Genomic DNA, 72,089 nt, shown 5'->3' on the forward strand with positions numbered 1-72,089 from the left:
AGGCATTCCTACACATTCAATTTATGGTGCACAGTGCGCGTAACAGTGCTTAATACTACAGTACTATTACATGATTGCTAATCTATATTACAATATGATACCAGAGTACACACATTAAGTCCAGAAATTAGACCTTTATTGTCAGGCTATTACACTTTGAATGACATACAAACTATATGAGACTCTTCCTGCCATAATCTCTAGTGTATGCAGTACTTGACTTGAACTGTACAGGTTTTATACAGGGAATTAATTTACTACTACTTTTAGCTTTATTTCCTATGACAGTAATTGCATGAGTATTACTGACCTGCCTCACATTGCAACCTCGCCAGGCGACTGACATGGGCATCCTGGTTCATGGCCCACTCCATTGCATATGAGGAATATTTAGCCATACCTATCCATGGTATACCTGAGCTGGCAATTATTACACACATAGTGAGGTAATACTTACACACGACTGAAACATCCCCTGCCGCTCTAGCCTCTTGGAGCCACTCCTCCAAGAGGTCTCCCTTATGCAGCTTTAGGTCAGTATAGTGATGCCTGACCTGCTTACCAGTTCGGGGTATGCCAGTGGTACTGGTGTGGTCACGGGCGGCACGGTCCCAGGCCTCTGCCTTATATTGGAAGCCCTGGTACTGGCCCTGCAGCAGTCTCTGATCATGGTCTTTGACAAGGAGTCCTGCCATGACCTTGGACTCCTGGATGCACCAGCGCTGTGCTCAGAAGCACACACCTTCTCCCCTTACTGCCATTGTGCCTGCAAGGGGAAGCTACAACCAGTTATGAGATGTATTCCCGCCTCTTGGGTTTAAGTAGGGCCAATTTCCCACACTTTTCCATGATTGGCCAGTTTTGAAAAGGCTAAGCTATGAGCAAACCTGCTTACCTAGTGTCGGCATTATTTAAAGGGATATAACACTGGGCACATTGAGTTAGCTGGCCTACACATTGCTTACACCTCCTAAGCTGGCCTGTGCAGTACTTAGCATTGCTTACATTAGTCTTTGCATTATAATTCCTTTTTCAGATTGAGTTATTATTCATTACACCTTATATGTATGCCTGGTATCCATGATTCATATGTGCGTACACTGTATGGGATCCTTGTATTTTATTGGGGACTTCAACACTCTATTACAATTACACCTGACTTCTGGCTTTACTCCGGTTCACATATTTATGTTATGTAGTGGGGTAAGGCACATATGTCTGCATACTGATTCCTTTCACAGGTTCAGTTTGGTTTTACTATGGTGAAGACTTGTTTGCTGATACCTCATTCTTCTGTACTTCTGTGATGGCTTGGTGTTTAACTACTGTGACTATGTTGTATAAGGTCCTGGGTTTGAGACCTGCATGTTTATTTTGTTGATGGGCAGAACAAGAGCGGTTGAATACAGAGTGATTAAGGCACTTTTGAGCATTTGTAACCATGTCTGCATCGGTTTGCGTGACGGTAAACACTGCTAATCTGCTGTTACATCTGCTTACATTGAGTTAGCTTCAGAATTGCTTAACAAGTGTAGGCATTGCTTACTGCTGCACAAACAGGGTTAAACACACTTACTACTGCTTAAATATGCTTACTACTGCTTATTAGTACTTAAACCTGCTTACTAGTGCTTTATTCATTATGACACTGTCACCTCACATGTGCATTTAGTGCAATACTCCAGTTCATATAAATATGTTATTTAGTGGTTTTTGCAACAAAAATATTAATCATAACGTGCTTTGCCATGGAAAATGGAATCTGATGCAATAGGACTTGAACCGGGAATGCCAGCTCGTAAGACAAATGCTCTGCCCACTACACTATTGCTATGCTGTTTCATTTGCATATATCTTCCTTGTTATCCTCTTCAGCCATTTAAGCTGCATTAACCGTAGTTATGCGATGGGTACACCCACATACCTACGGTTAGCTTTAATCAGATTTTTATAAAAAAAAATAAATAAATAAAGGGTTTGTTCATTTAATTTATGTATACTGTTGCTGTTGTACACAAGGGGTACTGTTGGTGGGGATATGCGGACACCTATGAGTTGTTTCACTCATTTCTGACCCCTTTCTGCTTGAGGTTGATTGTAAACAGCTGTTGTAGTATGATTATGTGGGGAAAAAATAATTTAAGCAAGAAGTAGAGGTACAAGAAGTGTCAGATTATGGGGGGTAGGTATCTGAAGCATGAGCAGTGCCATTGGATTGATAGATGTAGTTGAAGTGCATGTTTGAAGGAGCTAGCATCATTAGTGGACCTAAGTAGTGATGGGAATGAGTTCCAAAGTTTGCCTATACAGAAAGAGTAAAGCATTTGGCCAGCAGAGAGTTTAGGTTTTTGCACAAGCAGTAAAGTTTGATTTTCAGATCTAAGGGGTCTATTTGGATGGTATAGTGTTAGAATGGAGCAGAGAGACTGGCAGTTGAAAGGTTTATAGATTATTTTGTGAGCCATAGTTAGTTGTAGGTAAGTAAGGTGGCATGGTAGTTTAAACCAGTTCAGTGTATGTAGTAAGGAACAGTGATGGGAGGAATATGTAGCATTATATACAAACTTAGCAACTTCCATTCTCTAGTAACTGATTTTTTGCCAGCCAACAGAATTAAACTTAATAGGCTGTACTATTTTGATGCAATTAATATCTAAGCTTAAACAAATCATTTGCTTAGTTACAGCCATCTGCTGTCCCAATATTTCTGGCAAAGTATTCTGTAGGGTTTTTTTTTTTTAATTTGCCAACTCATTACATTCCTTAAAACATTTTCCCTGGTGCCTATTTTTTCCTCATCACACCTCTAACATTTGCTATCAGTCTGAGTTAAAATTCTTTGAGGGCTGATTGGAGTAAAAAAAAACACCTATGCAAATATTTCCAAGCAAAGATCCTAAATCTTCTGGACTATGTTGCATTCTTGTGAGACATACATATGTCTTCTCATTGTTTCTTGTAAATTGCTATGCCAGTCTCTTTTCCCAACCTTTTATAACCTCCTCTGATTGTTTCCTATAGTCGTCATGCAATATTTCATATGCCCTACTAATTATTCAAGTTTAGCTGCAGCTTCTGTTCTAGATTCAAATAAATATTCTACCAGAGCAGGTCTCTCACTTAGGATTCCCCTATTCCTTTATCTGTACCTATATTCTGATATAAATCCCTGATAGGGAAAGCAGTTTTTAACCTGCAGTCCAAACTTAATTGGTCTCATCCCACTCTATGGCACTTTCTTCTCTACTTTATTGTTCACAATACTTTGTTTCCTTTGGCAATTTTCTCCAGTAAATTACAGCTCCATCTTGCTTATTTTCCATAACCCTACTTGCATTTATGTTTCAAAATCTCCTTTCTGCACCCCCTGTTGGCTTAGTTCATAGAATACTTTTTGCAACTTTATGAATATAATATTCTGTATGGTAGTTTTCATTCTCCTTAAAGATCTGCATACAAAATCACACTCTATTCTTATAAATTGAAATCCTCCACACCATGCTTTGACATCATCCCTTTCCACTCTGAATTATAACCTTGTGCTTGTATTATGTATACGAGCCTTAACTGGGTAGATCTAAATTATTCTTTCAAATCATGTCATCCTAAACCACCTCGTTATATTGGGAAGAAAAACCTAATCCATCTAACTCTTTCTCTCCTTTATTCACAGATAGATTCAACTTTTTTATAAATTATTGTTCACATCTTCTCCTCTGGTTGATAAAAGTATGCCTGACCTGTACATGAAACTAACAGGACTAAAAACATTTTCACTGCTTTTATCTTACTTTCCATATCCAGAAGCAAGAACTTCCATTTTATCATTTTTTGTATTATCTTTTGTTTAGTCTCTTCTCACACATTGTTAGCTGTCATACCAGAAGCCATTTTAATCCATACTCATAGTCCGGAATACTTCATTTTATCATGTCCTTATAAATATGGGTACTGCTGAACCAAGTCATGAGTTGGTTCATATTTTATGTATATAGAATTATTTTTATATTACAAAAAGACTTTTAACTTTTTCAAAATGTTCCAAACACCGATATTTAATTTTCTGGATTTATCAAGTACCAAATAATATCATTTGCAAATAAAGCCAATTTTTCTTGCTTACCTTACCATTTATATCCTTGAATTTCTGAGTCCCTGATTTTCTTTGCCACAGTCTTTAAAATATAAAATAAATAACAAAAGGGTAATGAGGATACTAATGCCTGTTTCCTGTGTTCAAACACAGGTTATCGGAGAGGAACCCTCCACCTTTAATTCTTGCCTCCAATCCTTTACATATCCTTCTAATTAACCTTATTATAATATCAGGAAATGCAAATGCTTCCATTGGCTTACTCATGAAATCTACTCTTTTGAATGTTTTCTCTGTATCAAAACCCACCAGAAACAATCACATTTGGTAAATATTTGAAATGTTGTGACATGCTACAGTGAGTCTTGAAACATGGAGACTGACTGGTTAAAAATGGACTAATATATAAAACATACAAATACAAGATGGCTATTTCTCAAAATATTCCCTTTTCTAGGAGGTGTGACAATCTTGGAGTTGGTATATATACATCTGGGGATGTAGGGAACTTACAAGTTTTCAGTGTTTTTTTTTTTTCCTGCCTTGTCAGTATTCAGCATTTCAATGGCCAACATTTCAATAGGGAGCTGTGATATTTTCTTACATTATACTTGCTTCTGGATCATCATTGTTCTATAAACATTGTCAAATGTTTGCCTCCCCAACAAAATCTCATTGAGCCATATGTATACATTTTGGCAACACCTTTGACATTCTTTTAGCAATAAGCAAATTTAGTTAGGCATAAACATTTTATAATCAAGAGTTAAAACTGAAATGTGTTTATATAAGCCTGGGTCTAACAAATCTTTACTCCTTTTGAGTAATATAGCCACCACAGCTTTCTTCCAAGAATCTGATGCTTCACCTCATTCTAAGATAGTGCTAAACAAATCTTCCAGATCTTTGCCACTACCCTCCATCCTAACTTCCAGACTTCCACAGGGATACCATCTGCTTCTTGAGACATCAAAGAAGATTGACGATATATCACTGTTTTATCTTATCTCCTATCGTAAATATTAGTAGTTGTGTCTCATCTTCCTCTAATCTTGGTGTAATTAAGGCTTCCATAAATATTAACATTCATGTTTTCTCTTGATTCTGCATTCTTCTGCTTTATACAAATGTTCATAAAACTTCTGCAACAATTCTAATACCTCTGTTGAATCACTGGATATTTTTCGTGTCATAAGCTCCTTAAGTGTGGAACAACCCTTTCTACTTTCAGTTGCCTAAGTCATTATGTTAGGCATTTTTGAGCTCTGACATTATTATCCAAAAAGGTTGCTTAGTAATAATATTTCTAAAGTCAGACATATTATCTGGAACTCCCTCCCTAACAACCTTAGACTTTCCACCTCCCCCTCTCAATTCAAAAAAAATCTAACTCAATTCTTTAAGGCACAATGGCAATGTTCATGCGTAAAATCTGATTAGTTTCTTCCTGAGCGACCACTTATCCTACCTCACTAGTACTAATCTGGGCCTCCTGTCGCCTTGTATCCAATCAATACTTAGCTGACCATTAATCCACCTGGTTCTGCTGAAGTATCCTTTGTTCCTTCATCCATCCTTGATACGTTACATTGGCTGCGATGTTGTACCAGAGTGTATTAAAATATATTGCTGCTTTACTGTATCTTAGTATAACTGTGTAGACCCTTATTTGCTAGTTGTTAATCATATCTTATCCAATGAAAACTAAATAATGTGAATTAACAGTTGTCTCTACATCTCTTCCATAGATCTGTAAACCTATTTGTATATTGTTTAGTCTGTGGAGCTTTTTTTGTCTCTGCATCTGTCTCTCCACTCTCAAATATGTATTTTGTAAAACTATGTGTATATTGTTATTGCTGTGGAGCTTTTCTCCCCGGGCCTCCGCTGAAAAAGGACATGTATCCAGTCGGACTATCCCGGTCAACAAATGTAAAATAAATAAATAAATAAATAAATAAATAAATAAATTATGTAAATTCTTCCTTATATTCTATATATCAGTATGCAGTTGTTCCTCTTCTTGTTCTTTGAGATTCCCCTTATTGTGTAATACTTTAACATTTACCACTCCCTCTAAATAATTCCTATTACTTTTTAATTATATGTCTTTTTCTTTTATTTCTACCCTATTTTAACTCCTCCATTTTCATTTTATCCCACACAATAGCTTGTCCTTAATGTTCCGGTGACTACCCATCCTAAAAGCCTTTCTTTGTCAAATTCATATGATCATTTCTTTCCAAATGTGTCTCCTACAGCATTATTATTTAAACTCAGTATTTCTAATAAAATTCCATACTTTCCCCTTTTTTCTATAACTATAGCCATTTACATTCCAATATACTATAGCTATTATGATAACAAGCTATTGTTCCTACTTATTATACATTACAGTTTTTTGAATGTGTATTTCCAGCTTTGGTCTTACATGTACACAATAATGTTTGGCAGGGCAGATCTTTTATGGACTTGTTTCTTCTCAGCTTCATTTCATCCACATCACATTTTTCCATACTTTAATGAAAACCCTCACACAAAAAGCTAAATGCATTTTCAGGACACTCATATCTCCTATTAACTTAGAGTAAACCTGCATGTTCAAAAAGTGAACATAGAAGCAGGTCCACACAATCCTAGGCAGCAGGTAGATGAAAGGCAAAGCAGAATGAAATGATTTAACCACAAACTCAAACAAACTTAAACCATGTCTTTCTTTCAGCTTTTCCCGGTTAGAGGTCATCACAGCAGATCACCAGTCAGCTATTGATTGGCAGTGGATTTTTACAGTGTCAAGTTGCCAGCCCAATACCCAGCCTTCACAAAAGGTACACACACACACACACACATTTCCACACCTATCTGCATGTCTTTTAAAGTTCACTCAGCTGCAGGGAGGACATGCAGACTCTGCACAGAAAGTGCTCCAGCCGGGAATCAGACAGGAGAACCTCTTGCTGTGAGGTGACAATGCCAACCGCTACACCACTGCAGCCAACAAATTTGAACCACATATTTATTCTAGTCCCTGCTGCTCGGGACTTCCTCAGAACATTTTTACAATCCTAATGCTTGATTTAAATGCACAATATATTTAAATCAATCAGTCTATTAAGTAAATAGACAATTAATTAAGAAAACTGGACAGTTGATTAAAATACCAAACAAAAAAAAGACAGATAAAAAAACAAGGAACAAAGTTCTATCATTATTATATAAAAACTTTAAGCAAATAACATGTCAAAAATAATTAAAATAAAAGGAGAGGGTAAACCAGTTAAATTAATACAATATTTCAACCAGAAAAAATGTAAAAAATAGTGAAAAACATCCCAGTGGATTCAATAATATCCATGTAGACACTGTGTAGAGTCTACACGGACATTATCTGTGTACATAGCCATAAGGTCCGCTGCCAAGGGAGATCAAAGATACATGGATAGTGAATCCATACAAGTAGCAGTGTAGACGTTGTCCCATACTTGTGGACAGTTCAGAAAACAGTCTGGACATGTAGTAAGCACAGGACAGCAATTTTTTTTTAATTTTTTTTTAAGTTTAACGTATGTTTGTGCTGTGCAGTGAGGTGCTTAGCGATGCTGAGCTGCACTTATGCATACACACCTGGCATCAGTTATATGTCTAAAAATAAAAAGTGGATGTATTTAATTGTTTTGGTTCTGCATCGCTTAGCAACATGCAACCCCACACAGTTTCACTGCACACCACTAACAAGGATCATAGTAGTATATGTGAAGATATATTGCTTACCTCCACTATTACTGTGGATAGACAGGTTGAGTGAGGAGGTATAGTGCAGTAGGTCTTGGTTTCGAGTACTGATATGTTTTACAATTTTTGTTTTGAGAATGAGTCAGCTGAGTGAAACATCACTGTAATGTAAAATAAAATATAGTTATATTTAGCAAAGCTGTGTGGTGCTCAGCTTCACTTAAATGGTTTCTGCAAGGTTGCATGGTGCTCAGCTCTGCTGTAACATGGTTAATGGTCCACCCTGCTCGCACATTGTTTAGCTTTGCTTATATTCACTTAAATGATTTGTGCGAGTTTGTGTGAAACTAAGCGACGCACAGCTTTTTTGAAAGTTGTAGTATAACGTGTAAAAGTGGGAATGCATCTCATATAAAGGTCAATTACAAAAAAACAGCAAAACTTGCAGATGTTCTCCTTTTCCAAAACTTTATTCCGTAAGTGCTTTCGTGAGGACTTGTATCCAAACTTCCTCAGACAAAGTTACACAAGCAGTCAATGACTTATATAATTATACAATTAATAAATAAAACAATTATATAAAAAAAAATGAATAATTAAATAAAGAACTCAATTCCTTTCCTCCTATGGAAAACTATTTACTTTGTATTTCCATATATAATTCATGACTTTATTACTAAATACCTAGACACTAAATGAGTGACTTGAATTAATATAAAATACAAATGTATTAAGTAGGGGGAAAAAAAAATATATATATATATATATATATATATATATATATATATATATATATATATATATATATATATATATATAGATAGCATAATTGAATAAATGAAACATCTGGGGCTATTTTTTTTGTGTTAAACCACCCCCACACACACACACATACTCTACCTATCTAGCTGTTTAAGTTTCAAAATGCATTTCATGGAAGCATATGCATTAAGGCCAGGGTGTGTGTGTGCAAAAGTTCTAATTTGCCACAACAATTAGCTACAAGCTACAGTTGGAAATTAGTTATCTGTAACAATGCATCAATAAAAGGGTAGTACCTAAGGGTCTCCATCAGTGGAGGTATCCTGTCGGACTTATCCCAAAATCTAGTTTCCATCTAGAGCTTATTCGACAGACAAGGCATGGAATTCCTAGGTATCCTCATAAAACATTATGACATACAAGTAGCTACTCTTCAAGGCGAACTAGAAATCCTGGAGAAAAACATTACATCAGATACAGAATTCCCCAGGTATAAATTCGATTATGGTCAAATTTGTTTCATCTATTGATGTGGTTATTAAGAGACACATTGAGGTGAAAACTAAAAAAATTGAATAGGGATATCTATGCCTACGAAAAAGGCAATGCTTATCCTTTACCTCCACAAGTATCTAATTTCATTGGGACTGATGAGGTTAACCATGATTCATGCCCCTTTGACAATGTTTGCGAGGACAAAGGCTCTGACAATAACATCCAACCTCCACAGGTTAGGTGGAGCGAGAAAATTAAAATGGCAATGGTCCACGACAAGCACCAGGGTTCACATCAAATAATATGAACGGACAAGGTTTTCAGGGTGCTCGCCAGAAAGCTACTCTGGCACAACAGAATTCCAGCCATCAGGGGCAGCAACAGAAGAAGCAGAATCGCTGGAGGAGGTAGCCCATGGCTCGCTTGCTAGCCCTTTGATTACACTGAGCTCCCAAGGTGACTTTAAAGTTTTTAACTATACCAATTTTCAGTTGGATATGTGTTTTGTTGATTTTTTATCTAGGGGGGCTTTCTTTTATGCCCAACAAAAGGGCTGATTTAGCAAAAGCCATTTTAGATTTGAACATTTTCACTCGGAAACTTAATTTAACAGTGTTAATGGGCAATACACCTTGTTTAACACATGATTTGAAAGTTTTAAGTTTGTTCAACCCACCACTACACTCTACTATAGCATTATTCGAACGCATTTATGAAATGGATTTGAAAGATGGTATACGCAGTAACATTTCTAAGAAAACTACTAGTAATATAACTCCAGATGAGCTACACTTTTTGGCGTCCCTGAAGTTACACAGAATTCGGGTAATGAAACCCAATAAGGGAGGGGGGCTTATATTTATGCATGAGCATGATTATATAAAAAAGATGCATGATGTTTTGGAAGATTACTGTTATGAGTTGATTAGTATTAATGAAATTAACATTGCATATAAGCAAATTTACAACCATATTAATGATCTGTTTTTGGAAGGTAGTATCAATTTGGATACACTTCACTACTTAACCATGGCAGCACCAAAGACACCGGTCATTTTTGGGTGTCCTAAAGTACACAAGAAAGTCTCTGATCTGCCTTTTAGACCTATAGATGATGGATGAGGCTCTGTTGTATATGCTTGTGCCAAATATGTTGACAGAAAACTAAAACCAATCATAAAAGGGGAAGAACATATTTGCCCAGATTCATGGGGATTTTTAGAAGGCATAAATAACTTAAAATTTAACGCCAACTACAATTTTTTAACAGTTAATATAAAAGATTTATACACTATTATTCCACAAGATCAAGGCATAGATTGGGTTAGGCATCTATTGTATTCCAAAGGCATGGATAATGTTGAAATACATGTCTTGGAAATACTCTTACAACTAGTTCTCCACAACAATTTCATGTTATTTGATGGTCAAGCATATAAACAAACTGCAGATGTTGCCATGGGTGGACCCTGTGGTGGTACCTTCGCCAATTGTGTTTTAACATATTGGGAACATGAATTTTTATTTAAAAACGATTTGTTCCAACAACATGCTGCCTGGTATACCAGATACCAGGACGACATGTTTTTCATTTGGAAAGGCGATGATACCACAGTTCAAATTTTTATAGAAGAGATTAAATGTTTCACTAACTTTTTGGATTTCACCTTTCAATTTGAAACAGAAGCTATCAACTATCTGGATGGGTACATATCAAAAGATACAGCCCATAACAGATTTAGAACTATATATAGGAAACCCACATATTCCAATACTTTCTTGCATTTTTCTAGCAGCCACCCCTTCCATCAAAAGAAGGCGGTTATGAAAGGCCAGTTGGTCAGGGCATCAAGGATGATTCCTTTCGAAGATGATTTTCCAAGTAGAATGTAGTTTACTTAGATCCATGTTCAGTAGTAGAGGTTATCCACCCAGACCATTTGATAAAATAAGGCAAGAAGTGGTTAACAAGAGAAACATGGGACATTTTAGACCTATTCTGTTTAATGGATACCATGATTTTATTCATGAGTCGAATGGTGATAAAAATTGTTATGCACAAATGAATTCCCATACTAAAGGCATATTAGACATGGGTGGTCCCACACTTATCACAGCTTTTTCAAAGGATGCAAAAATTGTTTCAAATATCATCTATAAGAATTGGGCACTGCTGGCAGAAGATACACACATCAACAAAAAGTTTGAAAAATTGTCACACATTATTTATCGGCGTGGCCAAAAGTTAAAGGACATCTTAGAACTTCTAAGCAGAATTACAAAAAAGAACACGGGTATGTACAAATGTGGTTATTGCCATCAGTATCAGCATATTCATGTGGGCACTAAAATAACCATTAGAGATGTTGAATACAACATATTAGGTAAATTTAATTGTGAGTCAAAGGGCATTGTTTATTCTGCTATATGCCAACAATGCCAATCCTTTTATATAGCAAAGACAGAAACGACAGTGTGCCAACGCATATATGAGCATATGTATCATATAAGTAAAGGTACCACCACAAATGATTTGGCTAGGCACACATTGCAACATCCCACTCACAAATTTTTGTTTGCCATTGTGCACCAGGAACTATATAACAAAAGAGGAGGGCCATGGGGATTAAGGTTAGAAGAAAAAGAATTGTTGTGGCAAATTAGAACTTTTGCACACACACACCCTGGCCTTAATGCATATGCTTCCATTAAATGCATGTTGAAACTTAAACAGCTGGATAGGTAGAGTGTATGTATGTGGGAGGGGGGGGGTTAACACAAAAAACATAGCCCCAGGTATTTCATTTATTCAATTATACCACAAATATATATATATATATATATATATATATATATATATATATATATATATATATATTTTTTTTTTTTTTTTCTACTTAATACATTTGTATTTTATATTAATTCAAGTCACTAATTTAGTGTCTAGGTATTTAGTAATAAAATCATGAATTATATATGGTAATACAAAGTAAATAGTTTTCCATAGGAGGAAGGGAATTGAGTTGTTTAATTATTCAATTGTTTTTTTATATAATTGTTTTTCTGTTTTATTTATTAATTGTATAAGTATATAAGTCATTGACTGCTTGTGTAACTTTGTCTGAGGAAGTTTGGATACTAGTCCTTACGAAAGCACTTACAGAATAAAGTTTTGGAAAAGGAGAACATCTGCTGTTTTTTTTGTGTTTATGAAGTACTAGTTGGTTGTGTTGTTTTCAAATAAAGGCCAATTGGTGGGAATTTCACACCATTCATTGGAGTTGCCATTTGGCTGCCTGGTGGTGTTGGTGAGGGAGTGTGCTTTCAGGCACAGAGATGAGTTGTGCAGGAGTCCAGAGTGTTTGTTGGACTCCTTGTCTGCAACTATGAACCCTGGCTGCTGTAGGGCAATTACCAAGGCTCAGAATGTAAGTCTGAGGCCTGGGATCATCTGGCTAGGGACATTACCAGTGCTACTGGTATCCACCACACTGGTGAGCATCATCATCATCACCACTACGGTGACCTGAAGTGAAGGAACAGGGAAACTTTGGACACCTGGGTCCAAGAAGCACATGCTGGGTGCATCCCACAGATATGTAAGTATGTTTCCCAGTGATTTATAAGTATACAAACCGAATATGTGCAAAACTGGTATGCATAGTGCTTTCTCTTACAACAGCTGCAGATGAGTGAACTCACAATGTGCAGTCTCATGCAGGGGGTCTGGCCAGGATGAGACATGGGTGTGGTGAGTAGGAAAAAAGCAAAGCAATATCCTAATGTAGAATGTACTGTCAGGAATAAAAAGTATTTACTCAGTTTGCAGTCCTAACAGTCAGGTATAACATACTTGGGAACTGTAATGTGTTTGGTAATGGGTTAGTGCCTACCTGAAATGATAAACCAAGTTAAGTCAAGTAACCATGCATTATTGTGCAGTATAGCTTACAAACATCAGTTGAGCTTGTGGTCTACCAAGATTAACAGTCACTGTTCTGCTGTGCTCATTGTGTGAAATATGCTGTAGGTTGCACTCAGATAATGACGAGGGTAAATGGGTTATTACTTACAGGTATGACACAGTTATCCATGCCAGACTTGAAGCAACAATATTAAATAAATTATAAAGGGTGATGGTGCTGTGATATGTACTGCTTCAAAATAAGAAGTGCTCACTATAATCTTGTAGTCACTGCATGTGTGTTGTAATCTAACACCACTCAACTGTACAAAGGAAATTAATAAAACTGCCAAAAACTGTGTGATAAATGTAGTGCAATACCTACAGTAAGTTGCAAGTCTGTATGCTGGCCAGTTAATGCTGTACATTCCGTCCACTTGAAGAACAAGCTGCATGGGTAAGATAGCCGAAGTTATGGCCAGATATGCATGTGTATAAATGCCATAAAACGTTAAAGCAGGATTGTGCATTGAGAAGTAATCTGTTCAAATAACTGTGCAGTATGGCTGTATTCACTGCATATGTGTTCCAATTTGATACCAGTCAACTGTAAAACAGAAATGAATAAAGACTGCTGAAAAAACTGTCTGATAAATGTAGTGCAATACTTACTGTAAATGTCAAGTCTGTGTTCTGCCCAGTTTGTGTCATATAATGCTGTAAATTCCACCCATTTGAAGACGAAGGTGTATGGGTAAGGAAGCTGATGTTATAGCCAGATATGCATGTGTATAAATGACAGATTCTAAGGTACATTACCAATAAAAGTGTAAATCAGGATTGTGCATTGAGAAGTAATCAGTTCAAATAACTGTGCAGTATGGCTGCATTCACTGCATGTTTGTTACAATCTGACACCAGTCAACTGTAAAATGGAAATGAATAAAAAGACTGCAGAAAATATCATCTGAAAAATATAATGCAATACCCAAAGTAAGCTTCAAGCCTCTGGTATGGCCATTTCTAGTTAAATAATGCTGTTTATTTCTCCCACTCCAGGAACAAAGTATATGGGAAAGGTACCTGAAGCTCTGGGCAGATATCCATGTGTATAAATGCTCAATTTTCAGGAGCAGTATAAATAAAGTGTAAAGCAGTATAGTGCCATGATAAATACTCTTTTCCAATAAGTGTGAAGTATTCCTGTATGAACTGCCATGTCTTTCATAATCAGACAGCCATCAACTGTTAAATTTAGTGCACATGTTTCCTGGAGTCACAGCTTGTGGGTTCTAATCCCATAGCAACCAACTAACAAATCACTGACTGTCTACTTCAATTAGTGTACATGAGCATACCTCTCAACTGTCACGATTTTTTGGAATGTAATGACTAATGCCCAATATGTCTGGTCATTGATTAGCAGATCAATGACATTACTTGAAATGCAATTTATTGGCAAATCTGTTTACAGAACACATTGGTAGTAATGTATGAGCACACTATGTAAACCAATTCTCTGCAGCTGTATACCTGCATTTGGTAGTGCTTGGCCCATACTGTCCTATGCTAACAGGTTGAGAGCTATGTACATGTAACATCATCTATACAAGAATTGGAGTCACTGTACACACAAGTGACACTGCACACTTGTAGACGTATGTATTAGTAGTCTGTGCCATAATATCAACTGTGAGGTCACTAATGGTATGTTTTTCTCTTCACCTCACCCATTATCTTTTCTAATTTATTATTATGGACTTTATTAATTTATTACTGTTATTTGTGATTATGGCTTGATATTAACATGTTATTTTAAACTAACTGTTACATTGCCCTTATGGGTTATGTCATACTGGTTTGCTGTTAACATACTTAACGATATGTTATTTATTGTTGTGTTTCTCATAATATTCCTTGATATGTATTTGGCTTAATCAGTATTATCTTCCATTATGTTAATGCTAACATTGATGTGGTTATTACTTATCTTACGTTATGTTTATATCTAATGTACTACAGTGTGACAAGGTAGGCCTGTTCCACGTGATCTACCTACCTTGGCTCCACCGGCCATGGCACTGGGGCGTAGCACATCTTTGTTGCAGCCTGGTGGCACCCCCACTGCTGCCCCTGAACTACCTGTGGTGTCGGTTAGTTCCACCTCACAGGCTGGGGCTGTGCCCCCCTCTGGGAGCAGAGGTGGAAGGGGTGATGTTGTCACACATCAAGAGCTGCCAGGTATGGTGCATAGGGTGGTTGTACAAAATAAAGGTGCACGCCTGCTCTGGATGGAGGACATGCTCGCCATCTTGGTGGGGCAGCCTAGCCCTGCATGCCAGCCTCCAGCACTGCCATCACAAGGGCAGTGAATGAGCAGTGCTGACAGTCCCATGGGTGAGGACTTGAGTCACACTGTTACTGTGTGGATGCTCCTCGGACTGTCCTCACAACACCCTCCCCGTCAAAGGTGTTCACCCCCTGTTGTATCACACACCAACCTTGTCTGCTGTCTTGTCTGTCTGCAAACACTTCCTCACCTTCCTAACTTACCTCCCCCGCACTTACCTATGTCCCTTCCCCAACATTCCACTCTCACCTTAAAAAAAAAAAATTGGGCATCTGTTCCATAAAAAAATATTGCCCCATACAGAGCTATTTCACACACGTGTCCACTGGGCACACTTAATTTGGTTCAATTGGCTTGACAATGCATTTAAGTTGTCATCACCCCTCTCTGGGGTGAGAGTCCAAATTCAACTAAAAATTCTTTCACAGTGCACAGTTGTTGCTAATGAAGAAATGGGTAGCTATGGTTCTTTCCTACACCCGTCCTGCACATCCCTACCAGTCTTTCACTATGTTTTCCCCCTGCTTGCACCCATTTTCACCACTGTCTTAGTTTCCCATTTTTCTTTTCTTTAAAGATTTTATTGCACGATGCAGCGTGGGGCACTGCATTGCTTAGCTATGCTAAATAGCACTACATTGATATATGTTTTTGTGAAAAATATTAATCACATTCAAAATGTACATCTGCACCCTATTTCAAATCTAGGACCTTTGCACCTGCATGACAGTGGCTCAACCCACTAAGCCAAACAGCTCCTAATAAGCACAGGTCTTTAAATGAAAACATAGTAATGCTCAAGTTTTCAGCATAACCGTGTTTAAGCGATGCTGCACATGGCGTTGCACCACATAAATCAGCTAAAAGAAATATAGAAAAAAGATTACTGTAATTAGTACTCTACTAGGGAAATACATCATTCTAAAGCCATACGCACAACAATGAATGTAAGTAAGGTATGTAATAGCGGGTAACCATGCAAGTATATGTACAACATGTAACAATACACTTGCTAAAACATTAATGTAAAACTAGGATTTTAAGTGGGACTCTATACAGCATTCTAAGGCTATACAGTCTGGACAAATCCATAAATAAAATTGGGACAAAGGCCCAGATATAGGGACAAATTTTCAATATTGCTCTTACAAACTTAGAAGGATAATAGACTAACAGGTATTGATTTAGCATGCATATTCTGAAGTACATGGAAGTCTGAAATTCAAATGTCTGTCATTATTTTCTGGCATCAGTCTTTAATGCTTAACATAGACTTCCACGGTGGTGCAGCGGTAGCATTGTTGCCTCACAGCAAGAGGTTCTCCTGTTTGATTCTCGGCTCGAGTGCAGGGAGTGCCTTCTGTGTGGAGTCTGCATGTCCTCCCCATGGTTGGGTGGGCATTCGAAAGACATGCATAAATGGACGTGCCTTCGTTGAAGGTTGAATGTCGAGCTGGCACCTCGGCGTTCGTGAAAATCTACTGCCAATCATTAACGGACCAGAGTTCAGCTGTGGCAACCCCTAACCAGGAAAAGCCGAAAGACAACAACAACAGTCTTTAATGCTTAACATTAATTTGCCAGAAAACTACAATGTAATGAAAAACAGGCATAAAATATGAGGGCAAAATCTAGACATTCTGTAAAAATCTGTATGGATAAGAGGTATGCATTTAAGTGCAGTGTGCAACAGCAGATAACTGTGGAATGATATCTACAACAAGTAAAAATACACTTGCTATCTTAGTGAAACTGTAGATCAGTCTGTAAAATGCATTGCAAACAGTGCTTTTTGGTACACCCGGTCCTGGGTTCAACTACAGCTGCCTCTACCAATGAAAATACATGTATGTGGACATCAGCATTATATATTGTCTGTCTTATCACCTATCTATCCACCCAAAGTAGTACAGATGGAATGTCTGCATCTAAGGAATAGAACACAAAGGCCTGCAGTTAGGACCACTGTTAACTACTCCTAGTACAACACTAGAAAGTGAGAAAATGTCAGGTCATGCATTAGCCTGAATTCCCAAAGGATTTTGAAGTGTGTACTAAAATTGTGGTCCAGTAATATGACACTGCATCCCACACAACTTGGCACCGGTCCAACTGCTTGACACAATGGTTAATCCACCCCCTTACCTTTCTCTAGGACACTCCAATCATGTTGCCTTTGATTAAGGTACTGCTACTGTTGGCTAACATATGTACCTCAATAAACACATGCCTTAATTTGTAGTGGAATGGGTACCCTCAATCTGGCTCTGCCTCTACAACAAGGCTGCCACAGCTCCCACAGTTACTCTTACAGGTTGTTGTCTTCCAAAGTGTTCACCCTCTCTATGCTTATTGCCTACTGCATCAGCTCCAGCTCCAGCCAGTAGCACACACATCTGTATCTAAACTGTAGCTGCTACAGATGTACTCTCTGTGATGTATTTTTACCCCAATAATATCCAGCACAACGTATGAGAAAGGGGTTCTAATCTACATGGAGGCCTTATATCTTGTTCAGTGGTTGCATGTCATTGGCTGATTATAATGCAAATCATCTTGGGGGGTTGGGAGGGTGGCCTAATGGTTAAGGTGTTTGCCTTACAAACACAAGGTGCAGGGTTTGAGTCTCACAAGGGATAATTGGCTAGGCTTAAAATGGCTTGCAAGGGCAGTTAGCTTAGTACTAATCTATGAACCTATGAACCTATCTGTGTTGGTTGCAATTAGCATTTCAGAAGCACAAATTGGTTAAACACATTGCATCGAAGTGGCGTCTCCCAGTGCATCTGCAGTTACCTACTACTGATGTCTCTAGGTGCCAAATATTGCTTGTTCATATTTGCATCAATTATTCCAAAACCATGCTATGTACAAGGTTTTAAAAGATTTCATCTTAAAGCTTACAAATGGCAAACTCAATTGCATTAATATTTGACCTCTGTCTAGTGCAGTTAAAGAGATAGTAACTGTTATTTTTATGACATTAATTTATATAGATATAATTTTCACATTTTGTTCAACAGCTCAACAACCAAGTAATACAGACAGTACTCCTTGGCCTCATATGAAAGCTCTCAGCTAGATGAATAAAATGCTGCTGACAGTATGTGTGTAACTTGAGTGGCTGCTGAGATATTGTAAGTTGTTTACAAAATATTACAAATGTAATAGTTACTGTGTTGTGACTTATAAAATTTGTTTTACAACCTAGAACCTAAAGAAAACTACCACTATAAATAACAGTTTGTGCTGAAGAGTCTGCCATTTATACTTCTTTCATAACCCCTAGGGTTCCAGAGATATGAATATTTGTTTGAAATGTGAGTACATAATTTTATTCTATCAAAAGGCTTAGGCTCCACCCATTGGAAGTTACAGTGCAAACTTCCTGACTTCCATTGAAGTGAATGAGTTAAGAGCCAATCACCTGATAATGACAACCACCTTAAAAAGGCAAACAGCTAGCTAGGGGAATCATTCTGTAAGAGAGTTTTTTCACACAGTAAATGTATTGTCACAAACTTTATATATCTGCACATATCAATAGAAAACTATTGTACTCCATCAGGTATGTAATCCTTTTGTTTACAACATGATGCATATGTGTGAATATACTTAGGGGGGTGGGGATTACAGCATAAGCCTTTCTGAGAGCTGTAATGATTACATGTCATTGATCTCCAGATTTGTTACACCTACAGATGAGGTACAACAATGAATGAATGAAGTTTGTCAATGTGGCACACTAGTCTCCTGGGAATGTCCCTTTATAGTGCTTGTAATAGTACACTGCTATTTTTGTCACTGTTGTTTTGACATATTATTGGGGGAGGGGGGTTCCCCTAGAAGGCCACACTACAATGGACTCTTGTGTTGGGTGTGTGATCATACAGCAGTATCTGTCATGGGACAAACAGGAATAGCTGACTATTACTAGTATCTTAGTTGCACCCACACCCTTATTATGTTTGTACACTGTGCAATATGAGATGTGTGATCAGTCAGTGGATACTGCCAGCCATTCTATTATTGCTGTATCTCTCTACATACTCCCATGGATGTGATCATGACATGTGTTCCCATTTTGTTGTCTTTCAGGGGAAAATGTATGCAAGATGCAGGGGCCCTTTTATGGATGCCGAGAATTATATAATCATGGAAGGCCTCTATCAACACCCTGAACTCCTACTGTCCAGGGGGAGGCAAAACAGAGAACAGCAGGCAGCACTGTGGATTGACCTGGTACGTGATGTTAATGATGTCGGTCACCAGAGCAGGACATATGAGCAGGTTTGACATCATGTGACTGACATGATAAATGCTGCATCCAGAAGAGTAACAGATGTGGCCAGGGATCGTGGTGTCACCAGTGGAGGGCCTGCAGAGGAGCAAGCAATCAGCCATTGAGGAATTTCTGGCAAACCTAGGAACACACAACAGCTCCCAGGCATCCATCACACCATATATCATGGATATGGGTGCCACAGTTTCCATGCCAGAGGAGTGTCCAGGTAGGATTAGTTTGATCAGCACTGAAATACTGTAGCATTCAGTGTGCTAGGGTGTACATAGTTTTACGTGGTTGTCAGGTGTTTCTTTTTTGGGAGGGTTAACTGCAGTTTGAATCTTATGCTCAGATTTTGACCAAAATAACAATTAATTAATATATACATATGTCTGTAGAAGCATAAATATATATATATATCCAGGCATGATCTTCCTTTCCTTTTATGGATACAAACAGTGAAGTGCCAAGTGTTTTGAGATTACCTATATCTTTGTTGATAAGGTCTATGATTATTTGTCCCATGGCCTTACAGATATGGCTAGTCAGGTTAATAGGTCTATTGTTCCCATGATCAATGGATGCACCACCTCTGTGAAAGGAGATAACAGTGGCCATTTTCCAGTCAGCTGGGATGCAGCCAGTGGATACACTATGATTGCACAGAGTTTCCACTGGTGTTGGTAATCCATGCTGGATAGTATGTAGGATGCAGCCTGGGATGTTATCAGGTGCAATGGTTGCCGTGTTTGTCACCATAGATAGGCATTTACTACCTGCTCTTTAGAGATACAAGGTATGGGACAGGTTGTAGGGATGCCATGGTGTATGTGGGGTGGGGACAGGGGAGTGCAGTTGCCACAGAACATGTAGGCCTACAGGTTAGCTATGTCTACAGCCTCATTATATGTGGTTTCATTAAGTACAAATGTGGCAACAATGCGAACCTTTCCTTTTATGTTACACATGTAACTACACAATGCTTTGTGGTTGTCCTTTGTGGAGGAGGCTAATTTTGTCCCACAATTTGCTTTGCAGGGCTTCTCAACAACACCTATTTGCTTGTTTTAGCTGAGGAAGGACTGCTTCCATTTTAGGGGGACACCCTCCCTCCTAATCTAAGATACCAATGTCTACTTCTTATTGTAAAGCCTGCTAATGGCAGTTGTCTACCAGACAGGTTTGTTGTGCCATGAGGAGCTTGCTTTGCTCCTGTCAGGTACAGGCAGGTAATGGCAGTTGTACAGGTGCTTGTATGAAGCATTGCTGTAGAGCTCGGCATAGTTGCCTGTTCCATCTGAGGAGGGTGGTACAGTCATGATATTTATACCATCCCATAGGAGTTTATAATCTGCTTTGTTGAACTTTATTACTTTGTCTGCTGCAAGGGAGGAGTGTCAGTTGTGATTCTTACTTTGAATGAGACCAATTTGTGGTCAGATCTCACAAGGGAGGATCTCACAGTGGAAGTTATACAGTGGTCACCCATACTGGTAAACACCCGATCCGGTACGTTGGCTCCCCTTATGTGGATGTCAGCCCACTGGTCCAGGGCATTGTAGTTAAGGAAGTTGACTAACCTCTAGGCAAGTGAGTTTGAGCATGAGTAATACCCAGTTGGTGGGTAGTTAAAGTCAGACAAAACCATATTGTTTTGATGTACCTTGATAGACTCAGTAGATCAATATAAGCACAGTGCATGTCCTGATTCGTGGAGTTGCTCCTGTAGCTGGCAATGGCTTGATTAGGTGCCCTACAAGCAGTCAATAGCACCTGCAATTTCTCCAGGCAATCATAATGTCTAACCAATCTGGATGCGTATCAATCCCTAAGTATATACCACCTCCATTTCTTTGCGTGCTTTAAGTTTGAGGTTTGAATGTGTGGAAGGAGGTGTATCCTGGTATGGCAGTGGTGCTCTCCACAACCTTGACCCAGGTGTCTGTGACTGCACAAATGTCTGTATCTTCCAAGGTGTGGACAGCCTCCAGTGGGTGGAGTTTAGTAGTGACATTCCTAGTGTGTAGCAGCATAACCATGATGTTGTTTGTAGATGGCATTTTCTCACTGGAAAATTTTCCCTTGAGACACTGCCTAAAAGGTGCACTATGGGGGGGGGGTGGAAACAGCCTTGACTAGTAGCCAAAATTCCAGGGGTGACAGATGAAGACCATCTCTGGCCAAGCACTGAGGTCTATTGAGCAGGTCATCCCAAGCTGACAGATAGTGGATCCCCTTACAATGACACCACACACTACAGCAATTATTGAAGTCAATCATTTTCCATTTGTACTGAGCCATCATCCTAGGTGACAGTAAAATGCAGCTCAAGGCCAAGGGTATTCCTGCCAGAGAGACATAGTCTGTAAGCTAGGTCATGTCTCTGCATACCGTCCAGAGAGGTATGTCTCAAGTCATACACACCAACAAGAACTATGACGTAGTCATAACAGTACCTGATGTTGACAAAGATGAGTGCATGTGTGATATGGTGTATCATGGCACCTCACAGAAAGCTGACCATGACCTTTCACCTATGTAGCCTGGTGAGAGGCACATCAATGTGTCTCATGGTGTAATCACCTATGAGTAATATGTTTGATTTTTTGCCTTAGGTGTTTGACCAATAAGACAGTGGTGCATGAGTTATTATGTGTAGCAAGCTTGTGTTTGTGTTGCTGACATGTCTGGTTTTACTTATCTGTCAGGTAAGGACCTGCGCACATGTAGGTATGTGTGATATGGGTTTGGGTGGGGTAGGAGGTGAGGTGTGCACATGTTGGCAAACTGCTGATTGTCATATGTACAGAATGGTGTGTGAGACAGCATGGATGTAAGGTTTTTAATATAGTTACATCTCTCACATGTTGTGTTTGTGTGGACTAGGGGTAGATGGTTAAGAATGCTTTCCTCATCTCATCAGCAGTCAGTGATAATGCCATTAGCAATAGATTCCTGCTTGTGTATACATCACAACAGGCCATGGTTAGGCAGTGGCCTGACAGATGCTTACATTTAACATGTTATCACCTCTATGTTGTCATCTTAAGGTACAGCAGTACCTGACAGTGTGTCATAACATGGAAGATTGAATACAATGTTTTGCTAGGCATGCGGCACTTGCATTAACCATGATACTGTTATTAGGCAGGGTCACAATAGCATACCTACAAATGCGACAAAGTACAACTCCAGCAAAGTTAGGATCATGCTGCTACACCCTTGTGGTTAACAACCTCAAACATACTGTCTGTAGGCACTCTTTGCATTGAAGATATGGATGTCTGTGCATGCACAGAAAACTTGTTCCACTTTGCAGTCGTTACTTTACCTATAATGGCTGTCAAGCAACCAGACAGCAACTGGATATGTGAAATGATGTGGGAACACAGAATTCTGTTACGGTAGCATAAACACACAGTATGACATACCTAGGACATGCGGGAGGAAGAAACACATTGGCCAATGGTGGCCACTCCTCTACAGTAGGCCTCACATCCATGTCACACAGATGTCCACCATTACACTGTTGTAGGGCAGGCTGCATGAATTGCTGTGAAATTGCCAAATAACATGGATAACTGCTGCTGTGGAGCTTGCTAGAGCAACCTTGGACATCTATGTCACCTGACGTTGAACATTGTATTGTGAGGCAGCAGCTGTGCTCCTAATCACTGTGAGTTCAGTACCCTGTTCAAATCCTACAAGGCTCAGAACATAAGGCATAGTACATGCAAAAGTCAAATGATTGCTTTGGTTGCTAATCAGGGCATCTACCTGGAAAAGGCTATGTCAAGCCAACAGAGCCTTGCTTCATGTTTGATAACTGTGTGGATCAAGAAGTTTCAGTAGTCTGATATTTAAAGCCATGGAAAGAATAATAATGGAAATGATCATTAAAGATGTAGTACACCTACAGACACTGGACCAAACCCAGTTTGGTTTTGTCAGGGGCAGATCATGAGCACCCTACCTGGTGGGCGTTATTGAGTGGTAAACAAAGCAATGGATGAGGGAAAATGATTCACTCCACTGACCATGGCCTGACAAGGCAGTTGTTACTATTAGGCCATCAAGCATTGTTGACAAACTGTAGAAGTTTGTTACAAACTAGTATGTCAGCTGGTGGATAGCCAAGTGGCTGACAGATATTATCCAGGACAATAGCTTTGGGGTGTCTACCATTACAATGAGGCCAGTCACCAGTGGAATCCTTCACAAATCATTCCTAGTACTGCTCCTTCTAGGTATTTACTTCTCTGCAGTCATGGTCAATGTCATTGGCCTCTGACTGAGGCAGATGATTACAAATTAAGAACTGTCATTGAATCCCACACTGACTCAGCAGTTATCCAGGATGGGATGGCACAGACAGTCAATTGTTGTCAGAGCCATGGACTAACACTAAATGGAAGGAATGCATGATGCTATCCTTTGTGAAGTCATCCACCCCTGGTAACTGTCAAATTTTCCACACACCTCCAACAGTTAATCCAGTAGTCAGGTACTTATAGACACATATATACTGAGCTAGTCCCTGACTGGCATGCGTCAGAAATATTTGGAGATTTATTCTATGTTGTACAACCTATAAACAAAGGTATGGCATGTAAATCTGAGAAAGTCATCATTCCACTGTATTCATCATTCATCATACCTATCATTGATGCAATGCCACCTTTGGTATGTAACTAACCAGGCATATCCAACAACTGTAACATCCACAGAGGTTCCACAGTAAACCAATACATAGTGTACATAACATGTCCCATGCAGACTGCGTCAGGGCCATAACTGTGTATTCCATCTCCTACATGCTTTGGAGGGAAGATGTATACCTGCCATGCAGGGGGGTGTCAGACCCCACTGTGTACTTCCTGCATATCCAAGAAAGGAGTAGCATGAGAATTACCTGTCCTACATACCAACAATTTGAGTGTGGTATAAATAGAACATGCTGGAGAGACACGTATGTAGCCCAGACACTACACCCAATATGTAACAGGCTCCCCATCCATGTGAAGCAGAGTTTCACCCTACCACAAATCATGTGCAAGTTACATGATAGGATGGGGAACACAACAATAATAACTGCTTTAGGATGAATGTCTCTAATGGATACATCATCTCCCACACCCCGGCTTGTACATCTCAGCTCCCAAAGCCCTGCTTACACTTATCATGGGTATCACACCTTGTCAGAGTTTAGGGATGTATGGCTAGGCTGAAAGAAGACCTTGATTTTGTTAGCCTATTATACACATATGAACCTATGGAGCCATGCACCTATACTGTTTTACCTTTCTGATGACATTTTTCTTCTGTGCTGTCATTCCATCCTGTGCTCTGACATTGGTGGGTTTATTGTAGATATGCACCCATAGGTTTGCCCTATACAATCCTGAAAGTGAAACATAAACAGTTGCATGAGACACCTTTCATTGTATGACTACACAGCCATTACAACAGCATCCAATGTAACATACTCAAAATAATATGGTTTGCTAATTATAAATGGTAGTGTACAATATCTGTAACTGAGCAGTACAAGTAGCATGTCAAAGGTAACAATTGATGAAACAAATGCATATTAATTTAGATAGTCACCCTGTGCATCAGACACATAGCTTCATTTCCCTGTACTGATGAAAATGGTGACAGGGATATGGCACAGGTATCAACACTTGCACAGGGTGTTGTATGGGTGTGCAAGATGCCTAGGCTGACCAATAGGTTGGCAAGAGTGTGTGTGTGTGTGTGTGTGTGTGTGTGTGTGTGTGTGTGTGTGTGTGTGTGTGTGTGTGTGTGTGTGTGTGTCAGAAAGGGAAGCATGTAAGACGGACCATGTAAATGTGATGTGTGTGTCTGTAGGTGACCTGAATGTGATAGTAGTGTGCAAGTGCCTGTGTAAACACAGACAAGCTCAGTGCTAGCCATACATGTCTGTATGTTGGACAGATTTGAGCCATGTATGATACAACTGACAGTTCACCATCTCCACCACTGAACATGAGAATAGGCTCTGCCAGGAGTTGCACTGGCGCCTCCATGCCAAAGGTCAGATGCTGTGCTACTACCTGCGGGTGACTGCTGTCTGCTGGGACCATGTCCTCCATGGGAATACCGAAGACCATGAGCAAATGGCCTGCCATGTCTTGGTGTGAACAGCACACTCCCTTCTGGAGCAATGGATGTATTGACAGTAAGGGAGCATAGTTCTGGATGGCCACATGGACTCTATGCAGATGTAGTTGCTGACCTACATCCATGAGTCCGGCACTCAACATCAACCAGACATTCCATCACAGACAATGTACATACCAAGATAGATGGTGTGTGATCTGTCTCAGACAAATGTCTTTTCATTGCATCAGTAAACCTATCCAAGGTATCAGCAATGTGGTGGAGGCAGTCACGGATGTCAGACTGTGCTTCAGCCATAACCCTGAGCATTCATCTGGAGTTCTTTTTAATGTGCCTGTGCCTCCATGACAGCCCTAAACATATGCTGAGTGACACATGATGAGACACCTGTAACAGGTGGTGGAGAGATAGCAGGCCTCCTACGAGCACCCCTATCAATCCACCTGTGTGGAATCTTGCCAGCTGTTTGGCTATGGTCATTGTTGACACTTACTGCAGCCACAGTAGCCACACTTCCCTGTTCAATGTCCTCACCCTCCAACTGTCCAATATCTGTGGCCTCAGGGGACTGAGTATGCATAGGCATACTGACTGTGTACGGTAATAATAAGGGTGGATGAAGGATGTAAACCTCTGTGACAGATTCAGACCCTGCAACTCCTAGCTGTACCTTGCTTTGGCCACCATCAGCATTAGAGTCTGAAGAGACACTGACATCAGGTTGTGAAGAGAACAAAGACCAACCTCCCAGGTCACCTGTGATATAAAGGGAAAGGCATCACATTAATAACTGCACTACTATGATTCACAGTACTACATTTCAATATATGTTAAGCTGTATACACTGCTGTAACTACTGCAATCTTGTATAACCTGCAATCTGATATAGTATGACATGAGGACATTATTTTGTAACCCAAAAATGTAAGTAGTTGAAAATAACATATCTTTAAACTAGACTCTCATGAGCAAAACATAAATTATGTACACTGTTGACATTCTGCAGAGCTCTGCACAGTTTACTGGTATGCCCATCTGAAAAGTCCTGACAATACTGTGAATTCAATCACTGTGGTCACACCTACAAGGCATAGGTTTGACCATAAAGTGTATTCAGTCAGAACATATTTGTTCATTTGTCAATCAGGCAGACAGTACATCAGCCCTGCAAGCAGGCTTGGGATGACACTTTAGCTAATACCTTGAAGTAAATCTACATCTCTGACAAAAATCTTTTGTGCTTACCAGCAGCAGGATAACAGCCTCTTCTTATTCCTCATGGCCCTGAAAAACATATGAGGGAGAGGTAATGTAAACAGTACCACATGTTACAGTATAACATTGGTGCTATGCCCAAATATCTCCCAGTTACAGTAGCTACTATGTTAATATGTATGTGGGTCACAATCTCTGCATGAGCTTAAAACTGCAGATAACCTCCTTCTCCCACCCCATAAAACACCTGAGACCCATGTAAAAATATGTACGCCCGGACACGCTAAGTGCTACAGTATTGCACTGCTGATCCATATAAGCATACCCAGATGCTCATTTTGTGTGGAAATGGTGGCACCCACATCCACGACATATGGTGTGATGTATGCCTGGGAGCTGTCCTGTGTTGCAAGATTCACCAGAACATTTTCAGTGACTGACAGAGGTTGTTCCGCTGCAGATTAATCACCAGTGACCTGTCAATCTCTGACCATGTCTGCTGCCCATCTATGTGCTGAGTGGCTCATATCTGTGGTACTGTATCACACCTGCTCATATGTGTAATTCTGATGACCTACAGCATTTTTTTATGGACCAGTTTGTCCCACAAGACTTGTCACTCTTGTCTATTTGCCCTCCCTCTGAACAGCAGGACGTGGTAATGTCTTAATGCCTTAATTGTGAGGTTGTTTTCAGCCTCAGTAAAAGGTGGGCAGCATCTGGCATGCATGATATCACCTGAAATACAAAAAATGAGATCACATCAGGATCACATACGTGGGTGTACAGTATGTACATCTACAGCTATAAAGGAAGACTGTCACTATTCTCCACTTGATTACACAGCTCCTAAGCAACAGTGTGCCAAAAATACAAAGGGTGTGGAACCAACTAGGATAGTAGCAATAGTGACCTAATCCTGTTTGTGCCTTGACATATACTCACATATGATCACACACGCAACACAGGAGTCCACTTGTAGTGTGGTCCATAGCAGTAACCCACCCCCCATAACATATGTATAAAGTAAAATGCCAAACAAACAGCTGTGTAGTATTACAACTGCTAACAACAGAAGTATCCAGGAGGCCTGTGTCCCTAGTTAACAACAGCATTATACCCTTGCTGTAGTCTACATCCTATGTAGGTGTAACTCAGCTACAGATCAATGGAATGTCATCTGTACAGTTCTAAGCAAGGCTACTGATGTAATCCCCATCCCCGCTAAGTATATTCACACATATGCATCATGTTGGAAACAAAATGGTTCCATACCTGATAGAGTACAATACTCCTCTGTTGAAAGATACATATATATAAGTGTTATGCCAACAAGTTCACCATAGAAAGTAACTCTCATACACAATGGTTCCCTTTTCTAGGAGTTTGCCTTTTTATGATGGTTCTCATTAGCAGGTGATTGCCTCTGAACCAATCTGTAGTTCAGGAAAGCTAATTGCAGCATACACAGCTGATATTCAGTATAATCAGGCAATCCCATGCAAATATTCTACAAGATATAAGGCCTCAATGTAGAATCCAGCCCTTTTCTCATATGTTGATGTGGAAAGTAGTAGGGTAAAGATACTATGTCACCACAGAGAGAATGTTTGTAAGTAGATTCTTATTAAATACAGATGTGTGTGCAACAGGCTGCAGCTGATGATGTCACTGCAGGCAATAAGCATAGTCAGAGAGGCTGCAGAATGTGAAGGACAACAACAGTTATGAGTAATGGTGTGACCTGTGGCAGCCTTGGTGTACAGCCAGAACCTGATTGAGGGAACCCATCCCACAGGAAATTGAGTTATGTGTTTAAGGTAAGTATGGTAGCCAAAGATATCATTAGAGTAAAAGGCAACATGGTTGTTGTGTCGTAGGACAATGTAGGGGGTACATTTACCATTACGTCTACCATTTGAGCCACTAACAAGTCATGTGTAATGTTATGGTAGTTATATGGAACATGTATGCTGGCAACCCTTGCTTCTAGCATGACTTCCACATGTGTATGTTACTTGTGCAGCTGTGGTTATCTGTAATGTCACTAGCAAATCATTGTGTGCTGCAGTCTGATATTACTGGGCCTCATTTGAATTACATACTTCCAAATCGTCTGTGAATGCGTAATAATGCATGGCACTGTATGCATTTTCTAGTGTTGTAATAGGAATATGTTGACTGTGTTCTTATCTGTAGGCCTCCGACTTCCATCATTGAAAAGAAGACATTCCATCTGTAGCACTTTGGGTAAATAAATAGGTGTTGAGAGAGTCAAACATATCAGAATTCATAATTGTGATGTACACATACATGTATTTTAAATGCCGAACACCACTGTATTTGAACCCAGGACCATGTGGACCAAAATGTTATGTTTTCAAAGGATTTAACAGACTGAGCTACTGAGTCACGGTTACAGTAGGTGTATTTTTAAATATATAATTGCACACTTACATGATATTACATGCCTCATTTATATCTATTATTACGTGTTTGGCTTTATAGGGATGTATTTCTCCACCAGAGTCCCAGTTAAAGACCTATTTTTCCATTAATATTTTAGTAGGTATATTTTTAAATGTTGCAGATATAATTGCACAGTTACCTGCTGTTAGATACCTCACTTACATCCACTATTATGTGTCTGGCTTTATAGTGATGTATTCCTATACCAGAGTCCAAGTTACATTCCAATTTTTCTATTATTTCTTTATCAAATTTGTGTGATGTGGCAGGATTTGCAGCATTGCTTAAACATGCTTAATGATGGGAAAATTGCATGCATTATGTTTTGCTTAAAACACTTGTGTTAATGAACAGTTGTGTGGCTTGGCGGATTGATGCACTCTTCTGCAGGTGTGATGGTCTTGGATTTGAAATAGGCTGCAGGTGTACTTTTTGAATATGATTAATATTTTTTCATAAACATACATCAATAGACAGCCAATTAGCTTAGCTGAGTGATGCTGCACATCACACAGCATTGTGCAAAAAATCTTTAAAGAAATTAAAAATGGTGAGATAGGACAGTGGTGCAATGGGGTGCAAGCAGGGAGAAAAACAGAGTGAAAATCAGGTAGATATGTGTAGGAAAGAACCATAGCTATCCATTTCTTCAATGCCATGGCAACAACTGTGTACGTTAACAGATTTTTTTAGCTGAATTTGGACTGTCACCCCCAGAGAGAGGGGTGAGGACAACATAAGTGTGTTGTCAAGCCAAGTGGACCAAATTGTGTCCAGTGGATATGTGCAAAATGGAGTGCTATGTATGGGATACTATATTTTCTTTTTTTTTTGGGACAGGTAACCATTTTTTTTAAGATGAGAGTGGAATGTTATGGAAGGTACATAGGTTTGTGTGAGGGAGGTAATTTGGGAAGGTGAAGAAGCTTTTGCAGCCAGACAAGACAGACAAGGCAAAACAGGGTTGGTGTGTGACACAAGAGAGGGGTGTACACCTTGGTTGGGGAGTGTGTTGGAATCCCAGTCCCAAGGATGTCAGGCACAGTAGCAGTGTGACTCAAGCCTTCACCCAAGGGATTGTCAGCACTGCACCTTCACTGCTCCTGTGGAGGCAGTGGCCAACGCCAGTACCTGGGGTGAGAATGCCCACCCAGGATGGACAGCATGCTCTCCATCTGGCATAGGCATGCACCGACAGTTCAGCCCAGCAGCCCACATAGCATGCCTGACAGTTCATCGCGGGTGACAAAAGCACCCCCTCCACTTCTACTCCCAGAGGTGAACCGTCCCCAGCCTGTGGTACAGAACTACCCAATGGAGCATGTAGTGCAGGGGCAGCAGAGGGGGCACCACCAAGCTGTGGCCCAGATGTGCTGGGCCCTAGTTCTACTGTGGGAGGAGCCAAGGTAGGTGGATCACCTGGAACAGGCCTACCTTGTCACACTGTGGTAAATTAAATATAAACATAAGGTAAAAATAAACATAACCAAACAAATTTAATTAATAACATAACAGAAAAAATAATGAGTAATGGAAAGAAATAGAAATGAATATGAAGAACAGAACAATAAATATCATAAATGAAAATATTTTAACAGCAAAGCAATATTAAATTATACATAAAGCCAATATAAGAGGTAATTACAAATAATATATTACTACCAAATTATAATAATCAATATAATTAATAAATTAAAGCAGAGCAGGGGTAGGGTGAGAGAAAAAAGAACATTAGTAACTTTGTAAATAATATAACTACACAGACTACTACTATATACTTCTACATATGTCAGATTTCAGTTGTGAGAACAGTGATTACTTATACAGTATAGATGATGTTGCACGTACATAGCTCTCAAACTGTTAGCATGCAACATTATGGGCCAAGCCTTACCAAATGTTTGTAGAAAGGCACAATTTCAGGGAACATTTTTACATAGTATGCTCATATATTAGTAGCAAGGTGCTCTGATAACTGATTTGCCACTAACTTGCATTCCAAGTAATGGCATGTATATACAAATCAAGGTCCAGACATACGAGGCAGCATTCATTGCATTCTGCAAAAATTGTGACAGTTGAGACATATGTTCTTGTACATTAATTACACTAGACAGCTTGTCATTTCTCATTTGGTTGCCATGGGATTAGAACCGACAAGCAGTGACTACAGTAATAATGTGCACTTTATTTGAATATAATGAATTATCAAAACACCATCTCCTTTAAGACTTTTATGCAACATTCTGTGTGAAATTGTACATTTACACACATACATAGCTGTATGTGGTATCAGATTGGAAACCAAAAGTAGTGACCACAAGAATGAGCACTTCATTTGAAAACATCAGTTATCAAAGCACCATCTCCTTTTATATTGTATTGCTTAATGTCACTTGAAATCTGTCAGGTACACAAATGTATGGCTGTGTAGGACATCTGTTAACCTAACTGTATACCCTGTTCATTTACTGAGTGTTATCTACAGCATATTTCAGGAAAAATGATCACAACTCAAGCTTGAACCCCTTATCTAGCTATTGCATTACATTTATTTGTGACATTTGTTGCTGCATTATTTATTAGTTAAAATATAACAGTTGACTGGTGTCGGATTAGAACACACATGCAGTGAACACAGGAATAATAAACACTTTTTTGAAAAGATTACTTATCAAAGCACAATCTCCTGTTAAACTTTATTGATAATGTTTCTTAAAATCTGGCATTTAGACACATGGACAGCTCTCAAGGACTTCACTTAACTTTCTCATATACCATGTTAATTTACTGACTACAATATACAGCATTATTAACACAGGCTTGAATCTTACTCTGGGTATTGCATTACATTTATTTCTAATGTCTGTTGCTGCATTCTTTATTCAATTACATGTAACACTTAACTGGTGTCAGATTGAAACACATGCAGTGAATGCAGAAATAGTGAACACTTTATTTGAAAACTTTACTTTATCAAATCACCATCACCTTTTAAAATGTATTGATTAATGTTGCTTCAACTCTGCAGCAGCCTGGGTCCATAATGCTTAACCAGGAGTCCAAAAAAAAACTGCACTCCCCCACTTTTGACCACAAAAGAGCATTCCCTCACCTACAGCAGCAGCCATATATTCACAGCCAAGGTAAGACTCCAAGGATTGATTTGAAATTCATACCTATTGACCTTTACATAGGCTGCATTCTCACCCTTGCATGTCATACTGTAACTTTCAAAAAAGCACCACGTCGCTTAGCATCACACAAACTCACAGATGCATGTTTAAGTAAAGCTTAGCAATGTGCAGCTCTTCTAACCATTTCTAAATGTAACAATTATTTAATTTAAAGTCAACCGATGTTTGTCATCTAACACATTTTCACAGAAATAAATGTAAAAAATATGACTGATGGATTCAAGCCCAGGACCTGCTATACTAGAGGTCATGACTCAACCTATTCAGCCACTGGAATAGTGAAGGGGACTCGTATATCTTCACATATACTACACAGGTGCTTGTAAGCGTAGCACCGATTCCCATAGTGGGTTTGTGTGTTGCGAAGCACTGCAGAACTGCAACAAATAAATACAACTGATTTCTATTTTTGGATGTTTAGTGGATGTCTACTGTATCTGTAGGCAAAGGTAAGCATAGCTAAGCTAGACACTTCACTGTGCAAACAAGCACATGAAAAAAAAAATAATTAAAATTGAACACATCCAGTTTCTATTTTTAGATGTCTAGTGACTATCTACTGTATATGTGAGCAAAGCTAACCATACCTAAGCAACCTGCCACACCATGCAAACAAAAACAGCAACATAAAAACAAAAAATAGCCAAGGCTAGAAGGTACAAACAAGAATTTATTGTAACAGTAAGCGCTTTCGTGGGCACACATACACCCACTTCTTCAGACTGTTCAACAAAACTAATACACCACATTTAAATAGTTAGCAAAATAAGCACATGACGGTCAGATGTTTAAAAAGGTCCAATGGGACTTAGAAAACAATCAAACAACATATAATTAAAACACAGCTTATAAAAATGTTTAAACACAGATATAGTATAAAATCTAAAATTACCAAAAAACTGTATGTCCCGAAACTACATTTGTTTATACAAAATGCAAATTCTAAAGGTAAAAATAACATTCTAAAGATAAAAGTACTATCTCATCAAATTTTTTTTAGTTTTAGAGTGAAAACTATTAAGCATGTTTCATTTAACCCTGGGTATTTGAAGGCATCTAGTCTGAGCTGCCAGTATAATTCTCGCTGCTCTAGCCATAAAGAAAATGGTCCTCCCCTAATAAGAGAACAGATCTGGTCAATAATACTAAAGGAGAATGAATGGCCAGGATTATTGAGTATATGTTTAGCTAAGGCATCCTCAGCTTTCCTATTCCTAATAGCATATTGATGTTCATATATGCGTTCCTTAAGTTTCCTATCCGTCTTACCTATATAGAAACCTAAGCAGGAATACACTTAGCTAAGTACATGCATCCCTTAGAATTGCAGTTATACCTCCCCTTGCAAACAGCATTTTTATTATTAACTTGGCACAAAGAACCAGTATCTATGAATCTGCAAAAATTGCAGGCTTCACATATAAACACACCCTTAGTCCTCGGGGTTTGTAACATATTGTTACCTAAGAGGTACTTCAAATTGCTGCCCCTCCCAAATACAATATTGGGAGTGAGAGGCAATCTTTTCCGCACATTCTCATCCGCGTTAATAAAATTCCAATTTCTCTCCAGAATGTTTTTAATATAATACGCATCAGTACTAAAAGTGGTGATGAATGAAAGAGAAACGTCAGGGCTATGGTTAACTTGGTCAGTCCCATCTTCCATAAACACAACCAAAGAGGAACTACTACTGTAATTGTTCAAGTATAAGCCCTCATCTGTTTCAGACCCATTCAAAATAGCTCTAAAGTGTCCAGCGTTTCTTTTAGTGGTAACCTCATGAATCAATTTATCCAGAAAATAATCTGGGTAGCCTCAGCTCATAAATAGGGTACGTAAAAAGTTGCATTCCTCCTTAAAATCAAACAAGTTCAAAACCATTCTGGCTGGCCTTTCACCACAGATTATTTCTGATGTATAGGGTGTGAGCTGTAAAGTGGAGGAAAGCATTTGAATATGTCTCCTTTCTGTGGATGGTGGACACATAGTTCTGTCTGACCCTGTCCTTCTGTAAGTATACATCCAGATAGGCAATCTTCTCCATATGAAAATTATTGGTAAATCTTAAAAAATTAGTTGTAGTATTAATGTATACCAGAAATTCATTAAAAATGTCTGCACCTCCCTCAAACATTAGGAATATATCATCCAGGTATCAGGTGTAATAAACTAAATAGTTTGAATATAGCCTATGTTCCAGAACAAATTTCCTCTTCCAAAAAGACATGACCAAATTTGTGAAGCTAGCCCCACATGGCGACCCCATGGCTACCCCTTTCCTTTGAATATAAAAGGAATCATTGAACATGAAAAAGTTATTCTTAAGAATAATGTCTAAAAATTCCTGGACCAGTCGGCGCACATCATGGTCAATCCCTTTATCAAGTAACACCTCTGTTACCCACTCAATACCAAGTTGTTGTGGTATTACAGTATAAAGGTCTTTTACATCTATTGTGGCAAAGTTATAAGACTCATTATACCTCAGGCCATTAATTTTTTCCAAAAAGGTCCAGGAATCCTTACAAATTTGGGTCTCAGTACTTACATACTTTTTCAGAATGTGGTCCACATATTTAGCTGTGGGGTACGTTATACTATTCCGGCCATTAATTATAGGCTGAAAACGGGGGGGGTTGCTAAGGTTTTTATGCATTTTTGGGATGCCAAAAATGACTGGGATTCGGGGGGGGGGCTAATGCTGTTAAATAATTCAAAATATCAATAGAAATTCTTGTTTCTATGAACAGGTCATTTAAATACATCCTAATATACCTATACACTATATTGATCTCATTAATAGAAAATTGTCAGTATCCAACATTTCTTGCATGCATGTCTTATAATATATTTCATTCATTATGACCAGGCCCCCACCTTTATCAGGTTTAATAATTTTAACTCCACTATTCTTCAGTTCATAAACCAATTTCCAGTCATTCGTAGTTAAGTTATTAACTCTAGCTTTATCATTAAGCAGATGCATATTCCTGATGTCATGGTCACATAACTGTTCAAATACTGGTCATGTAGGTGAAGTATTTGGGTTAAATGTACTGGCAATTCTAAAACAATCAGGGTTAGGGTTAGAATCACCACCCTGTACAGCATCTAACATGAAAAATAACTTCAAATTTAACTTCCTTATAAACAATTTTAAGTCTATAAAAGTGTCCATGAAATATCAGCAGGTTTACTGGGCACAAATGTATGCCCTTTGGCTAAAACATCCACTAATAAACTGTTAACATTAAAGTCTGAATAATTATAAACATTGAAGTCGCCTGTTGAGCTAGTAACAATTCTAAGTCAATAGTTATGTGTATTCTCAGTCATATTGTTGTTAGCTTGCAAAATAGGATCTAAATTGCTCACCCTGTAGTTGCTAGCATTGTAAGTCCAAAAAAGTTGCCCAGATGCTATCTCCAGTTCTGCCTGTGATTCCAATTGCCCTTCCTCCTGTTGTTCGTGGGCCTGGTATGATACTGTTGGCCTCGGTTGTTCACCTTTTGAAAATTTTGTCCCTGCTGGTTCTTTTGTGTATTACTGTTAGGAGCTGAGCCACTTCCCACATTAAGGTTTACATTATTCACATTAAAGTTATTATTATTCACATTCCTGCTGTTTAACCTCTCACTTCGTCGAGGAGGTAACTCAGCTTGTTCTTCTGCAGGCTCCTGAGCTGCAAAAGCAGTTGTTGGTCTGCTGCCATTGATGTTAACTCTGTTGGAACCAGTTGCTTCTTCTTCCTGGTTGAAACCAAGTGGTTGCTGAGAGATGGGGGGGGGGTTTGGATATGCAGTCTCATTGGCATATTCCAATTCATCTCTCCTTCGTTTTTTGATTTTAATTATTTTTGCTTTAGCAATGCAGACATCAATACTAGAAAAAATGATATTATATTCATATTTATATCTGTTATAATCAGAGTCAGCCATCACCAGAGAATTCAGGGCATCAATTTCTTTTCTCAATCCCTCTATCTGTATACAATAATGCTCAATGAAGCAGTTCAGAAGCTCAATGCCCTGTTTATTGAACAAGTTTATTAAATCCTTATGGAATGGAGTGCCTGCTACTAAACCTGTAGGATATCGCCAGCTTCTTAAACTTTTAGGCACTGTGTCCCATTTAATACACTCCTGGAAATATAGTACCTCTAGCTGTAACCTTATCAGAGATACTGGATACTACAAGTGTTTCACTTGAATTGGACTTACAATGCTAGCGACTACAGGGTGAACAATTTCGATCCTATTTCGCAAACTAACAACAATATGAATGAGAATACACATAACTATTGTCTTAGAATTGTTATTAGCTCAACAGGCGACTTCAGTGTTTATAATTATTCACTTTAATGTTAACTGTTTATTAGTGGATGTTTTAGCCAAAGGGCACACTTTTGTGCCCAGTAAACCTGCTGATATTTCATGGACACTTATAGACTTAAAATTGTTTATAAGGAAGTTAAATTTGAAGTTATTTTTCATGTCAGAGTCTAACTCTAACCCTGATTGTTTTAGAATTGCCAGTGCATTTAACCCAAATACTTCACCTACATTAACAGTATTTGAACAGTTATGTGAGCATGACATCAGGAATATGCATCTGTTCAGTGATAACCCTAGAGTTAATAACTTGAGTAGGAATGACTAGGAATTAATTTATGAACTGAAGAATAGTGGAGTTAAAGTGATTAAACCTGATAAAGGTGGGGGCCTGGTCATAATGAATGAAATACATTATAAGTAATGCATGCAAGAAATGTTGGATACTGACAATTATGAAACAGCTTCCATTAATGAGATCAATACAACGTATAGGTATATTAGAATATATTTAAATGACCTGTTCATAGAAACAAGAATTTCTATTGATATTTTGAATTATCTAACAATATTAGCCCCCCCCCCCCGAATCCCAGTCATTTTTGGCATCCCAAAAATTCATAAAGACCTTAGCAACCCCCCCTTTTCAGCCTATAGTTAATGGCCGGAATAGTATAATGTACCCCATGTCTAAATATGTAGACCACATTCTGAAAAAGTATGTAAGTACTGAGACCCAAATTTGTAAGGATTCCTGGACCTTTTTGGAAAAAATGAATGGCCTGAGGTATAATGAGTCCTATAACTTTGCCACAATAGATGTAAAAGACCTAATAATACCACAGTAACTTGATATTGAGTGGGTAACAGAGGTGTTACTTGATAAAGGGATCGAACATGATGAGCTCCGACTGGTCCAGGAAGTTTTTGACATTATTCTTAAGAATAATTTTTTTCATGTTCAATGATTCCTTTTATATTCATAGGAAAGGGGCAGCCATGGGGTAGCCACATGGGGCTAGCTTCGCAAATTTGGTCATGTGTTTTTGGGAGAGGAAATTTGTTCTGGAACATAAGCTATATTCAAACTATTTAGTTTATTACACCCGATACTTGGATGATATATTCCTAATGTTTGAGGGAGGTGCTGACATTTGTGACGAATTTCTGGTATACATTAATACTACAACAGTTTTTTTTTAAGATTTACCAGCAATTTTCATATGGAGAAAATTGCATGTCTGGATGTATACTTACAAAAGGACAGGGTCAGACAGAAGTATGTGTCCACCATCCACAGAAAGGAGACATATTCAAGTTCTTTCATCCACTTTACCAGCTCACACCCTATGCATCAGAAAAAATCCTTGTTGAAAAGCCAGCTAGTCAGGGCAGCCAGAATGGTTTCGAACTTGGTTGATTTTAAGGAGGAATGTAATTTTTACGTACCCTATTTATGAATTGAGGTTACCCAGATTATTTTCTGGATAAATCGATTCATGAGGTTACCACTAAAAGAAATGCTAGACACTTTAGAGCTATTTTGAATGAGTCTGAAACAGATGAGGGCTTATACTTGAACAATTACAGTAGTAGATCCTCTTTGGGTGTGTTTAAGGAAGATGGGACTGACCAAGTTAACCATAGCCCTGACTTTTCTCTTTCATTCATCACTACTTTAAGTACTGATGCATATTATACTAAGAACATTTTGGAGAGAAATTGGAATTTTATTAATGAGGATGAGAATGTGCGGAAAAGATTGCCCCTCACTCCCAATATTGTATTTAGGAGGGGCAGCAATTTGAAGTACCTCTAAGATAACAATATGTTACAAGCCCAAAGGACTAAGGGTATGTTTAAATGTGAAGCCTGCAATTTTTGCAGATTCATAGATACTGGTTCTTTGTACCAAGTTGATAATACAAATATTGTTGCAAGGGGAGGTATAACTGCAATTCTAAGGGATGCATGTACTTAGCTAAATGTAATTCCTGCTTAGGTTTCTATATAGGTAAGATGGATAGGAAGCTTTAGGAATGCATATATGAACATCAATATGCTATTAGGAATAGGAAAGCTGAGAATGCCTTAGCTAAACATATACTCAATAACCCTGGCCATTCATTCTCCTTTAGGATTATTGACCAGATCTGTTCTCATATTAGGGGAGGAACATTTTCTTTATGGCTAGAGCAGCAAGAATTATATTGGCAGCTCAGACTAGATGCCTTCAAATACCCAGGGTTAAATGATACATGCTAAATAGCTTGCATTCTAAAACTAAGAAATTTGATGAGATAGTATTTTTATATTTAGAATGTTATTTTTACCTTTAGAATGTACATTTTGCATAAACTAATGTAGTTTAGGGACATACAGTTTTTTGGTAATTTTAGATTTTATACTATATCTGTATTTAAACATTTTTATAAGCTGTGCTTTAATTATATGTTGTTTGTTTTCTTAGTCCCATTGGACCTTTTTAAACATCTTACCATCATGTGCTTATTTTGCTAACTATTTAAAGGTGGTGTATTAGTTTTGTTGAACAGTCTGAAGAAGTGGGTGTATGTGTGCTCACAAAAGCGCTTACTGTTACAATAAATTCTTGTTTGTACCTTCTAGCCTTGGCTATTTTTTCATTTTTACAGTAGTCCTACAGTTTGTTTGTAGTGTAAGAACATAAACGTAAAAATAAAAATAATAAATTAAATTGCAAATTAATGAAGTTAAATCTGTTGTACATGTTTTGTTCCAGGTTTACAAGATGGAAGGTATTGTGATGTGCTTACCAACTGTTCAGAATTTTTCTCAATAGTCCACAATTAAGGGACAGCCTGTAAATTTTTTTTTTGCACAGATTCAATATCCATGTTACTGTGATCTCCCTTGGCAGTGCACCATAATTAATATGTATGGTGCGCTGCCAAAGAGGAGCTGAGGTTGTGTACATGAATACATTCCGTGTAGGCTCTACACAGACACTATACAGATTTTTTTGAATCCTGGAGTCAATTGCAAACATTATACATTACTTATAATCTATCCATCCATTGTCAGTCAAACATTGCATAGCTCATTCAAATTGTGCCTTCTTTTAGACTGCATTCTTCCTACGAATGTATTGCTCCCACAATTCCCATTTTTTTCTATGAAATTTGCTCCTGCCCTTTTCTAAATATCCCAGTTCCAGATGTTTTATTTCTGTTAATATATATTCACTACTTCTAGTACAGTTGGTTTATACTTTCGTTTCCATTTTCTAGCAATTGCTTTCTTGGCAGCCATTATAATTAGACTCAGCAAGGCCTTACTATGTCTTGGCAATTCTGATTCTATTTCATAGCTCAAAAATGTTTCCTTAGTTTCACCAATTTCCTCATCCAGTATCTTTGACAGAGTAGTCTGCAGGGAATCTTTAAAGTCTGCCAACGCATTACACTCTCAGAAAATATGTTCTCAATTACCCCTTTCTTCCCCATAGCACCTCCAACCTTTGCTGTCTACCCGAGGAAAATTTCTTTGGAGTCTACTTAGCGTATATAAATACTAAAGGTCACTTCCAAGCAAAGATCCTAAATCTTCTAGACTTTTATCCCCCTTTGTCTCTTTGTTGATTGCTTATCCATTCTCCCTTCCCATTCCTTTCTAACCTACTCTGATTAATTCTTATAGTTATCATGTAATACTTTATATAATCTACTAATTATTCTTTTTTTACAGCAGCTTCTGTTTTAGATTCTACTAAAACCTCTACCATTGATGGTATTTTGCTTAAGATCCCCCTATTTTTTTTGCCTGTACTCTGATACCAATTTTTAATAGGGAAGGCAATCTCTAACCTGCAGTACAAATAAATTCTTGTTTTTTTTTTTTTTTTGCATTCTATTACTTTTCCCTCTCTAATTATTTGCTCCTAATACATTAGTTCTTTTAACAATTTTCTCCAATAAATTCCAGCCCCCTCTTGCCTTAGTATCCCTAATTGTAGTTATCCCTGTCGGCAGAATCTCCTTTCTCCATTCTCATATTGCCTTAGTTCTTAGAATACTTTCTGATATTTAATGCATATAATGTTTTGTATGGTTATTGTTATTCTCCTTAAGGATCTGCATCCAAAATCCCAGTCTCTCCATGTTTCCTGAGCTTTCCCCTTGTTTTATCATTATCTATTTCTACTTTAAGGTATAGGTTCCTGCTTCTGCTATGGATAGGAGCCTTAACTGTGCAGATCTGAAATGTCCCTTCAAACTGGGTAATCCCAAACCACCTTGTTCTGTTGGAAGTATCAGCTTATCCCACTTGAGTCTTGCTTCAGCTCTTTATTAATTACTATCCATGGCTTCTCCACTGTTTGATAAAATATGCATGGCCTGTGTATAAAACTAAAGGGACTAAAAACATTTTAATTGCTTTTATCTTGCTATCCATAGCCATATAACAGAGCTTACAATTTCTCAATTTTGGTATTACCTTTTGTTTAGTCTTTTCCCACATCTCCTTAGCTGCCACACCTGAATATTTTTAATCCATACTCCTAAGTCCTTTATTTTATCATGTCCCCATAAATATGGATATTGTTGAAACAATTCATGTGTGGGTACATCATTTACAGCTATTGCTTTTGTTTTAGCTTCATAAATTTTGTGTATCAAAAAAAATATGAAATAGCCTCAGAATGTTCCACAACACTGAAATGTCATTTTCTGGTTTTATCCGGTATAAAATAATATCATCTGCAAACAGAAACAGTTTTTTCTTGACTACCATACCAAATATATCCCTGAATGTACGAGTCCCTTATTTTCTTTGCCAATGGTTCTAAATATAATGCAAATAACAAAGAGGAAAGAGGACACCCCTGCCTGGTTCCTCTTCCAGAAATTATCAGAGAGTAACACACCCACTTTAATTTTCACCTTGGAACCCTCATATATCCTCCTAATGAACCTTATAATTGTATCATGAAATACAAATGCTTCCATTGCCCTGCTCATAAACTCACAGCTTACTCTGTCAAATGCTTTCTGTGCATCAAGAGCCACCAAAAACAGTGGTATTTTCTTAGATTCTGCTTCTGTCTGGATCATCACTGTTCTGTTGATATTGTCAGATGTTTGCCTACCCTCCACAAAAAACACATTGATTCATATCTATCAGTTTTGGTATCACGTCTGCCATTCTTTAAGCCATTATATACATAAACACTTTATAGTCATGGTTTAGGATTGAAATGGGCCTGTATGAAGCTGGATCTGATTATTTTTTTCCCTCTTTAGTTATTATAGCCACCACCTCCTTCTTTCAGGATGGTGGTGATTCACCTCCTTTTAAAATATTGTTAAACAAAACCTTCAAGATCTTTATCGTTTTTTTCCCATGCTAGCTTTCAAACTTCCACAGGATACCATCTATTTCTGGGGACTTTCCTGTAGATTGGTTATGCATCAACATTTTTATCTCATCTCCTCCTATATTAACTGTTATTATACAACGACCCCCAATTAATATTCAAAAACGTGCATGCTGATTGGTCAGCGCGAACGTTGTAAATCAGTTAGAGTAATGGAAAAAAGCTCCAGTCGCCCGGACTTTTTCCACTACTATAACTCTTTTTTTAAGCAACGGAGAATGCAAGATCTCCATTGCTTCATACTGCTTGCTATGTTAAACAAGTTTAACATAGCGAGACAGCTTTAAAAAAAGCAACAGAGATTCTCAGTTGCTTTTTTAAAACTGACTCGCTATGTCAAACTCCTTTAACATAGCGAGACAGTTTGTAAAAAGCAACAGAGATCTTGCTTTCTCCGTTGCTTTTTTTCAAAACAGTCTCGCTATGTTAAATAGGTTTAACATAGCGAGACAGCTTTAAAAAAGCAACGGAAATTCTCCGTTGCTTTTTTTAAAGCTGTCTCACTATGTTAAACCCATTTAACATAGCGAAACAGTTTGTAAAAAGCAACAGAGATCTTGCTTTCTCCGTTGCTTTTTTCAAAACTGTCTTGCTATGTTAAATGGGTTTAACATAGCGAGACTGCTTTAAAAAAGCAACGGAGAATCTCTGTTGCTTTTTTAAAGCTGTCTCGCTATGTTAAACCCATTTAACATAGCGAAACAGTTTTTAAAAAGCAACGGAGATCTTGCTTTCTCCGTTGCTTTTGCCCACAGCTCTGATGTACTGTGTAGGCATATGCATGCGCAGTACATCAGAATTGCCACAGAATACCAGACAGCTGCGGAAGGGCAGCAAGGAGACATTACACAAAGCCATTATTTAAGAAAAGTAATTATTTTTTTTCTTCAATAACGTCATTGTATAATAGCAATAACCCACTTCTGGGTGTGGGTAATGATGGATTTACCCACGGTTGGCTTTGTTTGGCCACTCGGGCTTCGCCCTCGTGATCAAACCACACCAACCGTGGGTAAATCCAGCATTACCCACACCCAGGTGTGGGTTATTGCTATAGTAATTGAGCCTCCTCTGTCTCTAACCTTGGCATATTTCATTCTTCCATAAACATTTCCATCTGTATCTTTTCTTGATTTCCATATTTTTATGCTTTATACAGGCTTTCATAAAATTTCTGAAATATGTCTAGTACATCTACAGGATCACTTGTTATCTTCCTTGTTATAAGCTCAAAAGCTTGGTGACAACCCTTTCTACTTTGTGTTGCCTGAGTCTAAAAGTTTTTTGTGCTAAGGGGCTATTATCAAAAAACAGTTTCTTAACACCAATCTTTCTAAACTCATGCATATCATCGAAGTAATCCCTTATGTTCTGTTTAGTATTCTACAATTGCTCCTGTTCTTGTTCTGTGAGATTCCCCCTATTCTGCAATAACATTTGTCATTCCCCCTTAATTCTTGTTACTTCTTAACAATATCTCTCTTCCGTTTATTTCCACCCTATTTTTAAGCTCCAATTTAATTTTATCCCACTCCCTAGCTATATTTTTAAAAGAAATTTCTATCTGCTCTAATAACTCCTGAATAAATACCCATTCCTTAAATTCCTATTTTTTAACTGATAGGTGGGAAAGAGCCAGTGTTTCTTTTTTTTTTTTTATTTTATTACCCTTCATTTTATTTTAGTTATTATTGGTGCATGACCTGAAATAGTTATTGGATGCATATCAAAACTTTCAATTAAATGCATATGTTCCTGTGAAATGTAAGTTCTGTCTAGCCAAGCCCAGTTTGTATCTTGGGGAATAATATGGAAATTACCTTTGAACTCCTACTACTGAATTTGCATTTTCCATGCCAAATATTTTCATAAATTTCTTAAAAAATATACTCTCCTTTGCTATATTTTCCCTTCTGGAACCCTCAGATACATCTCGACTGCTACAAATCAAATTTCATTCCCCACCTATAAGTAATATTCCCTGCTGAAAGCTGATTATTTCTCCCATAATTTTTTAAAGCTCCATTATAGTAGTTTAAGGTGGAATATAAATGCATACCAGTGTAACCTTGCCAGTAGCCCCTTAGTACTACAAATGTACTAATATTATCTTTTTTTTATCCTCTTGTGTCACTGTTGGAACTCCTCTTGCTATTAATATAAGTGCTACTCTTTTCCTTAGTTCTACGTATTCCACTGAATAACCATCCTGAAAACCTTTCTTTATCAAGTTCATATGTTCAGTTCTTTCCAATTATGTCTCCTGTAGCATAGCTATTTGCACTCTACATTTTTATTATAGTTTACTACTCTTTCTTTTTTGTATATATCTGTGAGGCCATTTACATTTAAAGATAATACAGAAAGTGTCATTCTTGGCTAACTGGAGCATTATGGGTAGAGGGAGGAGCTTGAGAGTTGGATCCAAAGTCTAGTGCATGCAGCTGAGTCAGACCTGAGGTAGTATCCATTACTCATACATTGAGGAAGAATGAAAAGGACAACATCAGGTATACCAGGATTTTCAAGCGTCAACAAAGATGTAGAAGAAAGATACTCATACGGTTCCAGTAGTAGGAGGAGGAATGAGCTCAATAAAAAAGAATTTAAAATTTTGTTTAAATATGCTACCAGTACATTTAACCCAGTATAAGTTATAGAAGGAGGTAATTCTGGACACACAATGGGCATAGAGAACATCAAAGACTAAAATAATACTAATTTCACGAACTCTAATCATACTCTGACTTAGGAATGGGGGTCTATTCCCATCATGATATTAGAACCCAAAACACTAAGAGAAGTTAAACTGAGTGCAGTAGCCATAGAAAGCAAACATATATCAGTTTTTTCTGGGCCATCAGATTAAAAGGCAGCTATTTAATGTTGCTTTTCCTCTGGTGATAGGACGGGAATAATAATTTATATCTCAGAAAGTATCCAATAAATGAAGGAACAAGTTAACATCAGTGGATATAAAAACAGCATTCCAGTTAAACATCCAAAGTTCATTTGGAAACTGTGATCCCTTAGTAAATACTATGCATATTCCATCATCATATCAGGACCTGCCTTTGGCTTTCTGTAAATGTATACTTTCAAGGAAGGTCAGTGATCCCTTAGGGTACTGAGAGCGCAGGTACCTCAGAACATCTACCCTAATGTTACTGCATTAATATCATGTCCAGAGTCATTGCTCATAAACTGATTAGGACAAGGGGAGAGTTAACTGTTTCATTTGGGAAATATAGGCAACATCATCAGCCGAAAAGAAGTTTTAGTGGTCAAAAGCTGTTAAAATCACCCATGTCGATAAAGTTTTGCTTAAAAGACTAATCCAATAAGTAGGATGCAAACTTGTTAAACTTTTAGATAGTACCTGCTTTGGATGTAAAACTCACTAGTCTATAATATAGTGAATTTTCATAGCAATATTTGAGCAATAAGACAGTCTCCAAGAACAGAACATAGATCCAGGTAACTTGAAGTCCTTCATTGACCAGCAAAGCAACATGTACCTATTCTGTTACTTTAGTCCATACAAATTGGATGATATAAAGAAGAACAAAGAAGACTCTCTGGTTCAAGTCAAGTTTCTCATCACCATATTGCAAGGCTTTAGGCTGATTAAACGTGCTGTTCAGGCATCCACTGTCACTGTGAACATGTTTTAGCCAGTTATTCAAATGGAAGCAAGTCTCAGATCATATAATGGGGTAGGAAGTATAGTGTATTAGTGAGGGTACTTTAGGTCCAAGATTAAGATCTACTTTCATAGACAGGATAAGCAATAACCCCAAGAAAAAAACAAGGGGGTATTGATTTGATGGAAAATTTTAAAAGGTACGGACATTTTAGAAAGCAACATTCAATGAAAATTTTATAGAGTTTTAGATAAGAAAGAAAAACATGAGAATGTTTACATCTTGATTCAGTTAGCTTTGCAACTGTAAAGTAATGGTTATAGTTAACTTGGCTTGACATATTAGGAGATAAGTTAAAAAGGAATAGCATCAAAGAGAAAAAAATGACAAAATGACTCAAGAAGAAGAAATGCCTAGAGGATGTTACATTGGGGCATCTAAAGACAAATGAGACAGGAAGAACGTCACCAGAGGTACAAACATTAGAGTAGAAGGAAGGGTCACAATACAAATGACTGCAAGAAAAATGAAGGCTAAGGAGAAGGCTCAACTATATTTACTATAGAAAAAAGATGCAGTGCAGTCACAAAATATGTGATCAATAAAAGAAAATAGCAAGTTAGCCCTTGTTAAATAAAAACAATGATAACAACACAGGAGGCTCAGATGCAAAAGTTTACTAGTGTACACCAGGAGGCAAAAAAACCATACAAGTACAGAGTTTTGTCTGACATGATGCAGGAAATACACAATTTTATATAGTCTTACATTCAAGCTGTGCCCACCTTACTGACGTGGTTAGTCACAGGGCACCTACAGCACTATGGTCTACAATATTCTATTCATAAGAAAAGCTGATGTTGTACATTTTAAAAAGTTTTCCCATGGGAATAATACAGCCTTGCAAAGCACCTGGTTAGTTATAATGTCTTTCTGTAAATGTTACTCCTTCAAGGTTTCAGGCCTGTTCGAATACAATAGTTGGTTCAATCTTGTAATACACTTCTTTGTTCTTCTTGCAACATTACTTCAGCAGCTGTGTCTTTATCTTGGTAACATTCACAAGGCCAATTGTCCCAGAGGAAGGAAGAAGATTCTCAATGCCTTATACATTTAATTTCCTGACCCAGCAGATAATCATTAGTGAAAAACATAAGCTTGCTAAGCTGGCTACTGCCAGGGTCAGAGTTCAAATATACTGCAGCTCCAAAGCTTCAAGCAATTACATGTAAAATCATTCTTATTGCCATATTGTAAATAGAATAAAATGCATTATATACTATTTGCTTTGAAACTAGCACTTTATACATGTTCAAATACATATTTTTCTAACATTTTCCTCCCTTTTAATACTTTTTATTCTATTTAGAAACATAAACAATGTTATATTGTCCCCTAGCCTTTTTTTTAAGGACTTTTAACTTGGCAAGTCATTTAGTTTATATTTTGAAAAAAGTTTCGTCTGGAATCAATAGTTCCAATTTAATGTCTTGGTACATAGTTTCAGTTACAGATATATCAACAAAATCTTTGACTAATCTTTTGATGCAGGGGATCCCACAACAGACACATGCTCCTAATAGGAGCAGACCAACACAAATAGCAATCAAAATATTCATTAGGATAGAACCCCACCCACCAAACAGACTCTGGAAAAGGTTTGTCAGTGGGTTTGGGCCTGGTTTAGTCATGGCTGATACCTGCTGTATTACCTCTAGGTGGTCATTAATCTTGTGTCGATTGTCTGGTATGAATGCACAGCATTCTTCTTTGATAAGCGCGCACGTACCACCTCTCGCCGCTAGGGTGAAGTCAAGAGCCATTCGATTTTGTAGCACAACAGTTCTCATTGCATTCAGTTTATCAGTCACTAGTTTGAGAGCAGAAAAAGTTGCATTACTCATTATTTCGAGAAGCTTCGACAGCTTTCTCAACTTCCAGATCGATTTGACTGCTCCATATGCTGGAAATATTCCAGCCCAGGATATAACACTGTAAAAAACATAAGCCTGCTAAGCTGGCTACTGCCAGGGTCAGAGTTCAAATACACTGCAGCAAGCAATTACATGTAAAATCATTCTTATTGCCATATTGTAAATAGAATAAAATGCATTATATACTATTTGCTTTTAAGATAGCACTTTATACATGTTCAAATACATATTTTTCTAACAGCCCTAAAAGACTAACTGACTGAGAGAGGCAAAAAGAGTGATGACAATGGGAAAGGGACAGAAAAATGACAACAACAAAGGTGGTGAAGAGTATTTAATAAGTGGAGCCGATCCATTTATTCATGAACTTTACATGACTGAGTCAGAAAATGGACCTTATTCACCATGTCAATACTCACCAACAAAGGGCACATCCTGCCTACAGAAAGACAGAACAATTCACGCCTGAGTTGAATTTATGGGCATTCATCCAAAAGTCAAGCTTCATCTCACATCACCACAGTAGTCAGGAAATCCTTCTACATGGCACACCTCATCACAAAAGGTTTCTCATCCAGGAAACTCATTAGACCCATTACAGAGTACAATGCCCCTTTTGGTATGTACCTCACAAGACATCTACAACAACTGGAAAGGCCACAGAAATACCTCACAAAGAGGATTACCGGCCTCAAACAGATGCCCTATGCAGACCGTCTCAAAAAAAGTGCAACTTTACTCCATTGCATATCACCTACTCAGAGACGATCTCTGCCTAACACACAAAGCTATGTCAAACCCAGAGCTTTTAGACATGCTCCACTTAAAAAAATCCCAATCCCTATGAGCTACATGGTCTAGGGACCTAAACCTTGTCACCACAATAAACAGAACATGCTGGAGGGATAGATTCCTGTCCCAGAGACTTCCCATCCTCTGGAACAAACTACCTATCTATATCAAACAAAGCTCCTCATTAGCGCTCTTCAAGAAAAATCTTGATGAATTGATGGGAGATAGGAAATTCACCCCGGGGATCACTTCTGTGGCTCTGCTCGACAGTGGCACAGGAAAATAATTTTCTTGGGTGGCGAAAGCCAGGGTACCTTTGGCTAGACTTATATAGGCCCTAGGGCCAATAGCCTAGTACCTACCTATGAACCTATGAACCTTAAAAGGAGTGAGGGTATAACTGTTTTATATGTAATGACATTATTTCAGAGATGAGAACGTGCTTAGTAATACATTTGACCCTCCAGCATCTTGTTTATTGTTGCTGGAGATTGATGTCTTTAGTTAGAGTATTTGTGCATATTTTGTTTAATGGAGGATTATGAGATTAAGGATGGCTGAGCCCTTGAAAGCACAGAGTACTAGACATAAATCACCATGCAAGACCCTATAAAATACAGAGAACAGGGATAGAGCTTCAAACCTGTCTTGCTGGCTGAAGTTCTTTAATCCAATGATCATTTTACTTAGGAATTTCTGGAGTCATACTAGCTGCCTGTTGTTTTTAGACAGATACATACTAAAAAGGTACAGTATATTCTGGTTTCATCAGGAAAGGGTATATATGAATAACTCATTTCGACTTTAATGGATATCTTTAGTGATTACCTGGACTTGATAGAAGAATTTCTTGACTCCTGTTTCTGCATGGAGATAAAAGAATGGTGAGTTGTCATTAAAGGTGTTGAGATCTTGAACAACCATATCCATCTGGAATGGGTTAATATAATTAAAGTTATTGTCAATCTTTGTTTGCCAGAGGGTGTAAAGCTACTCTTTTTTGCATTTAATTTAATCCCATTTATAATACACCATTAAGTTTCTATGGTTTAGCCCTTGCTGTAGTAACATGGCATCAGATGCTGAAGAAATGACAGTACCAAGCATCAGCAAATTTAGTTATCCATATGTTTGTGTTAAGAGGTTTGGAGGTTCAAGAAGTAGGTGCTGAACAGAAGGTCTCACAGTAATGAGTCTTGAGGAATGCCACTGATCAGTTTTTTGTTTTCTGTGGTGGTATCTGCTACTTTAATTACACGAGCTGTTTATTTATTTTATTTACTTATTAATTTATCAGCCATTTTGCTATCTGTCTTACAAAATTAAGTGTCTTCAGTTTGGCCATACATGTCTATAGTTAGGCCTTTAAGCTTGCTTTGAATTCCAGCATGGGATATAATGTGAAACTCCTTGAAAAGCATCAGATATGCTGTATGAACTGCATTGCCACTATTACCTTCAGAATCTTTCTCAAATATGTTTCATAAATTAGGCATCCATGATCTCCCTTTTATTAAATTATATTTTTATGTTCTGCAACAAAAGGAAATACTGCCAGCCCAGCTATCTGGAATTTTGTAAATAATTATATGTCATTTGTGAATATTGATATGATTCATACAGAAGTGTGTGTAAAAGTGTAAAGTACTGAGTTAAAATGTAACCACAGCATGCCCTGCTGGGTTAGAATAGAAATGTATATAAACTATTTTAATTGTGTAAATGCATATGGTTTAACGGTAGAAAGTAGTTCATAGCGGGTTAACTTGTAAAACTTCAAGAAAATAACTTGAAATTAAATTGTTTTATGATTGTGCTATAAAGGTTATCTCTCAGTTTCAGTTCAGTAGCAGACACAATGCCTAGAGCTAGAAGTTTTTGTATTGTTTTGGAAGAGAAGTCATTACTAGGTTTGAGATGCAGATGTGTTTTATTGTTTTATGACTTCCAAGTTATTCAGACATCTGAGAGATATGTATTTTTCACACAGAGCTGTTAGTTTCTGACAAAGGGAGTTTAGCTTGGGAACTAAAGTCAGGTGACAAAAAGTGATGTCATCCAAGGTAACCCAGCAGTAATATTTGATATTAATTTAAGAACTCTCTCAGAGAGAGAGAGAGAGAGTGCATTTTGAATTTTGTCTTTGACCTAGCAAGAACATCCACTCGTCACCACCTTCTGCACTTCTGCCTGCGTGTTGTTTTGTAAGTAAGTGTTTAGAGCATAGTAACTCTTTTAGATTCAGACAGGAATATAGTAAAGTATAGCGTAGATGTTTTAATTTATTTGAGACTGTCCTGCAATGTTGTTTTAAATATTTCCTGTGATTCTGAACTCTGAAGTCACTGTAAATACATATTTAGTATTGTCTTGTTCTTTTATTATTTATTATTAAATATATTTAAAAGTATCTCTGTGGCTGATATTTATGAGACATATTTAAGCTCTTAGAGTACTTGCATATCTATATGATGGCACTGTACAGGACACTCCTAAATAGCCTTGCTCTTGGTCTGACTACCATTTGGATAATAGTAACATTACACAGTAGGATTGCACACCCTTTGTTAAGGGCCTTAAGTAGCTGATAAAAAGTTGGCTGGTGGCAGTCGGAACTACCTTATAGTCTGGGCAGAAGGGGGCATAGCTAAGTGGGGAGTCTTATTGGGGATCTGCAGAAAGAGGGAGAAACCAGCCCCAGATACTGTGATCTCTGTGTGCTCTTAAGGTAAATTGCACTTTACTATGTGTGCACTTGTCATCCTCCCAGTATGTACATCCCCCACTTTTGCCAGTGGTGAGGATCGAGGCTCCTTGCTTACTGGGCCAGTGCAGGGGCATCACAGGGGCTACAGGAAAACTATTTTCTATATTGGTGCTAGTGAAATTAGATATAGTACATTCCCAGGTTTTGCAAACTAGGCTTGTTAGACTGAGTGCTGTATGGCTTACAAGGTGGCATCCCTTTTTGAAGTGGAATGATGATAGCCATTTTCTGTACCTCAAGAATATAACCAATGGCTATGTTTAAGCTGAAAGGTATTTGGATGAAATTCAGATAAAACTTGTTTGGTGCTATTGATCAAAAAACCAAGTCAGTGTCAGTAGTGCAATGGGTAGCACACTTGCCTTTGGTGTTGGAAAATAAAAAGGTTGTGGGTTTTATTCCTACTCTGGGTGGTTAGATTGCTGAGACTGCAGTACACGGTCAGGGAGAATGCTGCACTCCTGAGTGTATCATCTTCCGTATGACATTTTAAACCAAAGTCCCATCTGCCTGAGTTGGTGGTAGCTCAGGTGGATATAAAATATCCCATGTCACCTATCAAAAAGAGTGGGGGAAGTTTCTCGGATGCCCTGGTCAAATTTTCACTAGCAGCATAAATACTAACTTGGGTGTCCGCTGAAAAGAAGCCACAAGCCTAATAGTACTAACCTATTCGAAAGTAGGATAAATTAAAAAAAGGTATATTGTCAAGCTCCATACAAATAGTATTTAATCTTCAGAGAATGCAGCTAACACATATTACATAATAATTTTGGATAAGGAAGGGACTAGAAAGATAACAACAACTTAGTCAATTATTAAATGCAATGATCTACTCTTTGTACCAGGACATATTTATGGATGAAGGTAAGATTCCACTCAATGTCAGGATCAGAGTCTTAAGTGAATCAGATGTATGCTTAGCAAACTCTAGTATGTCTCTCTGAATATAATTTTGTGTAGAGCACTTTAGGTCACTCATACCTGTTTGTGCCAATATTCTGTCATAGTCATATTTGTCCTGTTTGAGGGACTCTAGGGCTGTTATGACATCACATATACTGGTACTGAAAAGGGAGATATTACCCTGCCTTTGTCCAGCCTAGATTGTGTAGTTTAGCGTGCCTGATGGGGGCATTACCAATTACTAGTATATTTCTACTTTGATATACTGATTTAATGAGAGTCAAAAGTTTACAAGTTGTAGCCAAGCAACTCATTAAATTATATGACTATACTGGAGCCACGTTAGTGTATCACTGCTGTTTTTCTTTTCCTTGCACTATAATAAAGCATCATTTGATGATAAAAAGCTGACCAGAAGAACTGCAAGTATACTTCCATTCATTTAGGCAAATAATTTATTGATTCAAATCATTTACTTCAAGCTGCTAAAAGTAGTTATGCAATATTTCTACTCGGCATCAGTATTACTTTACATCATCATATAATATAGAACTAGCTTCTTTAATAACATAGCTTTTGTTCAAGACTCTAAGAGGTGTGAGATACAAGCTTTTTATCAAAAGGGAAGAAAAAAACTTTTTTTAAAATTCTGCTTAAATAGTTTAAGTTGAACATATACCTGTGTGTTGATACTTTTTTGTACTACTCTGCTTTTTGTCCATGTTTTAGCTCCAAACATTATCTTTTTACATTTTAATTTATTCTGGGACCTTTGTATTGTAGCTTTAAAGCATTACTGGTAAATTTCTCCAAGTCTGGTACCTTAGTCTATGGTGGGATTGCAGTAGTGGCAGTATTGTGAATTCTGTTCCAGGATTTGTTCTTCACTACTTTTTATATCTGTATATACCTGTTTAAGGTTGCATACCAGTGCCTTTCTTTTTAACTAACAATTTTTCTCCTGTTCTTTCAGTTTGCCCCACCCTTCACTGAGACACAGGACTTGAGCTCCAGTATTGGCTTTATTTGATTGGATCCCTTTCTTGTAAGTCTGCTGTATTTAGCACAGAGCTACATCCATCTAGTGTCTTTTGTTCAAGATTTTGAGAGGTGTGGGTTACAACCTTTTCATCAAAAGGGAAGAAAAAATATTTTATTTAAATTTTGCTTAAAAATTTAAAGTTGTCCTTATAGTGACCCGTGTGCTGATACTTTTTGTACTTCTCATACTTTTCCATGTTTTAGCCAAAACCTGCTATCTGTTTGTATTTTTTAGTTTGTTCTCAGAAACTAGTCTTGTAGCAACATTTGCAGTTGTGTGAAGATCGTGTATTACTGCAAGACTTTAGCTTTAGTTATACATTGTACTGAACTTCTATTTCCATAAGTAGAATTACATGAAAAAGGGAACTTTTGTATTTTGAACCCAGTCTGGGTTCTCAATCAGTCTTACAGCTTTTTTGCACAGTTGTGGAAGGACTGTGATCTATTGCGAGATTTGAGCTTTGTTTAGTCATTTATTACAGCATTATTGGTAAATGTCTGTATAGTATAATTATTTTTGTCTGTGGTGGGATTGTAGTTGTGGACATATTGTGAATTCTGCTCCAGGATTTATGGTTCAATACTTTTTATAGCTGTATATACCTGCTTAAAGTCACATTATAATAGTCAGGTGTCTTATCTGTAGTGGGATTGCAGTAGTGGCAGCATTGTGAATCCTGCTCCAAGATTTCTGCTTCAGTACTTTTTATAGCTGTGCATGCCTGCTTAAAGTTGCATTCTGGAGCCTTGTTTACCTTCCTACTGACTTTGCCCCTGTTCTTTGAGTCTACTCCACCTTCTGAGACATCAAGCTAAAGGTTTCTGGAATTCTAAGCAAAGGACTACAGCTCCAATATGAAATTTTGCATATCCCTCTCAGCCTTCTCTTCTTGTGGTTTTAAAAGACCATGTTTCTGATTTCTGACCCTTATGATAATCTGACTTCCAAACTCTCTCCTCTCTCTTTAATTGCTGTTGTGTGCTGTGTAACTTATTTCTCATCCATTGCTTTCTATATGTCCATAATACTATGTGCCTACAGAACAAACCAGTATTGCACTTGAGTAAACCTCCCTTACTACAAGTGCCCCTGCTCATTTTATCAGAGCTTCTATCTGTTTAGCTCTCTATCTACTCTCTGAGGGGGTTCTGAGTTAATCCTGCCCCATCCTTGGCAGATAAGCAAGCTGGAGAAGTTGTTTGACCGCAACTGAGCTACAAAATATAAGTATCTTTTGATTATTTTACAGATTACTGTTTTTTATAATTTAATACATATAAAGCACTTTGTCTATTCAGAATCTTCACAAATCCTTATCTGTTTAAAAAATTTCATTTGACTCTGTAGTGCTTTTCTGTCTTAGGCTATTGTATAAACTGAAACATTTACTCTGTGTAATTATCTCTTGGCTAGTGGGGGCTGGTTCTTTTGTGTTCTTGTAAAAAAAAAAAAGTTGTTGTTCTGGTCTTTGTCTTTGCACACAGCGCAAGCTGGAGAAGTTGTTTGACCGCAACTGAGCTACAAAATAAAGCACTTTGTCTATTCAGAATCTTCACAAATCCTTATCTGTTTAAAAAATTTCATTTGACTCTGTAGTGCTTTTATTTTGTCCCACCCTCCCTCCCTGTTGGTGTCTTGCTCTTATACTTGGTGGCTTTGCAGTTGCCCACCCCTACTGTGACACACCTCCCAATCTAGTGTCATTAGTTCATTCTTCTTAATACAGAGAGAACATTTGATAAGGCCTTCTGTTCCTCCTTTTTCCCTTTTCAAAAAGTAAAACAAAACTTTTTTTTCTTTTTCGCCTAAACCTTCTTGTGTTCTGACTGTCCTTCTCAAACATATTGGAAATATACAGTATATTTCAGAGCATTTGTTATAACTGTATTTACTATAACTGATTTAAGTATTTTTTTCTGGCTTTTTGAATATTTACTGCTTAGCGACTGCATCTTAGCCTGTTTATACAGCTCTGCATTCTATTTAAACTGTTTTTGTGTTGATTAACTGTTTTGCACTCTTAAAAAGTTATTTGTTGCTTAATTTTACCTGTAGGCTAACACACTCAAGTGTGCTAGCCGCTTAAAAGCATTTATAGCATTTACTGTCTGGTTTGTTCTTTGTCTCTGTAAAAAAAAAAAAAAAAATCTCTTGTTTTCCCACCTTACTGAACTAGAGTAGTCCAGTTTCAGAGTTGCTGATCCCTAGGCTTTGTTTTTAGTTCCTGTTACTGATCCATTGCCTTATTAGGAAGGAGGAAGTTTCTTTGCTTACCAGTGGGAGTGGGAAGCACTGAGCAGCCTTTTTGTCCGAATTGGTGAAGTTTCAGCCAGAAACTAGTAGTCCATTGGTCGTTTTGGGCCAATTCCTAGCTCCTTTCAGCCCCCTGCTATAAAACACGCTAAACACGCGTTTTCCAGCTTGTACCAACTCAGCACAGATCCTCGTGGTGGCCTGCAGAGTGATCCAAGCAGCAGAGAGCTAAAAGAGTGACTTTCTACCAGATATAAGTATTTTTGTGGCTTTCCCACTGTTATTAAGCTAGTGACTGCATTTCGCCTGTTTTACTGCTACTTTAAGTGATTTCTGCATTTTACACTGTTTATTGCACTTTAAGTTACTAATTGTTGCAAATTGTTTCTGTAGGCTACACACTAAAGTGCGCTAGCCAATTTACAGCATTTATAGCATTTACTGTCTGTTTTTTTCCTTATCTCTGTAATAAAACAAAAAAATCTCTTGTTTTCCCACCTTACTGAACTAGAGTAGTCCAGTTTCAGAGTTGCTGATCCCTGGGCTTTGGTTTATAGTTCCTGTTACTGATCCATTGCCTTATTAGGGAGGAGGGAAGTTTCTTTGCTTACCAGTGGGAGTGGGAGGCACTGAGCGGCCTTTCTGTCCGATTTGGTGAAGTTTCAGCCAGAAACTAGTAGTCCATTGGTCGTTTTGGGCCAATTCCTAGCTCCCTTCAGCCCCCTGCTATAAAACACGCTAAACGCGCGTTAGCGCAATTTAGCGCGGAGTTGCCACTGTTGCACACAAGAGCAGCGGCGGTTAAACAAGGTTAACTATTCGGGCCATCTAAATTCCACTCTTCAAATTTTCCCTTAGAACTACCTTCCTCGAGCTGTACTGCTGATCTAACCAGCATATCCTATAACTGAAAAGTTCATCTCTACTTGATTCCCAAGTAGACTATTCTCTATCTGTAAAGCCTAGCACTTACTCCTACAGTACTTGCACCTTGATAAAGCACTCTTATTATAGATAGTACCCCACCAGCCTAAAACCCACTTCCCCCGGAGTCCTTTGAAAGTCTCTTTATCTACTACTTCTAGTATGTCGAGGGATCAGTTGCTAGTGTCCTCTCCAGCTCAACTGGTGAACCTGGGAATATTGAGGCAATGTTACAATTGCCTCATGTACACAGACAATCCTCTCCTCCTCCCACAAAACACAAATACATGCGAGAGATGCAACTATACGGCCAAACTGGAGGCTGAGCTCTCTCAACATAGGACTGGCAAGACCAGACAGGAGGAGAAGGTAACCACACACAATACATACCCAGTCACACATGGTACCATCACAACTTCAAATCATACACATACTCACACAAAGACATACTCGGAGGCTCTGATCAAAAATTTACCAAAACAGCAGAGGCCACCAAAGCAGACACCCAAACAACTACCATCTCACGACCCAACACATGCAACACATAGACCACACAGTCAGAGTGTCAAACAGTCACAGCCCTTAAGGCCAAACAAAATGCCAGACACACTTGTCATTGGTGATTCCATAGTCAGACACACTGACGTCCCGCTCACCAGACTGAGTAAAGAGAAGGTCACAGTAAGCTGCCTGTCGGGTGCTAGAATCCGCCACATAATGCAAGCACTCAGGTCTCTCAACAGCAGGTACAAGTACGACTCAGTCATTGTCCACGCTGGTGTCAACGACCTGAGACGTACCTCCTTGGACTACATGAAAAGGGACATCGAGGAGCTCTCTGATTATGTAGCCCAGGCAGGTATGACCCTGACCTTGAGCAGTATCCTACCTTCACCTAGAATGATGCCACAATACAGTGATAAGATGATCAGCTTTAATAATTGGCTTAAATTCTGGTGTCATTCAAAGGGGATCCAATGTCTGTCTGCCTGGGATGACATGCTGGACAAGCCACGCTGCTTCACAAGGGACAGCTTGCACCTGTCACCCCTGGGCTTCCGGATATTGGCAAAGGCTCTTGCCACCCCCATAGTGCCTTTTTTAGGCAAGGCTCAAATTCTAAACCTACCACCCTAGAACACCAAAAGGAAAAAAACTAAGGGTAATGCTGCTCAATGCCAGAAGTCTCACTCTCAAGATGCACGCACTCGAGGCCCTTCTCAATATGGAAAACATCGATGTCTGTGCTGTGACAGAAACCTGGTTCAAGGCTCCTGAGAGCACCCCAGCACTAACAGGTTTCACCTCATATCATGCGTTCCGGCCCCAAAATCCAGACAACACCAAGAAAGGAGGGGGGGGTGTCCATATTCATAAAGGACACCCACACCTCAAGGTTGGTGGCAACGCACGATGCATCGGAGACCATCCAGGTGCAATTAACCATAGGCAAGACTGCTCTGCAATTTGTAGCATGTTACAGGCCACCCTCTCAAACTCAGGAACCTCACATGGCCTTCCTGAAAACATTGGAGGGATAAATGTATCTCCAAACACCATCATACTAGGTGACTTCAACTACCCTAATATAGACTGGGAACACTACTCAAGCCTGAACACTCTAACCCAAAGATTCCTGGAGTTCATAAACTCAAATGCCATGGAACAACTAGTCACCATCCCCACAAGAGGAGAAAACATACTTGATCTCATCATCACGAACATGGGATCAAAATGTTCAACACCGGAAGTATACCCCTCACTGGTGAGATCAGATCATAAACTAATCTCGCTGGAGGTCCTCATCCCGCCCCCACCTGAAACAAAAAGACCACAGTGAAAAACTTCTCAAAAGCCGATTTCACACTTCTAAAAACTAGTGTGGTCTCCTTTAAGGCCCCTGAGCCAGTGGTAAACATTACTCAAACCGCTGAATCACTTACAAATGCCTTCTACCAGCACCTACAGGACTGCATGGATCAGGCAATCCCAAACAAAACTAAGACTCTCTGTACCAAAGGCAAGCGTCCAGTCTGGTGGACCCCAGCCATAAACAAGCTCTACAACAAAAGGAGGAAGCTACTACAAGATAGAGCAAAATCCTTGAAAGGTAAGACACCTTTGATCATTATAAGTAAAAACTAAGAGCTCTCATAAAATCATCCAAGGCAAATTTTGAGAGAAAAATCGCCAAGGACTCTAAAGACAATCATAAGGCCTTCTTTAGCTATGTTAGAAACCCAGGAGGAAACTCCCAGATATGCTCAGAATTAGTTCAAAATGATGTGAAAATTACTGAACCTACACACATTGCTAACATAATGGCTGACAGGTTCAGTGCAAACTTACCCCCCCCAAAAGGAGAGATATCTATTCCAGAGGATTGTAGCCCAAACATCTCCAACGCCCAGGTGAGAACTGCCCTCACTAAGGCAAAAAACACAACATCCATGGGACCGGATGGTGTCCCCGGCTGTGTGCTTCATGAACTCAACGAGGAATTAAACCCACAGTTAGGACAGCTGTTTAATCTTAGCCTCACCTCAGGATACGTACCCAAGGAGTGGCGCACGGCGACTGTGGTCCCACTTCATAAGGGCGGTGCCTCCACAGACCCTGGAAATTACCGCCCCATTAGCTTGACAAGCCTTATCTGCAAAGCCATGGAGAGGATCATAATGGAACTCATAAATAAAGACATAGGGAACTTGCAGACTTTGGATCCAACCCAGTTTGGCTTTGTCAAAGGCAGATCCTGCCTCTTAAACTTGGTTGACTTTTTCGAGACAGTCACCAAGGCCATTGATGAAGGAAAGGCAGTCCATACAGCCTACCTCGACCTGGCAAAGGCCTTCGACACAATACCCCACTCAGGTATCATCGAAAAACTCATCAGCTTGAATGTAAACCCATACATCACAAGATGGGTTGCAAACTGGCTAAGTGACAGAACCCACAGGGTCAGAGTTGCTGTAGCCATGTCAGACTCAAAGCCTGTCACAAGTGGTGTCCCACAGGGCTCAGTCCTGGGTCCACTCTTGTTTGGCATCTACTTTTCTGAAGTACAAGCAAACACAGGAGGGTTATGGCTGACAAAGTTTGCAGATGACTGCAAACTGGGCCATAGTCGAAAACACATCTGACACAGATATCCTCCAGAAGGGCCTCACAGAAATGGATAACTGGTGCCAGAGCCATGGCCTGAAGTTAAACGCCAAAAATGCATAGTCATACCCTTCGGGAAAAACAAGGTTACCCCTAGCTACCATATAGGTGGCAATCCACTGAGCACAGAAAAGTCATCAGGGATCTGGGGACCCAAGTTGACAGTAGCCTTTCGCTTGACACTCATGTTGCTAAAGTAGTTAGGAAAACCTTCTATATCACCCACCTGATCATGAAGGGATTCACATCTAGATCAAGGGAGGTCATCGTCCCCTGTACTCATCACTCATTAGACCTATGATTGAGTACAATGCCCGCTCGAATGTATCTGACCAGACACCTGCTGCAGCTTGAAAGGCCCCAAAAGTTCCTCACCAAAAGGATAAAGGGTCTCAAAATATGTCTTATGCTGCCCGACTGAAAGAACTCCAGCTCTATTCAGTCTCATACTGCTTGCTCAGAGGTGACCTGTGCCTGACATATAAGGCCATGTCAAACCCAGATTTGATGAATATGCTTCACCTCAAAAATCTAGATCCCTCAGAACCACAAGGGCGGGAGACTTAAACCTTGACACGGTTATAAATAGAATGTGCTGGAGGGACAGATTCATCACCCAGAGACTCCCTATGCTGTGGAACAAAATCCCGGTACATGTGAGGCAGAGCACCTCGCTGGCCTTGTTCAAGAGGAATCTTGACCAATGGATGGGAGATCGCAGATATACCCCAGGGATTACTTCAGTGTCACTGCTTGACAGAGGCACAGAAAAATGATAGGCATAGTTTTTATTCAAACTAAAGGGGTGGCGAAAGCCACATAACTATGGGCTAGGCTTATAAATGCCCTTGGGCAGATAGCCTAGTATGAACCTATGAACCTATGAACCTATGAACCTATAAGAGATTTATTTTATTGTTTTGCACTTTGGTTAACTGTTTAGAGTGCTCCTGCTTTATTTTTGCTTTATTTTTTATTTTGTCTTTAAATCATTCTAAAGGTCCCTAATACTTGACTTTCCTGTATCGAGGTCATTTGTTTAAGTTATTTTATTGAAGCATTCCACTTGCAAGCAGTCTTACTTGGTATTATTACATCAAGAGATTAGCACAAACACAAATGCCCAGAAAGTAAATTTTATCTATAAAACTTCCCTTAGAACTGAAACCTGTAACTTAGTATGGCTAAAACAAAGACATTGCACAGACAAAAGCTTAGAGAAGCTAGTTTGTACATTAAACAGCACTACTGTCACACCTTGGCATGATCTAACCTAGTATAGTGCCAAACACCAGAGAACACCCAAAAAGACCTCTGAATAATCCATTTTATAACCTGCAGTTGCCTTTGGAAATATAGGTCTGGACAACATGGATATTTATTTATTGACTTACTTACTTTACATTTGTTAACTGGGCTAGTCTAACTTGATATATTTCCATTTTTCGGCAGAGGCCCGGGGAGAAAAGCTCCACACAGTACAATACAAACAGAAACATACAAAAATTATCATGCACAAATATAGAGAGAAATTATGTTAAAAGTAATCAGAGAGCAATAGTGTAAAAGAAAAACATTATACTATTTGTGAAACACAAGTACGCAAATAGGACAGGACAATCTTAGCAAGATATCTGAGGTAGTTTACAATACATAAAAGTTTAGTTCATCACCTAGTTGTATCAAAAATTTAAGACAGTTACTACTTCCCGAGGGGTAAGCAGTACTGACTGGCAGAAGGAGGCAGTGTAGAGATTGGAAACAGAGAAAGCAGAAGATTGCTCAGGGTAGCAGCAAGGGCCTAACCAGTGTGTTTTGAGGTGTTTTTTGAGCATTTGTTTAAAGAGTGGAAAGGAGGGAAGTAAAGTTAGATCTGATGGCAACAGGTTCCAATATTTTCCAGTGGTATTAGAGAACAAGGAGTCACCTGCCAAGTTATTAGACATGCTAATGCTAGCCAGTAGTTTACTAGAAGAGCGTAAGGAATTGAGGTTTGTACAGGGGGTAATAATGTTAGAAAGTATAGGTGTGTTGTTAGGTTGGTAAAATATCCTATGGACAATGGTAAGTTGGGAAAGTATCAAAATGTTTTTTAGTCCAAGCCAGTCGAGCTGCTGTAGGTTCTGACAGTGGTGAGTTCTAAATGGGTTCCCAGTGGCAAATATGGCAATATTGTTATAGGAGTTAGCTAGCTTAGTGAGATTAGTTTTTTTAGGTTAGTATATAATGGGGAAGCATAAAGAAGAGTTGAGATTAGATGGGAGTGGGCAATTGTAGTTCTGGCTGTTGGTGTTAAGAATGGTTTTATACTATACGGGGAGCCCAATTTTCTATTTACGGTTTTTATAGTGTTATTTATATGGTTATCAAAGGTAAGGTTATTGTCAGTTGTGATTCCTAACAGTTTGGTGGTAGTGTCGGGGGTTATAAGGGTGCTGTTATGTGATCTGATGGAGAAATCTATAGGGGGGACTTACTGTTAGGTGCAAAGAGTAAGAGCTTGTTTTTTTGGCATTCAAAAGAAGGCAATGTTTCAAGAACCATGCCTCAATGATGTTAAACGCTTTCTGGGTTAGAGATTGTAGTTAGGATGTGGAGTAGGCAGAATATATGAGCATGGAATCGTCTGCACATTGTATGCAGGTGGCTTGAGGGATTGCTAAATGAAGGTTATTAATGAATAAAGAGAAAAGAAGTGGACCTAGAATGGAGCCCAGTGGGACTCCAAGGAAGACTGGCAGGTGGGAAGATAGTTTATTCTCCCAGAGGACTGCTTGTTACCTATTGGCAAGTTAGGACTTGAACCAGAGAACAGCTTTGGAATCTACAGAAAGGGATTCATGAGTATTTATGAGCGGGGGTGGTTTACCATGTCAAAGGCTTTTGACAGATCAATAAAGAGTGCTGATGAGAGGACATTGTTATTATGGTTTCTATTGATGGAGTCAGTGAAAGATAGGAGAGTTGTGGTGGTACTATGAAATGGCCTAAAGCCATGCTGACAGTTAGCTGTAATATTATGTTGAGTTAAGTGGTTTATTAGTTGATGGTGAATGCATTTTTCCATAACTTTTGCTAAGGGAAATAAGAGAGCTATAGGCCTGTAGTTAGAATAATCATTGGAGTTACCACCTTTATGTAAAGGGATAATGTGGGAGATTTTCCAGATATCAGGAATGATTCCTTCCTTCCTTTATGGTTCTATTTATAAGGATGGATACAGGATTGGCAACTGCTTTAGCTCCTTTTTGCAGGTATTCAGATGGTACTTGGTCAGCAGAGGGGGTACACGGCTTAAGTTTTTGGATACGTTTTTGGATGTGAGAGGTAGCGATGGGCTGTATTTGGAATGTTGGGAGAGTATCAGGTAAAGAGGTAGGGAGATTAGAGTTGTCCGTGGAAAGTTGACAGGCTAGAAATTTTATGGTGTCTGTGAAGAAGGTATTGAAGGCATTGGCAGTTTGTTGGGAGGTATTGTTATCAGCCCCAGAGGGGATGGTGTTCTAGAGTGCCCTGGGTGTAGAAGTCTATTTAAGCTTGACCAGAACTTTTGTGGATTGTTATGGTGAGATTGCTGTAGTTTACAATAGTATTTTTTTTTTTTATGTCAGTGAGTATTGCTTTTTTTGTAATATTTCTCAACTGTCTAAAGGTTTGTTGCTCAGAGATAGTTCTGGAAGCTCTCCACTTAGCCCAATATTTATTCCTAAGTAATATCTGTTTAGTTTCTTTTGAAAGCCAGGGGGCTGGTTTAGACTTCATTCTAATAGACCGTTTAGGTGCATGCTTATCGAGGATAGTTAAGAATTTAGAGTTGAAATATTCAACAGCCTCCTCAAGAGGGAGAGTTTTTAGTGGGTTCCAGTTACAGGCACTAAGTTAATTTTGGAATAATACAGGGTTAAAGTGTTTGTTGGTTCGTGAGATCCTATATGTGGGGGTGTTAAGGATGTCATTCTTTTGTCTTATAATGTAAGTTAGAGTATGATCACTTATGTCATCAGGTAGAGTTCCTACCTTGTAAATTTGTTGTTGTTTATTAATAAGTATCCAGTCTTAAGATACTCTCTTTTTTGTTTGGTTTGTTAAGTCTAGTAGTGGTGGTGATTGTTTGACTAAAGCCATGAAGATTAATATGTGATAAAGGATTCTCTGTATTAACACATTTCCAGTCAGTATTGAAGTCTCCTAGTATAATTGTTTCTTGAGGGTAACTAGTGGATATCCAGCTAAAAATATCCTCTACTGTAGTACTATTATTAACTTGAGGTAAGTAGATACAAGATGCTGTATAGGGCTTTGCTAGGGTTGAGTTGAAGTCGGGAGATAAGGACTTCGGCCTTACTATCTTGAGGTGGGTTATAAAGTATAGAGGAGATCTGTAGCCTGGATTTAAACAGAAGTTCTACTCCCCCACTATGGGGATATGGATATGAAATTTCCAAATGTAGTAACTGTCTCATGTTTACAGACAAGTATTTAATTCTTAAAGAAACAGACAGTGCATGTGAGAGATGCATATACACAATTTTACTGGAGGCAAAACTCTTACATACAAATAAGGTTGTCAAGAAGACACACACTATATCCACCACACATAGTGTCCACCACACTCATATACCAACTTATGCTGAGGCAATAAAAAGCAAAATCCAAACCTCAAAGACCTCCTGAATCTATAAACTTTAACACCGAGCCTCTGTAATCACTAAAGCACTCACCAAAAGCAACACCAAACACCATACATATGTGTACACCTAGTGGAACCCTAAGAGAAAAGCTCATAAGACAAACAAACACATTTTCCAGGACTCTTGTCATAGTGGACTCCATTGTATGATACACAGATGCCCCACCCACCAGACTAAACAAGGAGAAGATAACTGTTAGCTGCTTATCTGGAGCCAGAATCCACAAAGTTACACACACACTCAAGTCACTAGACCACAGGTACCAGTATGATTGTATAACAATCTATGTGGGTGTTAATGACCTGAGACATACTTCCCTGGACTATAGGAAGAGAGACATTGTTGATCTCTTCGAACATGTGTCTCAGGCAGGGAAGTGCCTTGCATTGAGCAGCATTCTTCCTTCCCCAAGGATGAAGCCACAGTACAAACAAAAGATGATTGTCTTCAATAATTGTTTTGTTTCTGGTGCCTTTCTAAGAGGATTCAGTATTTGTCAATATGGGATGACAAGGCTGGCTAACCATATTACTTTGCAAAGAATGTTCTGCATCTGTCTCCCTTACACTTCTGAATATTGGCTAAAAATGTATCCACCCCCTTAGAGCCTTTTCTATGCAATGCCAAACTGACAAACCTACCAACATAGTAAATAAAACCCAAAGAAACCTAAAGGTGGTATTACTCAATGATAGGACTCTAAACAAGAAACTCTGTACCCTACAAGCTCTCCTCACTCCGGAGAATATAGACATCTGTGCCATTACTGAGACATGGTATAAATCCACAAAAGTACTACTGCAGTGTAAGGCTTCACTGCCATCCACACATTTAGGCCATCAGCTGCATAGACAGGGACAAAATGTGAAAGAGTCTCAATCTGTATTAGTAACAAGCATAACACTACAGGATGATGCCCATGTGCACATCATTATAGGCAAACTCTCATACCATATCATAGCAAGCTATAAGTCACCCTCTGTGGTCTAGAATCCCATATGTCATACCGGGACCTGCTGGAGACAGTCACCATTAAACTAAATACTCTATTCATGGCAGACTTAAACTACCTATCTATAGAATAGGGAAAATACACTCTGTCATACTCACAGGCATAACCATTCCTGGACTTTATTAACACAAATTCCCTTAATCAGAGAGAGTGCACACCCACCAGAGGTTCAAACATACTGGACCTGGAACTTATCAAGAATGAAAAGCTCTACATACCCCCCTCCCCCCGCCCAGGTATCACATCCTCACTGGTGAGGTCAGACCACAAAGTTGTCTCCTTGCAAACAAAAATCAACTCAGTAACCCACAGCAAACCCTGTAACAGTTAGGAACTATTCCAGTACAAACTATATCCTATTAACTGATAGTTTATTAAAATTCAATGGCCCTCTCAACCCTGAGTTCACAGCAACCTATGTGAAATTGTTCACAGAGATCCTGTACATCCATGTAAATGGCTATATAGACACTACTATACCTACTAGAAGTAAGTCCAGAACAAACTCTACAAATAAACCACACTAGCGGAATAATAACCTTACCAGGGTATATAACAAAAGGAAAAAAAGTCATGGCTAGAATCAGGAAGAACAACGCCCATAATGCTAAAAGTTCTCTAATTAAACTAAACAGGAAACTAAGAGAATACAAAGGCTGGGGTTCTGTCAACTACCATAATTCTGATGAAGTAATTAATTTGACAATGAGACTAATTAACTTGTTTTGAACTCTGGTAAAATAAAACAACCTCCATACTGTTTTTTGGCAGTCCAGGTGCCATTTATTTTGGACTGATTTGAGTTTATGCTACTCTAGAAGGTATTTTGTTTAGGAAACTAAGAGGACTAATTAAGACCAACAAGGCCAATTACAAGGTCAAGATAGCCTCACGGACTGAAGGCAACCACAACGCCTTCTAGATTTATGTCCAAGCCCTCACAGACAGCACACATCAGCGTACCAAACTGGGGTCAATGGTGTCACATTCTCCGAGTAGAGCAACTTAGTGAATTTTCTGGCTGACAGACTAAGCAACTATTAACAAAAGGGACCACTTGAGTCACTTTTCAACTATAGCCTCAAAACAGGCTTCATACAATGTGAATGGAGGACTGCAATAGTTATCCCACTTCACAGGGGTGGACAATAGAGTAATTTGTATATAAACAAAAGGGTTTCTATTTCTGTGCTTGCCTGTTGATCTCTGTTCCAAAATAGTATTTACCTATGATGCAGTATTAATATGGATTTTCACATCTAAAACAGTCCAGTTAGGTCTTGGTCACCAAGTTTTGCTACAAAAAGATCTGACACATATCTTGTATCTTGGGGTAAAACACTAATAACAGTAATCCTAACTTCAAAAAACAACAGTTTAGTTTTTGTTTCTACAGAAGGTCAAATGATTATTAACACTGACATTTTTAAACAACTCACAGGAACCCTAAATCACCAAGGTATTTACCCGAAATCATACTCCTTCCACTCATTTAGAATCTGTCAGTCTTCAAACTTAGCAGCTCTAGGGAAGATGACAGAAGTTCTTAAGAGGTTAGGCAAGAGGTCCTTTAATTCTTATTTAAGGTATTTACGTCAGTCCAGGAACAATTAATTTCATCAAACCTTATTTGTCTTTATGGGAAAAGACTATTGTCAACCTTGGGCATTCTTTCATCTGTTAACCCTATCTCAGGGAAGGGGGTCTGAGGAAATGGTGCAAACCTCAGATTAGATTGTACAAAACATGAGATAAGTTGGAAAGTAGTATCAGGAATAAGATGGGGTCAATTACTCCATCATCATTCTTACTATTTTCAACAAACAGAATGTTGTCACACACAAATTTAATAATATTATAGATTTAAAATTGAATATTGTGCATCTCATAGGGAATGACCTTGGCTTTATCTCTAAGAGACAATTAATATATTATATAATTCATAACTTAGTAGCTATTAAACATACTCACCCTTACATGCGTGGGCTGTTTTATTCTAAGAATAAACTGGAAAGGTGCTTACAGTCCCTTGACTCTTGAAAAATCCAGAAGATTAGTTAATCACTGAGTATTTAGAGCAATTTATCTATAGGCATATCTGTAGTCTAATGCTTGGAATTATACAACAAATATTTAATTTGGTTCAAGAAAGATAGAGCCTATTTATTTAATTTTGGACTGGATTTATTCGAGTTAAACTTATCGTTTTAAAAGTATGATTCTTCCCACTTCTGCTATGCTTATGGAATTCAGAAACACACATATGAAAAGGTTTACAAATAGCTGTGACATGAAATGATATAAATCCTAAACAGACTAATCCTCTCAAAAGTCCCAAAATTGCCAGATAACTTTCAGAGCATCCTAAACTTCTTCATACTATACTAGTGTGGGACTTTATTCCCTAGATGTTTTGATCTCTGACCATTCCATCGACTCTACCAAACACGGTGTGATCAGATGATAGTAAATGCTTCTGCTATGGTATCAAATGGGCTGTTTATTTGTACAAAAGAATCATCGTCAATACCAGATTGGTGACCTACAGAATCCTACATGGGACAAGGTGTACACAAATGGAAGAAGCTCCTGTGGTCTTGCTACTCCATCATCTGATAATGTTTTTTAACACTGGCTGCATTAACCTGGGGATTCTCTGCCTCAGATGCTTGTAACCTCTGCTTAGAAAGGAACTCTAACTGGTCTGTTTATCTAAAATGTTTTGGTTGTCGATCCTGAACTATGACAGTACTTCATTTGCTGATGCTGGCTTTTCCCTCTGGAATATCAACTTGCCTTGATGGCAACTACCATGGATGTCAGTCAGATGGATCATATTAACTTACATTACAAAATCGAAAAACAACATAATCTTTCATGTGCACGGTGTGGTATTGGCAGTGACACAGAGAGATTTACTACTGAAACACAAATTAATAGTTTTGTTATGTCACATCTGTGCATTGACTGTAGAAGGTACTAATATTCCTGCACTGCTTGCTATTTCTCCTGGTCCCCTCATATGTACTCAGTCACAGTGATGTTGTCGTATCAACAATACCACTGATGCTGCAGGTTCACGATCCAATGGCAAAGACTAGTCAGCCCTAATTTATAAGGACCATTTGGAATTGTAAGGCAATATATTATTTTACACTTTAATTTGGTGTTTTCTAGAAAATAAACAGCTGAGAACATTCAGGTATTTATAGTTCTGCAGTGTTTGTAAAGTGTAGTAGCATAATTGATTTTTAATTGCTTATTTATTTGATTATTTGTATGCTTTAAATCCGATAAGTAAGGTAACCACAGGAGCCTGCTTTTACATGGCCAAGATCTTCTAAGTATCTGGTGGTTCACGTTCACGTACTATATTGTGTCAACAAGGGATTACATGAAGGCAAAGGAAAATGTTTTTTAGAACATGTAGTTTGAATGGCAGATATGTCTAAATGCTTGTATCAGACAAGAACTCAACACCACAATTTCTATCAAAAGCATATTGCAACTGAGAAGTCTTAGCCATAGACTATTTTCCAAACTCTGAACTTATTGTCTACATTTCTGGACCATGTTTTCATGGAGCTAAAATCAAACTGCTGAAGGATTTTCCATTCAAGTGTTAATTTGTTTGTAATACTGTCTCTCTTTTATTAGGACCTTTCTTACATGATATTCTGGTTTAGGTCACATATAGTGAACAAAATCAATTCAAATTTTCCATTTTTTTCTATAATCGTGATCATTTAGGTTCAAATTAATTTCATTTTTATGGTTACAGTCTGGTCTGAATCTCAGTATATATCTCCTTAATGACATTTAAAACAAGAGGGTCTGATAAAGCTCACACACTGTAAGGGAAAGTGATTCTGCAATAATCCATCTCAATAGTTACTTTATTTATTCTGGTGGTTTTACCCTTGTTGGTCTCAGGCGGATTAGATTTCCAGAGTCACAGGGTTTGTAAACACTGTTGCTACCACTCTGAAAGATCTGAGCCATGAGTCCCTTAAAAACATGTGATTTAGGGGCACTCACTATTATTTTTTTATTAATATACCCCATTTATACAGGCCATTAGCACTAAAATGTTCTTATGTTTAGTAACCAGGACTTTGGACATGAGACAAGGGAACTAAACCCAATACAATAGGTTCCCACAGAAAAGTTCTGGCACCTTCCCACATAATTTCAACCCACAGGGACTTAGAAGATCCTGGTCCTGTAAAAGAAATCTCATCTGGTTATTCTGCTGTGTTTTAATTCCAAAAAGGTGTTTAATAACCTCTGTTTTGTTGTGTTTCAACCTTGTATAACAGATGAAATAAATACACATAAATGGTTCATGACTCTGTAATAAATGAAAAGGAATTAATTTTGTAAAACTAGGGAGCAACGGTAAACCATTGTAGAAGACATCAGCTAACAAACAGCTACAACTGAGACAGTCTGGTATGCAATACAGGTGTTAACACCATCTAATCCCTAGTATGCAAACAGGCTTTAATTCTGTCTAGTAGCTGTGCTAACCACAGGGACCCATGTGATTAGCCTTCTTAAAATCTCACCCAATTAATCTAAGTAGCACTCCCATGTCCCCTTTTTGAACTACTTAAATAACAACCTCTGTTAATGTGTTTTATTGACTGATCAGATGAATTCCGTTAATTGATGAAAATTCTCATACTAATAAATTTGGAGCAAGGAAACTTATAATGGTTGATTATTTGGCATTTACTTAGAATCTTCTGTAACATTTAATGGCTATTTTTTGGACTTTGTATTTTTATCTCATACCTCTAACAACATTTTTCTTAAAGCTACATTTGGTGGTAGCACAGTTTATCCAGAAATAAGAGGACAATGACAAAGCTCGAAGTTCTCAAAAACACCACTATCGACCATGAGAAATACACAGTATTCTTTCCTGAAGGAAAAGTGACATTAAAGCAAATTGCATTGGATTACTGGTTAACACAATGATATGCTAACTTACTATAAAAGGGGGAGAGTTTTGAATGTTACAGAAATATGATTTTCAAGAACTCCAGATACTTTGCTATCAGTGGTTATAGGACAGAATTTGCAGCTCAAGTGTTATCTGATTTGATTGCAGTGGTTCTATAAAGATAAATGATGTAATTGTGCGCATCTATAAGTGATTGCAGACTACCATCGCTGAGTTTAAAATTATGAAAGCAAACAAACTTGAATCACGAATATCTGTATGAAGAACAATAAGAACCAAATAGCTGTTAAACTAAACATTATGAGTGAGCTGTTGAAACTTTGAAAGCAACAACTCTGCCCCTGCAAGTTATGTCTCAAAATGATGATATTATTAGTCATGGTATTGAGAAAGTGTACACAGAGGAAAAAGCTAAGCCAAACCCTTAACAGAATCTTCATTCAAATCACCAGCTTGGCTTCAGTTTTACCCACATATGTTGTTGATAGGATATTACTATGCTTACACATTTACATGACCTGCCACCCTGTAAAGTCTACAATAATTTCTTAATTGTAACAGATGTATTTAAAATTAGAATGCCATCAAAAAAGAAGTGTGTATTGCTTGGAATGAATGTAAATGTAAAATGGATCCACACTGGCCTCAGGAGGTTAAAAGAATTCGATAAAAATGGCACTAACCACTCAACTGGCATACCCTGCAATAGTAATTTTCTCCCAAATGGATACAGATTATGAATTTCAAACTAGCATAATACTCAAGTGTACAAGGACAAAGAGGAAATTCACAACTGTGGGCAGTATGCAGGTATCAAACTCTTGTCACACTGCATGTAAGTTCTGGAGAAGGTGAGTGAACATGCAGAGTGGTAGAAAATGGAGACAAACAAGTCTGGATTCAGTTCAGGATGTAACACGACTGACCCAGTGTTTACAGTGAAACAGGCAACTGAGAAAAAGCTAGAGATGATGAAAAAGTCCAACTGGGCATTTCTAGACTTGGAGAAAGTATATGACAACATCTAAACAAAGCTGATTTGAGAAGTCTTGCACTGGTTAGAAGTCCCAGAAACACTGGTAGAATTAGTGCTGGCTATGTACAAAGACCTAATGACACAAATACAAACAAAGCTAGGACTCAATGTGAGTTCCCAGTGATAGTGGGTGTGCATCAGGTTTCAGCTCTGAGTCACTGATGTGGATACTCATGATTGGCTAAATTAGCAAATAGGTCAGAGGGGACAGATCAACAAAGCTGCTGTATGCAGAAGATGTGGCATTTCAGGCAGACTCTGAACAAAAATGTCAATAAATGATAAGGAATAGAATGCAAAACGGACATTACATGGGATAAAATGAGTACAGATAAGGCAGTTGTAATAGGGTCATAGGTTCCTAGGTAGGTACTAGGCTATCTGCCCAAAGGCATTTATAAGCCTAGCCATAATGTGTTGGCTTTTGCTGCCCTCTTAGATTAATTCCCTGTGCCTCTGTCCAGTACAGCCACTGAAGTGATCCCTGGGGTAAATTTTCTGTTTCCCATCCACTCGTCAAGGTTTCTCTTGAAGAGTGTTAGCGAGGAGCTCTGC

Source organism: Protopterus annectens, chromosome 10.part0 (genome assembly GCF_019279795.1).
Source record: "Protopterus annectens isolate FY-2018-M chromosome 10.part0, PAN1.0, whole genome shotgun sequence".
NCBI lineage: Eukaryota > Metazoa > Chordata > Ceratodontiformes > Protopteridae > Protopterus > Protopterus annectens.